The sequence below is a fragment of the Rana temporaria genome, chromosome 3 (assembly GCF_905171775.1).
Source record: "Rana temporaria chromosome 3, aRanTem1.1, whole genome shotgun sequence".
NCBI classification, from domain to species: Eukaryota; Metazoa; Chordata; class Amphibia; order Anura; family Ranidae; genus Rana; species Rana temporaria.
Window position 1 is genome coordinate 464,105,777 of NC_053491.1, and position 57,858 is coordinate 464,163,634.

At 44.0% G+C, this 57,858-nt stretch overlaps 2 protein-coding genes across 2 annotated transcripts; one reads left to right on the plus strand and one right to left on the minus strand.

Moving 5' to 3' along the window:
• Positions 1 to 4,193: 4,193 nt before the first annotated feature.
• On the plus strand, positions 4,194 to 21,585 carry LOC120930607 (extracellular calcium-sensing receptor-like). The gene is made up of 7 exons (XM_040341782.1): positions 4,194 to 4,213; positions 4,532 to 4,753; positions 5,741 to 6,032; positions 7,621 to 8,481; positions 18,180 to 18,407; positions 20,192 to 20,315; positions 20,660 to 21,585. Exons 1-7 carry the CDS (start codon positions 4,194 to 4,196, stop codon positions 21,583 to 21,585), a joined length of 2,673 nt encoding a protein of 890 aa, XP_040197716.1.
• A 7,659-nt stretch (positions 21,586 to 29,244) lies between these two features.
• LOC120930608 (extracellular calcium-sensing receptor-like) lies at positions 29,245 to 42,062 on the minus strand. Its single transcript, XM_040341783.1, has 6 exons — positions 41,917 to 42,062; positions 37,971 to 38,262; positions 35,461 to 36,297; positions 32,239 to 32,466; positions 32,019 to 32,142; positions 29,245 to 30,569 (listed from the first exon to the last, which is right to left on the minus strand). Exons 1-6 carry the CDS (start codon positions 42,060 to 42,062, stop codon positions 29,668 to 29,670), a joined length of 2,529 nt encoding a protein of 842 aa, XP_040197717.1. The 3' UTR covers positions 29,245 to 29,667.
• Between the last annotated feature and the right edge of the window lie 15,796 nt (positions 42,063 to 57,858).

Consider the following 57,858-nt stretch of genomic DNA (forward strand, 5'->3'; position numbering starts at 1 on the left):
CAAATTGGTCTGTATGGCTGTCGTCCAGGGCTCAAGTCCTGCGGGAACGCGTGGGAACGGAGTCCCTGCACTTTTTTCACAGCAGGAACTCAGTTCCCTTTGCAGGACTAGAGCAGCCGAGAGCAGCCAAACCACCCGAGCCAATCCTTCACTAAGCGGCGATGCCCAGCTCGAGTCACTGTCAGGGGCAGGCGAACCTTATTAATCCTTTATGTTACTGGCCGCTTCCTGTATATGGATTCATCGGGTAGTGTGCGGGTATTCGGTCACTTCCTCGTTACCGCAATGTCTCCTGGGAGTTTTTGTCATTGTTCCCAGGAGACATTGCGGAGGTCTGCCACGAGTTATCGTGGGATTTAGAAAGAACTTGCTTGCTCCTGGGAACAATGACAAAAGCTCCCAGGAGACATGTCTTGCCTACAGTCAGGCATGGTGGTGGGAGTGTCATGGTCTGGGGCTGCATGAGTGCGGCCGGCACTGGGGATCTACAGTTCATTGAGGGAACCATGAATGCCAACTTGTACTGTGACATACTGAAGCAGCGCATGATCCCCTCCCTTCAGAGACTGGGTCGCAGGGCCGTATTCCAACATGATAACGACCCCAAACACACATCCAAGATGACAACTGGCTTGCTTAAGAAGCTGAGGGTAAAGGTGATGGACTGGCCAAGCATGTCTCCAGACCTAATCCCTATTTAGCATCTGTGGGACATCCTCAAATGGAAGGTGAAGGAGCGCAAGGTCTCCAACATCCACCAGCTCTGTGATGTCCTCATGGAGGAGTGGAAGAGGACTCCAGTGGCAACCTGTGAAGCTCTGGTGATCTACATGCCCAAGAGGGTGAAGGCAGTGCTGGAAAATAATGGTGGCCACACAAAATATTGACACTTTGGGCCCAATTTGGACATTTTCACTTAGAGGTGTAGTTACTTTTGTTGCCAGCGGGTTATAAATGAATGGCTTTGTGTTGAGATATTTTGAGGGGACAGCAAATTTACACTGTTATACAAGCTGTACATTCACTACTTTACATTGTAGCAAAGTGTCATTTCTTCAGTGTTGTCACATGAAAAGATAGAAGAAAATATTTACACAAAGGTGAGGGGTGTACTCACTTTTGCGAGATACTGTATATCTGTGTCCATTTTGCAGAATTGTACTTTACAAAAGAGATATTTTTTTTATTATTCAGGATTTATATAAGTTTGCATAGCGCTTTACAATATAAAGGGAGACAATACAGCGACAATACGATACAAGAGGGTTAGGAGGGCCCTGATCCTGTGAGCTTACAATCTAAAAGATACACTTGCTCTGGTGAAAACACTGCCAGCAGGACAAGTAGTGATATCTACCACAAAACCCCAAATAGAAGCAAAAATCATTCAGGGGATCAAATTCTCCCCCACTCCATCCAAAACTGAAAAAAAAAAGTAAAGAATAACTCCAGGCGATGTATATTTTTACATAGTTACATAGGGCCAGATTCACAGAACAGATACGACGGCGTATCTCTTGTCATATCTATGCGGCTAATTCATAGAATCAGTTCCGCATAGATAGCCCTAGGATCCGACAGGTGTAATTGACTTACACTGTCGGATCTTAGGATGCAATACTTCGTCCGCCGCTGGGTGGAGTTTGCGTCGTTTTCCTGCGTCGGGTATGCTAATGAGCATTTACGGCGATCCACAACGGTTTTCGCGTTCGTTACGTCGTCGCTAGTAATTTTTTCCCGTCGCAAAGTTACACCTGCTTTAACATGGCTTAACTTTAGTCGAGCCATGTTAAAGTATGGCTGTCGTTCCCGGGTCGAATTTCAATTTTTTTTTGTTTTGGCGTAAGACGTCCGGGAATACGAATGGACGCTACGCACGTCGCCGTTCTAAAAAATGACATCACATCACGCAAAGCACGGCGGGAATTTCTAAACTGAGCATGCGCAGTACGTCCGGCGCGGGAGCGCGCCTAATTTAAATGGTAGATGCCCCATTTGAATTGGGCGGGCTTGCGCCGGACGTGTTTACGATACACCGCCGCAAGTTTACAGGTAAGTGCTTTGTGGATCAGGCACTTACACTGAAAACTTGCGGCAGTGTAACGTAAACGGGTTACGTTGCGCCGCCGCAATTGTACGAGAATCTGGCCCATAGTAACTATGTATTGTATGTACCATACCTGGTCGATGTCTCTGGAAGCTGAAAATCACTGAAGTAGACACCACCACTCCAGTGATCTCCACTTGCTCTTTGGTCTCAGGCTGAAGGGGGCTGACTCTGATGTAATGGGGAGACTCCGATGTAATAGGGGGGACTCCGATGTAATGGGGAGACTCCGATGTAATAGAGGTGACTCCGATGTAATGCAGGGCTTTGATGTGAATTGGGGATACTCTGATGTGAAGGGGCTGACTAATAAAATGAAGCGACTCTGATGTGATTGGGGCACTCTGCTGTGAGGGGATCTCTAATAAGGAAGGGGACTCTGATGTAATGGCTGGACTGTGATGTAGTGAGAGAACTCTGATGTGAAGGCGGGAAGGCACTAATGTGATGATCTTATGCTCTTATGTAACGGAAGGGACTCTAATGTGAAGTGGACTGATCCTGATGCAATTCAGGAAAACTGATGTGATGGGAGGACTTAATGTGAGGGAGGGGCTCTGATTGGATGGTGGGACACTGGTGTGTTGGGAGGGGCTTTGATGTGATGACTCTGAAATAATGGGGGACATTATTTCATCAGTGTGGGGGACACAGATGTAATAGAGGGATTCTGATGTGAAGGGGGACTACTGTGTTTTCCCGAAAATAAGACCTACCTTGAAAATAAGACCTAGCATTATTTTCCAGAAGGGCTGCAATATAAACCCTACCCCAAAAATAAGTCCTAGTTAAAAATGCTTGTAAAATCCTATAATCCACTCTATTACAGGAGTATATAATGTACAATGTGTGTGTTTCTGTAATATAATTGTGGGGAAGAGAGCTCCGGTGGGTCACAGAAGTGCAGAGCACCGTTATAACGAAGGTATTTGGCACAATTATATTACAGAAACACACACATTGTACAATTATATAATACGGTAATAGAGTGGATTATAGGATTTTACAAGCATTTTAACTCAGATCACACTGGGGATTCCTGTCAGGCAGGGAGAGAGAGAGGGGGAGAGAAGACAGCCCATTACATGGTAAGACCTACCCCGAAAATAAGCCCTACTGTGTCTTTTGTTGCCAAAATTAATATAAGACCCGGGCTTATTTTTGGGGAAACACAATATAATGTGAAGTTGGGGGAGGGGGCACTGGTATGATGGGGGCCTCGAATCTGATAAGGGGCTCTAATTTAATGGAGGTACTGTGATGTGATGAGGGAACGCTAATGTTAAAGAGGCTGATTCTGAAAAAAATGGGTGGACTCTGATATGTTAGGGGGGCATTGGTGTGATGAGGCACATTGATCTGATGAGGGGCTCTGTTGTAATTGGTGGACTTTGATGTGATGGGGAACTCTGATGCAACTAGGGGATGCTAAGTGAAGGTTGACTCAGATGTGATAGGGGACTCTGATGCAATTGGGGGACACTGATGTTATGGGAGACTCTAATGTGAAGGTGGACTCAGATGTGATAGGGGACCTGTGTAATGGGGGACTCTGATGTAATGAAAGGAATGACATTATCCTCCAGTGCAGATGTCAGGGGATCAGCAAAACTGAGGATCAGCAGAGCTGGGGGTTACTTCTGAGCGGGGGATCAGCAGAACTGGAGGTACTACTGAACGGGGCAAGTGAGGGTTACTAATGAGCCAAGAATCTCCTGAACAAGGGTACTACTAATGAGCTGAGGATCTGCTGAGTGGGGGTATTAATGATCTGGGGATCTGCTGAATGGGGGTACTAATGAGTTTGGGGTACTACTGAGCCGGAGAATAATGAGCCCTTTAAAACAAACAGAAAATCAACACACGCAGGGCAGTTGCCAAGCTTCATTAACCACTTAAGCTCTGGGAGATTTACCCCCTTCATGACCAGAGCATATTTTGCTATACAGCTCTAGCGCTACTTTAACTGGAAACTGTGTGGTCATGCAACACTGTACCCAAATTACATTTAGATCATTCCAATCATAGTATCTCTGACATGAATAGGATGGGAGAAGACATCGAGGACTCGGAGGGAACGTAGAGGATGGCGCAGACCCGAGAAAGGTAAGTGCCGGGCGGGGGGGCAAACTGACTGCATTTGATGGGGCAAACTGGCGGCGTTTGATGGGGCAAACTGGCGGCATTTGATGGGGCAAACTGGCATCCTTTGATGGGGCAAACTGGCAGCATTTGATGGGGTAAACAGGTGGCATTTGATGGGGCAAACTGGCGGCAATCGATTGGCACAGTAGCTGTGTTTGATGGGCACAGTGGCTGCAATTGATGGGGTTTTTTTTCAGTTTGTTTACTCCCCCCCCCCCTCCCAAATTTTGAGCACCAACCGCTACTGATCAAGACAAATATTCTCCTGTTTTATTGTAGGGCAATGACTCATTTTTACAAGACGTTGTGGCACCTGACCATCCACTATCTCATTCCGGTCTCTCACAGCAGCCATCTTGGATGTAGACTGAGTCTTTCAAACCTGCCGTTGATTTATGAGGCTGGTGACCTGTTGATAGGAGCCATAATTCCCTTCCACACGGACAGAGTCTCCCCAACCATAACTTTTACAGAGATGCCTCCAGAGGATGACTGCACATGGTAAGTGTTGTTTGCTGTATACAAAGCTCAACAGATTTAAAGAGTACTTGTCATAAATTACTTAAAGCCAGCTATAGATGGATCGAATCTTGGCTGGTTCAGCAGGGACCAGCTGAGATCTGATCCATCTTTGAGTAGGCTGGTTATACTGAAGTCAATCCACCGATCAACTTCTGTACAACCAGCCTATTAATTTTTTTTTTGCATGCGATTACTGCCAGCGACCACAGCAACTGGAAGTGATCATTGAATTGTGCCGGCAGGGAAGACTCCTCATTGGCAGAGCACAATAGGGTAGTGGGAGGGTTAAGCCCATCAACACTGACTATGTTGATGGGGGAATCAAGCAATTTTCTTTTCTTGAGATTGTATAAACTATGGTTTACTCACTTTACTGTTCTTTATACAGTTATATAGACACAACAAGGCCAACTGGTTAATAGCCAGGTAACCGATTAAGGACCGGCTCCTGTACATTTATGTCGGCAGATTGGCCCAGCGCACGCACCCCTGCCGCGAGCTCCGTGACAGTCCCCGCGGGACCTGTGGACTCAATGTCCGCCGGTGTCCCGCGAACGGGTCACAGAGATCCAGAATGGGGAGAGGCAAATGTAAACAAGCATCTCTCCGTTCTGCCTAGTGACACTGTCACTGATCGTCTGCTTCTTCTCATCGGTGTGAAAGTGCACGTACATTAGTTTGTTGCGAAGGGGACAGAAAATGAATTTTATTAGATTATTTCCTGTGCTGGATGAATGTTTTGCATAGATTTAAGTGAAAATTCTCACATTTGACCACTAGACGGCGCTAAGTTTCATAGAAAATGCCTATAATATTTAACACCATCTAGTGGCCAAAATATGTATTTTACAACTTAAATCAGTGCCCCACCACAACCTACCGATATGGCAAGTGGCTATATGCTCCATAATATACATTCAAATTAATTGTCTGTATAATAATACAACTCTTCTATTAAACCTCCAGGTTCCTTTATGAAACCTACCAGCAGTTCCAGGCATTGAGGTTTGCAGTGGAGGAAGTCAATGCAAACCCAGATGTCCTCCCGAATATGACCTTGGGGTTCTATGCCTACGACTCTTGTTCTGTATTGCACAAAGAGCTGGAGGGAACACTGGGCATGCTGACCGGACACAATCAGGCAATTCCAAATTATTCACGGCTTGGAAGACCTATAGTCGCTGCCATTCTCGGACACTCCATGTCCACCTACTCTATTCTCATGGCTCATATCCTAGGACTGTACAGATATCCACAGGTAAATGCGTAGCTGGGCTAAGGGTTGGGCGGAAGGGGCAGACAACTTGGGTGCTTCAGCAAGAGGTGGGGGAGCAACAATTACTTAACCTGAAACCTATGATACTGAAGTAGGTGACATCTCATGGGATAGGGGGGACGCTTTGGTCTTTTAAACCTTGTCCCGGCACTGATCTTCTGCGTGTGTCACAAAACACATGGACTGGCAAATATCAGTATTTGTGGACCATACAAAGCTTAGCAGGGCAATAACCTTACAAGAAGACCTAAACAAATTAATGGGATGGGCAACTACATGGCAAATGAGGTTTAATGTTAATAACTTTAAAATAATGCATTTGGGTGCCAAAAAATGTAATGCAATCTACTCACTAGGGGGAGAACCTCTGGGGCAATCTAGGACGGAAAAGAACCTGGAGGTCCTAGTAGATGATAGGCTCATCAATGCCATGCTGCTACAAGCAAAGCCAATAGAATATTGGCATGCATTAAGATAAGGGGTTAACCAGGAGGGGGCACTGTAGGGGTTAAGTGTTCCCTAATGTGTGATTCTTACTGTGGGGGGGGGTGGCTGGACGTGTGATGTCACTGATCATCGTTCCCTATGACAGGGAACAGACGATCAGTGACAGGCTCACTAGGAAGCATGGGGAGAAGTTTGTTTACACTTACCTCTCCCCATTCTTCCTCTCTGTGACCCGATCACGGGACACCGGCTGCGATCGGATCCGCTGTTCCAGCGGGGATGGTCATAGAGAAGACGACCGGGTAGCAAGCGTGCGGCCAGCGGCACGCTTGCGACCCACGGCTGGGATCTTAAAGGGGACTTACATGTACGCCCTCGTGCCCAGCCGTGCCATTCTGCCAACATATTTAGTCGTGCGGCGGTCCTCAAGCGGTTAACGACCACAACATACAGGGGTATACAATGTACTATTAACATAAACACACACACATGGGTTGAACTGGGTGGACTTGTGCCTTTTTTCAACCTCACCAACTATGAAACTATGTAACTGAAGATAACATATAACAATTGTGTAGAAGGGTGCTGAAGGGTAGGCAAGAGGCAGACTCTTGAAGGAGCAATCAGTATCTTGTCTCCTCAGCTCCCTCTAGTGGTGGTGGAAAATAACTATTTGAGAGAGAGAGAAGATGTAAACAGACTGTTTCCAGGCTCCATACCCAGCCACCAGAAGGGCACAGAAGATAAAAGTGATCTTGCGGTGAATCCGCTGCAGAGACTACCATTATCGGAAACCAGACCGCCGGCTGAAGAGGAGGATACCTGGGTTATGGCAGCTAGCTGCTGCCATAACAAAGATATCCCCCTTCAAACAGCTGAGGTATATCGGCGTGCAGTGATCCGGAAGTGGTTAAGCATTAATTTGTTTACATTTTGTTAATAAGGTCCTCACAACAGCAAATTGTGTACATGTGGTTGTCAATGTCTACCTATGAAGCTGTTACTACTGCTTATCCGTATGAGCATTATTTTGGAGCGTCATAATATTTTCATTCTAATGGTTTAATAATTTACTTTAAAATAATGTGCACCTCCTAATGGTTTTATTTTTGTACTCTTTCAGATAAGCCACTATGCAACCAACGCTCTCCTTAGTGACCGCACAAAGTTCCCATCATTTTTTCGGACTGTCCCCAGTGATTCTTTCCAGTCACAGGGTTTGGCTCAGCTGGTGCTACATTTTGGTTGGACCTGGGTTGGTTTGGTGGCGATGGGAAATGACTATGGACAGCAGGGGATTCAGATCATTAAACAAGAGATCCTTCAGGCTGGGGCTTGTGTGGCCTTCACCGAAGTCATACTTCTCAATCAGATGGACAGAAATGCGCCTTATATCTCAAAGGTCATCAAACAGTCTACAGCAAAGGCTATAATCGTTTTCTCTATTGATGTCTTCTTTATTCCCCTCCTGGATGAGATGGTGAAGATGAACGTTACTGGGAAGGTCTTTATAGCAAGTGAAGCCTGGTGCATCTCAACCATACTTTTAGTAGATAAATATTCCTCTATTCTCACTGGGTCTATTGGATTTTCTTTTCACAGCTCAACAATCCCTGGATTTAAGGATTATCTGAAGAAAGTCCATCCTTCTGACCCTCTAGGGCAAACGGTAACTAAAATATTTTGGGAGATGACCTTTGATTGCAAGTTCCTTAATAAAACAAATAGAGATTTCACTAAGAGTACCAAGTTTTGTATGGGAAATGAGACTCTCGAAACTATTGAGAATGCATACACTGATGTATCCAATCTGAGAACTTCATACAATATTTACACATCTGTTCAGGTTGCAGCTAAATCCTTGCATGACCTTCGAACGTGCCAGAATGGGAAGGGGCCTTTCTCTAATGGAGCTTGTGCCAGGCTTCAGAATATTAAACCTTGGCAGGTAAATTGCTATTCCGTGATGACAAACACAATGGTTGTACAGAAATAGTAGAATATTTATGTGGCAATTGTTGAGATGAGTTGAGTTGAGAGGTATCTTTTTTTTTTTCAAAATATTTTATTGAGTTTACAGAATATACAAGGAATAAAGAAAAGCTGAGACATATTATCCAATCTACTGGCAATTAACAACATTACAATGGTGGACATTGTTATCTATAAAGACAAGTAGTTTAGGGCATGTTAAAAGTGTAGGAATGTCAGCTGTTTTACATCTGTTTTATAACCAGAGGTCGGTTTTCCTTAAAAAGGTGTAGATAGAGGTAGGTAGAGATAGAAAAAAAAGGAAAAGAGGGGGAAATAAAGAGAGGGTACAGAAGGAGAGGAGGTCATTGCGTGTAATTGTAACAATGCATCTGAGTCAATATCACATTTTACAGGATATACACGTATCTAGTTAGACAGTGGTAAGGTAATGCGGTAGGGGGGGGAAGAGGGGGGGGGGGGTCATATAATTAAGCTGTTAACCCTTGGGTAGGGGGTTTAGACGTGGTGTCTGGGTCCAGGAAAACAAAAGAACCGGAAGACAAGGCATTTTGCTCTGGAGTAGATAGGTAGGTAGTGCGTAATGAAAGCCGACCATCTTTGTTCAAACTTGACTTTGGAGTATGAGGGGGTAGAGAACATGTCCAAGCTTTCCTTGTGTAACAGCGATTTCAACTCCTTTATCACGATTGAGATGGTGGGTGGAGATGAGGCGATCCAATGTTGGAGGATAGTCCTGCGGGCTGTGAGCAGGGCTAGAAGTATCCAGTGTCTGGTGCTTTGGGGCAGCCGGATGTAGGTGGAGGAGTATGGTTCCATGTGAGGAGGGCATCCAAAAATTAAGAGCGTTGGTTCCAACATAAGGCAGAATTGCGTTACTGTGGTTACAAAGCGAATGACTGAGGACCAGAAGATAGCAATTGGTGGACAGTTCCAAAGTCTATGGAGTAGGGTCGGTTTGTTTGTCAAGCACCATGGACAAGCAGGGCCTATTTCAGGCGACTTTGACGTGGAAAAAGGGTAATATGCCCTGTGCATGATCTTGAATTGGGTCTCTCTCCAAGATTCGCATTGAATGACAGACCTAGTGAGATTGTGGCCACGTATAATATCATCTATTTCCAGTACACCTGGCAGTTCTTTGACCCAGGATGACATGGACGTATTTTGCAGAGGGGTTGAGAGTTTAGTAAGCAGGGGAGTATAGATAGCCGAGATTGAGTAATTCTTACTCTTAAGAAGGACATCAATGAACGAAGTTTGGAGACGGGTAGCCTTTTTTGGGCAGACCTTGGTGACAAAATCTACATATTGCATGTATGGGAAATAATGGTTTTGGGGAAGGTGGAATTCGAGCGATAATTGAGAGAATGACTTGATAGTACCTGTCACATCTTGAAATAGGGAGTGGATTCCCACCAACCCCTTGTCTTTCCATTTAGCGAAGGGTTCGTACTGAAGACTGGGTGTAAACATAGGATTACCACATATTGGGAGGTGATTAGAAAATAAAGGGGATAAGCCCAGTTTCTTTCTGGTTTCCCGCCAGGCCACCAAAGTGTCTTTAAAAAGTAAATTGTGTTTGATCATCGCTGGTAATTTCTGGAGTGAGCAATGGAGCACAGCTGCCAGATCATAAGGCTTAACCAGTGAGGATTCTAGATTGAAATTAGAGTATTTTGACGAACCCAGTATCCAGTCCAACCCAACTCTCAGTAGGCAAGCCAAGTTATACATCCTTATATTGGGTAGGCCCAAGCCCCCCTCACCCTTAGGGAGAAATAGTTTGGTCATGGCTATCCGCGGCCTTGCTTTTTTCCAAATAAATTTATTTATTGCTTTATTAATTAGTTGTACATCTTTATGTTTCAACAATAAGGGTAGCGTTTGTAAGGGGTAAAGTAAGCGAGCAAAGCTGACCATTTTGAATAGTGCACATCTCCCAAAGAGCGAGAGAGGCAAGTCCCCCCAAGTTTCAAGTTCACCTACTATTCTGTCAATTAAAGGAGGGTAGTTCAATGTGTAGAGAGAGGATGGTATTCTACCAATCTTCAAGCCGAGGTATGTAATATGAGTGTCAGCTGTTCTAAGAGAGGAAGGAGGGAGAGTGTGTTGGAGGGGAGCAATGCCTAGCGAGAGGATCTCGCTCTTTGAAAAATTTATTTTGAGTCCCGAGCATTTGCGAAAATCTTCAAAAATATGTTGTATGGCTGGGATGTCTGTGGAGGGGGATGAAGAAAATATTAGTATGTCGTCTGCAAATAGAGCCACTCTCAAGTCCACCTGTCCTATGGGTAGGCCATGTAAAAGAGGGGACGAAGAGAGGAGGCGTGAGAGGGGCTCTATAGCAAGGTTAAAAAGTAGGGGTGATAGAGGGCAGCCCTGTCTCGTCCCCCTATGTAGGCGAAAAGGCGAGGATTGTATACCTGCCGCAGTGACTGTGGCAGAGGGGGCTGAATACATACTCTGTATGAAGGAATAGAACGACCCATTTAGACCAAAGCGTTGCATGACCAGAGAAAGCCACTTGAAACGTACGTTGTCAAAAGCTTTCTCGGCGTCGAGGGTGACTATTACCGTATTGTTAGATGGATGTGTCTTTGCATATTCGAGGGCCATCATGACTTTACGAATGTTGGCTGCCGCGGATCTTCCTTTTGTGAATCCCGATTGGGCGCTGTGTATAAGGAATGGCATTATATCTCCTAATCTGGTGGCTACTATCTTAGACATTAATTTGGAGTCAACATTTAGTAGGGATATGGGGCGAAAGGAACCTGGATCAAATGGGTCTTTTCCTTTTTTTGCAATGAGTTTAATATTGGCCAGGTGGCCTGTGGGGAGATAAGGGCCTCCTACCCATATGTGGTTATAGACCGAGTGAAGAGCAGGTATGAGGTCTGGGCCTAACAATTTGTAAAATTCGGATGTGTACCCGTCCGGGCCGGGTGCCTTTCCATTGGAAAGACCCCCTATAGCTCGTTTTATTTCTTCAGAAGTAATGGGCTCATTTAATTTTTCTAGATGGCTTGGGTCTATCAGTGGGAGTTTGGTATCTTTTAACAAGGTTTCTGCTAGATTCATATCTATTTGTTCTGCACTGTATAGTTTGCTGTAAAATTTTTTTAGTGTTCTATTGATATCCTCGGGTGTTGTGGATAGGGAGCCGTCGGGGTTTCTTAACTTGTCGATGTGTGTTGGTGTGTATGGGCTTTTAGTGAGTCTGGCCAGAAGTTTCCCAACTTTGTTCCCAAATTTATGGAAAAGTAGTTGTGTCGCCGATTGTTTTGTCCGTTCTACCTTTTCTGCCCAGCTATCAAATTGTTCTTTGGCTGCCAACCATGTCTTAAGATTATCATCTGTGCGACAGTCATTCAGGGACTGTTGCACCTGACGTAGGTGGTTGCTAGCTTCTATGTATTGCTTTTGTGCATTTTTTTTGTATCCTGCTGCGTACGATATGATCCTACCCCTTAGATATGATTTTCCCGCCTCCCAAAATAAGTTTGGGTTGTCTAAATGTTGGATATTGTCCTGTGAGTATTCCTCCCACGCCGAGCTAAGCATTGCCTTGAGGTCGTCATTATGAGCCAAATAAGCTGAAAATCTCCACTGTATGACAGGCGAAGCCGGTCTACAAAAGTTGAGCGAGATCGAGATCGGAGAATGGTCCGAGATCGCTAGATCATGTATGGCCGTATCATGTATGCGTGGTAGGAGCGTTTGCGTGCACAAGAAATAGTCTAACCTGGCAAAGGATTTATGTACCGGCGAGAAAAATGTAAAACCCGTATCTATAGGGTGTTGCATTTTCCATGTGTCGGTCAAATTTAATGCCTGGGCCATGCGACAAAAAGGGGTGGGGCGAAGTGAGTGCGATGCTCGAGGTCTGGGTCTAGGTTGAGATCTGTCCTCCTGGTCATTTAGCGTTGAGTTGAAGTCCCCCCCCACTAGGTGGGGAATAGAGTCATGTGGATGTAACTGAGGAGTCAGTTTTGTGAAATAGTCCTGGTCTGGAGAGTTGGGGGCATAAATGTTAGAGATCCGTAGGTCACCCAATGGGAGTTTAAGATGTATGGAGGTGCGTCTCCCGTCAGATTAGTTGGTAACAGAAATGAATTCGTATACCAAGTCCTTGTGTATTAAAATGAGCGTGCCTGCCTTACGTTTGACCGATGCCGATCCTATCACTTCCCCTACCCATAATTTTTTCATTTGGAAAAAATCTTTGCCCTCTAGGTGGGTCTCCTGAAGTAGAGCAACATCTACTTTTAGTCTTTTAAGGTGTCTGAGAATTTTCATGCGTTTTATCGGTGACCTAAGCCCCTTGACATTCCAGGACACTATTTGCAAATGGGTCATGTGAAATGTATAGAGGGGTTAAAGGTGTGTGAATTTGTATAGCTCTTACCCGGTCTCTGTAAGTTGGCTTTAGATATGCATGCTACCACGTACCTTCGGTTCTTGAGCTTGCATTGGTAGGACCATCCTCTCATGGGAAAAAGAAAAGTGTCAAGAGAGACAGAAAGGAAAAGACAGGAGAAATTAACATCAAAATAACCACAAATCATATTATTGACTTCGCTTTTTTTCGTATGTAATCCCCACACCGGATGTACCGTCACACCGCTAGTAGAAAAGACAATTGTCCCAACAAAGCCTCATTGGGAAGGACTGGTATATTTACCGTTATTCGTCCCTAGGTCAAATAATACTTGGCGGCGGTTGCGGGTGACCCTGCGGTGGGAGTACATAGTGACTGCTCGTTAGAAGAATGCTATACAAGGTTATAACAACCCAACAGTTGTCACATTAGCAGCCATATTGGCCGGGCCTCTTTGTAAACAGGGCAAGTAATCGTGGAAAGATAGACTGCGTTAGTGAGCTATTAAAACGATAAAACAATAAAATCAACAGAACCAAAATTAGCAATGATATTAACATTACCCACTGTGGAGGTGTATAATTACCACACCACTTCGTATAGACTGAGACTCCCTTGACATACACCTATGGGTGGTGGTGCACCATGATGCAGCCCTATAGTTCTAATGGCTGGGGCTCCTGGGGAGAGTGCACAGTATCAAGGGGGTTGAAAGGTGTCACTGGGATCAAAGCAGGGGTAAATATTCATCAACCAGATTCCTGATGGTCGGATGGCTGTGTTTGCTTGAGGTGTTTCGGAGGTTCTTTGCGCGGGCTCCTCTGGTCTCTAGGGCCTTGCTTCACTCGATCTGCATATGTAGCTGTGGGCTCACGCTCGGTAGATAAAGATTGAAGAAAAGCTCTGGCTTTCTCTGCGGACTGGAATGTGTGCTGTTTTCCATCTGGTGCTTGTAGGCGCAGAACAGCTGGGTAGGCTAGCGTGAAGCGGACTCCGTTTTTATAAAGTTCAGCACAAATAGACTGAAAGTCCTTTCGTTTGCGTGACACTTCCGCCGAATAATCAGCAAATAATAAAAAATTTTGGCCCTCAAACTCTATCAAGCGGGACTTACGGAAGGCCTGCAGCATGTCCGTGCGGTCAGCGTAGTTTAAATACCTTGCAATAACAGGCCTGGGGCGGGTGTGATCTTCAGACTGGGCGCCGATGCGATGCGCTCTCTCCACAACACACCTGTGGTTGAGGCCTAGAATCTGCGGTATGGCCGCCGAGCAGATGTCCATTAGAGAACTCTGTTTGTGTGATTCAGGAAGGCCAATTATTCGCAAATTATTTCTCCTGGAGCGATTCTCGAGGTCCTCCATGCGATCATGGAGGTGCTGCTGGTCTTGTGTGAATCGTTCCAGGACGGTCTCCATGGAGTGTTGGTCTTCTTCTATGGAGGACACCCTGTGTTCCACCATTTCCAGCCTCGCAGTGTGTTCTCCTATCTCCTTCCGGAGCTGCTGTATGCCCTCTGCGACCGCCCTGTCGACCGCCGCTGTGATGGTAGGTGAGAGTAGCGCCGCCACCGCTTTAGCGTTTCGTTCATGTGTGCTGGCTTGGTCAGGTATAGCAGGGAGCGAAGTGTCCATCCCCTCGGGGTGGAATCCGCTGTCCGGCAGGTTGCTGTGTGAGCTTGGCTGCTGATTGCCTTGCAATGAAGGAGCGCCACGTGCGTTCTCTGCAGCGGCCATGTTGCCCAGGGCCGTGTTCTCCGCGGCTGGTTCCGTTGTGCCCGAGCCCCGTGTTGCTCGGGCTTGTGTGAGGTATCGTTCCATCCACTGAGGCCCGTGGAGTGAGCAGGGATGCAGGTCACCGCAATCCGGAGCTATGTTGGGGTTTTGTATGCTGATTATCCAAGCGGTGGGTGCGGAGCCTCCGGAGCTTGCTTCCCCTACATACGGCGCCGGAACCGGAAGTGAGAGGTATCTTAATATAGCGCGGTCTTACCCAGAAGGGTCCCGACGCGCTTGTTCAAGGTTTCCTGCTAGAAAGGACATCCTCAGGATATTGGGTAGTTACTAGGGATGAGCCGAACACCCCCCCCCCCCCCGGTTCGGTTCGCAGAAGAACATGCGAACAGGCAAAAAATTTGTTTGAATAAGAGAACACTGTTAAAGTCTATGGGACACAAACGTGAAAAACCAAAAGTGATAATTTTAAAGGTTAATATGCAAGTTATTGTCATAAAAAGTGTTTGGGGACCTGGGTCTTGCCCCAGGGGAAATGTATCTGATGTTTTTCGGAAGCAGCAATTTTAATAATGCTTAAAGTGAAACAATAAAAGTGAAATATTCCTTTAAATTTTCTTACCTGGGGGTGTGTCTATTATATGCCTGTAAAGTGGCACATGTTTCCTGTGTTTAGAACATTTCCTGCACAAAATGAAAGTTCTAAAGGAAAAAAGTCAATTAAAACTACTCGCGGCTATAATGAATTGTCGGGTCCTGGCAATACAGATAAAAGTCATTAAAAAAAACGGCATGGGTTCCCCCCCAGTCCATTACCAGGCCCTTTGGGTCTGGTATGAATATTAAGGGGAACCCCGCACCAAAATTTTTAAAAAAATTATGTGGGGGTCCCCCCAAATTCCATACCAGGCCCTTCAGGTCTGGTATGGATATTAAGGGGAACCCTGTGCCAATTTTTTTTTTTAAATGGCCTAGGGATCCCTCTCAAAATCCATACCAGACCCTTTAGGCCTGGTATGGATTTAAAGGGGGAACCCCGTGCAAAAAAAAAATGGCGTGGGGTACTTAATGCTTTCCGTCTATCTATTAAGTTCTTGTGGTCAATGCTTTACTAAACAAGGAAAATCTGAACATACAACTGTAGGATGCACAACACAAAACAATTCATAGCTTAAAAAATATATGCCTACAAATATAAGCAAGTACAATATGTACACATTAAGTAAACTAAACATGTACTCAACTTAGGGGTCAAGATGTAATGTCCATAGTTCCTTGCTTAGTCCAACTCCAACTCAAAAGTTCTCCAAAGCTCTCCAGCTTCAGGCTGTCATGTCTTCCTTTGTCCTCCTAAAAAACCCCTTCCTCTTTAACCTTCCAAAGACACTCTGTTGTTCAAACACAGTCACTATAGAAATTGCCATAGCAACACAGGTACCCAACCTTATTCAAGCATGCAACCTGGCAGGCCGCAGGAAAAGAGGGAGATGAGAGAGTGCCCCCCCTCCTGAACCATACCAGGCCACATGCCCTCAACATGTTGATGGGGACAAGGGCCTCATCCCCACAACCCTTGCCTGGTGGTTGTGGGGTCTGCTAGCGGGGGGCTTATCGCAATCTGGAAGCCCCCTTTAACAAAGGGGACCCCCAGATCCCGGCTCCCCCTATGTGAATTGCCCTTAACTCACCTTTCCCTCCACAGAACACCTAGGGGCAGATCCAGGTACATCTGCGCCAGGCGAAGCGTATGTCAGATACGCTACTCCGCTGTAACTTACTTGGCTTTGGTTTGAATCCTCAACTAATTTGCGCCGTAAGTTACGGCGGCGTAGTGTATCTCTCGCGGCGTAAGGGCGCGGAATTCAAAATCGGCGGGTAGGGGGCGTGTTTCATTTAAATGAAGCGCGTCCCCGCGCCGAACGAACTGCGCATGCGCCGTCCGTAAAAACTCCCAGGGTGCATTGCTCCAAATGACGTCGCAAGGACGTCATTGTTTTAGACGTGAACGTAAATGGCGTCCAGCCCCATTCACGGACGACTTACGCAAACGACGTAAAATTTTCAAAATTAGACACGGGAACGACGGCCATACTTAACATTGAGTACGCCACCATATAGCAGCTTTAACTATACGCCGGAAAAAGCCGAACGGAAACAACGTAAAAAAATGCAACGGCCGCGCGTACGTTCGTGGATCGCCGGAAATAGCTAAATTGCATACTCGACGTGGAATACGACGGAAACGCCACCTAGCGGCCAGCGAAAAATTGCATCTTAGATCCGACGGCGTACTAAGGCGTACGCCTGTCGGATCTAACCCAGATGCCGTCATATCTTGCTTTGTGGATAGCAAAACAAAGATACGACGCGAAAAATTTGAAATTACGCGGCGCATCAGGAGATACGCCGGCGTAATTTCTTTGAGGATCTGCCCCCTTGTATTTTATAAATGGTTCACAGAATAGAAGATCTCCTTTTGCAGTGCTAGAAGCTATACTATCCAGGATCAATGAAACAGTAAATAATAAGGAGGCATGCACCTCATTACAGTGTACTATTTTCTATCCAGCACACATTTTTAAAACAAGTCTGGAGTTTTTCTTTAAGCAGCAGCAGCATTTTTATGCTAAAGTATTCTTTCCATTAGCAGTCCCAGTTAGGTAACTTTCTTTATTCCTGACCATGACTGGCCCTGGTGCAATGTCTCTTAAAACAATTCTGGTGGGTGCACAGCAGAGGTCATTGCCACCCACACACACAGCCACTGGTAGCAATTCCACCTATACCTGACAGCAGGCTCTCACATAGCAGCACACACTCAATGCATGTCCTCCTGGCAGTGCCAGGTGCCCTGTGATATGGTGTCTTCTGCATTTATATATTAGCTTGTCCCATACCCTTGTCACACTCTAGTTCACCGTCCTTTCTCCCCCATCAGGGCCCTGTGCCCCCTCACCTGTACTGGCAAATGAGAAAAGGCGCACAGTGTATCAGATCTCTGCCCCAACTGATTACCCTCCAGGAAGGTTTTTTTTTTTTTTTTTTTTTTCTGATAACTCCCAAATAGCTCATGACTGGTCCATGTGCCCAACCGCTGCACCAATCTACTCCCCTGGTACCTGGGTCAAGCCAATATAGTACCTTTTATGGGTGGGATCAAAAGGTAAGGGGGTGAAGAGGAAAGACCTGAGAGGGGCAGCAGAGATGATGGTACAAAAAAGCTCCTGCACTCCTGCACTCAGTTCCGGGGGACAGCATGGGGATGCCGGGATTTTGATAAAATCCTGGAAAATTCCCAAAAATTCCCACAATTCCTACAAAATCTGGGATGGTTAGGAGGTATACAGTTCACTTTACAGAAGAAAATATTATTAAAAGCTTCCAATGATTAACTTAACTTTAAATTTTTTATGTAAAATTTTTAATGTGTCTACCGGTAATGATAATTTGGATTCACCATCAAGTCTTGTCATAGGCAAACTGATAGGCTGATGGTTGGTATATTTATTGTTAATCACCCTATCACAGTTAATGTGTGATTTAATCTTGTTCTGACTTCTTTTACCCCTACAGCTGACCCACTATGTCCAGAACACCAGAGTAAGATTAAAAGATAAAAGAGAGGTCTTCTTTGATAAAAATGGTGATCTCCCAGCGGTGTACGATATTGTCAACTGGCAGAGAACTGATGATCAACTCATAAAACATGTTAAGGTTGGAAGCTATGATACAGCATCCACTTATGAAGACATCCTGGCAATCAACAGTAGTGCAATAATGTGGGCATCTTCGGAGAACCAGGTACTATAAGAATACTTATTGTGGGACTGTAGGGAAGAGAAGAAACATCTCTGAACTATCTTACTTGGCGAATAGGTTTCCAAGCCGTTTATCTGCTGTGGCATTACAGCAGGAGTTAGATCAGGGTGGGAGCGAACGCAAAAAAAATTAAATATGGATGAGAGCAGAGTCAGGTAGTATATTAGACAGTTCTTGCTATTTTGGAACCTCCAAGAAATATAAGATGTTAGAGGGTGATTCAGCCCACTGGACACCATTTATCATTTTAAATACCTCTTTTGGCAAGAGTATCCTTTGCTATATTACATATCTGCATATTCTGGCCCAGATTCACAAAGCACTTATGCCGACGTATAACAAGTTTCGCCGACGTAAGTGCAAATGTAAGTGTCAGGTCACCCGTAGCCAGGTGACAAGTGCACCCCGTAGGGGTCAGGGATGCACCACAGGGTGGTGAATCCTATGGCCAACTGCTGCTAGCAGAGACGAAGCGTGAACCTAAGATCACCCAGGGCGCGGAGTCTAAGACCCAGTTTTGTATTCACCAGGGCCCTTGATGGTAGGGATGGTCTTGGCCGCAACTGGGTCCAGGTCGCATCCCCGAGATTCCTCAAGTCACACTCCGCAGGGAGAAGGGGGAAGCAGTCAGCAGGACAAACAGTGGTGATGGACAGGCCGAGGTCAGGGCAACAGGCAGACAAGGATAACCGTGGAACATGCAAATAGTCAGGGGCACAGGCAGACAAGGAAGTCGGGGACAAGCCAAAACGGTACACGGAAGATGATCGTAGCACTCTGCAAACAGGAACTATCGATTACACTGCAGACAGGAACTAAGCATAGGAACACTGTTGAACAGCACTGCAGACCTGTAGAGCAAAGGTTAATATAGGCTTCCTGGGATGGACTAGGGTGGAGCCATACAGGAAGAGGAAGTGATAAAAAGGGAAACCAGAACAGGATCTGCCTCTAAACAACACATGGAGATCAGGTAAGCGGACAGACTTGATGCATATTCATGACAGTAAGCCGTCGTATCTGTGCGCCAGACCCACAAACAGATATGCGCCTAAAACCAGGCTACACCCCGCCGACGTAGCTTGCTTAGGCCGGCATAGGGTGGGCGCACATTTAGGCTGGGTGCATGGTGCCGCTCCCATTGATTAGCTATTCAAACATGCAAATGAGGGAAATACGGCTATTCACGAACGTACTTGCGCCCGACGTAGGCTACGCGAGGTGCGCGTAAGTTGTACGTCCGGGGTAACGTTATTCCCCAAAAAGGAGGTGCAACCCAGCAGCAGACATGCAAAGGTCTGCACCAGGGAACACAAGCCGGCGTATTTTACGTTGAATGCGTGTCTGGCTGGGCGTAGGTTACTTTCACGCCGTACGCAGTGATCCGGCGTAGTTTAGGCAGTTGTGAGCAGGCGCAGGGGGATGCGTCCACGTTGTGGCGCATGCGCAGTTTGTGATACGTATCTGTCTGGCACTCAGCCCATCATTTGCATGGGGTCACGCCTCATTTGCATGGGTCACACCCACTTCCACCTACGCCGGCGTACACCTTCGAAACCCACGCCACGCAGCGTTGGGAGCACTGGCTTGCTGAATTCCATGCTTGCCTCTCTGCGCTGCGTTGGCGTAGCGTACAGTGGTTACTCTACGGCATGCTCTCTGTGAATCTGGGCCTCTGTGTTTAATGGTAAGCATCCATATAATTTAGTATCATTTAGAGTTCTATCTAAAACAACTGAACACAATATCTGTTTTTTTTTTGTAAGGTTCCTTTGTCGGTCTGCAGTGAGAGCTGTCCTGCAGGGACAAGGAAGGCTGCAATTAGAGGACAACCCGTCTGTTGCTATCAGTGTGTCCCCTGTCCACCTGGAGAGATCTCCAATGAAACTGGTAATAAGATATTAATTTTTTTTTTTTTTTTAATAAGTGCACCATGTGACCTTTTTCAGCTTGGTTGACTTTACTGGCATAAAAGTCTTTCAAAATCTTACAGGTTGTGCTTTTGATTTTAGAGTTAATTAGGAGCATACATTTGTTAGAAATGTTTTCTTTTTATTTGTTTATAGCTATAGCATATATATGCCCGGAAGGTAAAAAAATATATAAAATGGATATGCACAAATGACAACACCAATTTTCTTATTTCTAAATTATAGTTGGAAACTGGCATATGTTTGGAAACTTGTGTTGAGTCTATTATGCATTTAAACATTTTTCTTTTTATGTTCATTTAGATTCCTTTGACTGCTACAAATGCCCATGGGATATGTGGCCTAATCATGGAAAAGACAGGTGCCATCCAAAAACGTTTGAATTTCTTTCCTTTGAGGAGTCACTTGGTGCCACGCTTACTGGCTCCTCCATCACCTCGTTCACAATACCATTGTCCATTTTAGGCCTCTACCTTAAAAAGAAGAATACTCCTATTGTAAAAGCCAACAACTACACGCTAAGCTGTCTACTTCTGGTGTCACTTTCCTTTTGTTTCCTGTCATCTTTGATGTTTATTGGCAATCCCCAATCTTTAAAGTGTTTTATTCGCCAGGCCGCCTTTGGGATGGTTTTTACTCTTTGCATTTCCTGTGTTTTGGCCAAAACCCTTATGGTGGTTGTCGCTTTTGTTGCCACAAAACCTGGAAGTAGCCTATTAAAATGGGCAAAACCTCAAGTGTCCTACACAATAATCCTTGGATGTTCTCTCTTGCAGTTCATCCTATGCACTTCATGGATGTCTCTTGCACCTCCTTTTCAAGAAAATAACATTGACATCTACCCAGGAGTCATCATTGTGGAGTGCAATGAGGGCTCCCCAATTGCCTTCTGGTGCATGATTGGTTATCTTGGCCTCCTGGCCACCATCAGCTTTCTTGTTGCCTTTTTGGCCAGAAGACTTCCTGATAGTTTCAATGAGACCAAATTCATCACTTTCAGCATGTTGGCCTTCCTCAGTGTTTGGATATCCTTTATCCCAGCCTCTCTTAGTGCAAGGGGAAAATACACCATTGCCATGGAGGTCTTTGCTATAATATTCTCTACTTGGGCTCTCGTCATCTGTATGTTCCTCCCTAAATGTTTCAGTATATTATTTCGGCCTGACATGAACACCAGACAGTATCTCCTGGGAAAACAGAGAATAGAGAATACAACGAACACAAGCTAGGAAAGAATAAATCTATTTTGAGATACTGTATGTTAATTGTAGCTGGTGGCTTGGGGGCTTCTTGAGTTAATCTATATTTACTTACTTTACTAATATCATGGGCCAAAACTTTAAGTAATGTTGAATCCAACTATGACATAACTGGATGAAGAGATGAGGGCATAAATTTCCCATTTTGTACTTTATTTACGGATGTGGGCACTCTTTTTCCATAAGTTTATGGCACCACCACAATATACAATGCATATAAACAATGGGACTCAATCCAAACTCTAAAACATGTTGCATTTACTTTGTGTGAACTTTATTTGAATTTTGCTAGTTTATATATTTTTTAAGCTGATGTTCTATTAATCTGCTTTTGTTGTTTATATTTGCAAATACCACACTTTTACGCATTGAGGTACCTTTACTACGTACAGGTCCTTACTCTAAACCTGTGTTTTTTAACCTTTTGTAGTCCTGGCACAGATAAATGTTACTTACATTAATGCCGCGTACACACGATCGGTTTGTCTGATGAAAACTGTCTGATGGACCATTTTCATCAGACCAAACCGATCGTGTGGGCCCCATCGGTTACTTATCCATTGGTTAAAAAAAATGGAACTTGCTTTAAAATTATCTGATAAAAAACCTATAGAAAAAAACGATGGTCTGTAGGCACGTCCATCGGTTTAAAATCCACGCATGCTCAGAATCAAGTCGACGCATGCTTGGAAGCATTGAACTTCGTTTTTTTCCGCATGTCGTTGTGTTTTACGTCACCGCGTTCTGACACGATCGTTTTTTTAACTCATGGTGTCGGCACGACTGATCAGCAGTCAGCTTCATCAGATAACTGATGGAAAAATCCACCAGACTGTTTTCATCAGACTAACCTATCGTGTGTACAGGGCATAAAAGCTCCCTTCACATCAATGGCTCGATAATCATATCAGAGGTTCCCCCATCACACCACAGCCCCCTTCACATAAGGGGCACCCCATCATATCAGAGGTCCCCCATTAAATCAGAGTCCTCCCTTCACATCATAGGCCCCCATTCACATAAGTGGTCCCCTATATATGAGAGCCCCCCCATCACAGAGTCACCCAATCACACAGTTCCCTAGCACAGGGCCCCCTAATATTGTCCTCACTTCAGAGCCATGCCTTTTGGCTCCAGAAGCAATGGCCAATAAATATTTTTAATGCAGGCCAGAAAATAGACAGACAATCACTATACATTCTTTAAGGACATCCGAAAATGAGCTTGGGTGATGGAGCTCACAGTTTTTATTATTGAAACTCAAGACAAAAATCAATTCAAATACTTTATTGTACAGCAGTAAGGCCACATTGATGTGTTAAAAGAATCCAGCAACTTTATCCTTATACCCCTATGACACTATTAGAGCAATGTAGTGGTGGTCAGAAACTGGAGTGGGCAGGTCATATCACTGAAGATGTCAAAATCCTCAGTCCTCTTGTGAGACTAATATAATTGCTTTTTTTGTATTAGGCCCCGTACACACGGGCGGATAATCCGCTGAAAACGGTCCACCGGACCGTTTCCAGCGGACATGTCCGCCCGGAGATTTCTGTCTGATGGTTGTACACACCATCAGACAGAAATCCGCGCGTAAACAATACACGGTTCGTGGCCGCGCCGTCGCCGCGACGATGACGCGGCGACGTGGGCGGCCCTGGAAGTTCAAAGCTTCCACGTATGCGTCGAATCAGTACGACGCATGCGAGGGATGGCGGACGGTCGGACGTGTCCGGTGAGTCTGTACAGACGACCGAACACGTCTGACGGACAGGTTTCCAGCGGATAAATTTCTTAGCATGCTAAGAAATTTTTATCCGCCTGAAAAACGGTCGGCTGGACAAATGTCCGCCGAAAAATGTCCGCTAGGCCGTACACACTACCGGATTTGTCTGCTGGAACTGATCCGCGGATAAATCCCAGCGGACAGATCCGGTCGTGTGTACGGGGCCCCAGAGGATAAGGGAAAAAGAGAGGGGAGAATGTAGTGAATGGTGGGACTTTATATGAAACATCACATATGGGTAGGTTGAATCAAGAAAAAAGCATTAATTTATTAGATAGTATATGCTTTTTTCTTGATTCAACCTACCCATATGTGATGTTTCATATAAAGTCCCACCATTCACTACATTCTCCCCTCCCTTTTTCTCTCTTCCACTAACTATTAGGGATGGAGACCTACATACCTCTGAGTCATGGTCTCATTAAAAAGTCCCACCTTCATATATATCAATTAGATATATATAATTTTTTCACTGCTTTTTTGTATTAAATTATGCTACTGAGTGCCAATGAATATTTGCAGTGTGAGATGGTCGGGGCACAAATTGAATAATGTGCCTGTATACAAGAGGGCATGATGCCAAGCATACAGAAAACACATTTAGAATTTACATATGATGTAAAGCCAAATGGGGCCCTAGACAAGGTAGCAGCTTTGTACTGTCCCTGTGAATGCTTTGTAAGTGATATAATGAAAGGTTTGTTGGGTAAAGTATGTCTTTTTGCTGGTGACACAAAGGTGTGTAATAGGGTTCATATCCCTGAACAGGATTTGGCATTGCTGGAAGATTGGTCAAAGCCGTGGAAACTGCAATTCAGTGATTCTAAATGTAAAATAATGCACCTAAGGAAAAAGAATACCTGGAGAGAGTACAACACTGGGGGTACAGTGTTGGCCAGCACTACAGAGGAAAAAGATTTGGGGTACTTATTACAGATGATTGCAAAATGAGGAGATCCTGATTCCTCTATATAGATCTTAATATCACTGGAGGAAGGCGGTCCTGACTCCCCTATATAGATCTTTATATGACTAGAGGGGTCAGGGGTCACCAGCAGAAGGAAGGAGCTCCTGACTCCCCTATATAGAGCATGATATATCACTACAGGGGTCAACAGTAGGAGCATAGGCATGCGCACAGGGTGTACCAGGTGTGCCCAGGCACACTCTAATCACCCTGTGCAGAACAGATTTCCCCTACTGACCTGGCTCCACCTCCTTCCCCCCCACAGCACTGCCGGCTTCCCTCCTCTCCCACCGGTTGTTACTGTGGATGTTTTAGGATGAGTTGGGGAAGGGGCCAGTAAATATGCCATTTACCGGCCCCTTCTCTTCCTGAATGAACATCGTGAGTGATCGGTAGAGTGTGTTTGAGCTTTGGGGTGCACACCCTAATGCCAAAGGCTGCGCACACCTATGAGTAAGAGGAAGGACGTCCTGATTTCTCCATATATATCTTCATATCACTAGAGGGGTCACCAGCAGGAGGAAGGAGGTCATAATTCCTCTATTTAGATCTTTATATCACTACAGGGGTCAACAGTAGGAGGAAGGACATCCTGATTCCTCCATATATATCTTCATATCACTAGAGGGGTCACCAGCAGGAGGAAGGAGGTCCTGATTCCTCCATATATATCTTCATATCACTAGAGAGATCACCAGCAGGAGGAAGGAGGTCCTGATTCATCTATATAGATCTTTACAGGTCTACATGAGACCTCATGAAGAATACTAATACTAATACTAATAGTGTCCAATTCTGAAAACCTCACTTACAGTACAAAAATATATTGATAAGATAGAACGAGTGCAGAGACATATCTAGAGCTACTTCAGGAATGTAATATGTACAGTCTGGAGGAAAGAAGGGAAAGGGGAGACATGATTGAAACCTTAAAATGCATCAATGGGGTGCATAAGGTTCAGGGGGGCAGTTATTTCAATATGAAACCAAAATCAAGAACATGGCGACATGACCTCAAACTAACTGGACGGAAGTTCAAAACTAATCTTAGAAAGTATTATTTTACTGAAAAGCTAGTTGATGCTTGGAATAAACTTCCAGCAGAGGTAGTGAGTCAGTCATGCTTGGGACAAACATATATCTATACTCAGACAATTAAGTTAACAAATTAGAATAAATAAATAAAAAACAAAAAACCCCTTACTGGCATAAACACAATTGCCTACAAGTGAATACCCCTGGTGAAGTAACAGCAAGGTGCACCCTTGTTTACCGCAGGAGCCTGAAGATTGTAGCTGGGCCCCCTGGACCTCCACCAGGCCCTAGACTCCTGCTTAGGTTGCCTTGTGGATGATCCACTGCCACAGCCAGTAGCATTCAGACCAATGGATCAGCTTGGAATCCAAGAAAGCAGCATTTTCATAAGGAGAGCTCAGCAGCAGCAGTCTGCATATTCTGATATTAATGGTTTCCTTTAAAACATTAAGACATTTTGAAAATATTATATATTAAATTGGACATAAATATTTTTGCATTCCTTAGTAGGTAGTAGGGGATAGCTAGTAGTAGTTAGCTGCATTAAAGTGGACTTCCCTGTCAGGGCTGTCAGTAGGGGGGCACGGTCAGTCCCCCACCTCACCATAGTTGGCACAGGCCCCATTGGATCAGCAGGGGGCCCGGCTTTAGCTTTTAAGCAGCACATCCCCCAAAAGCTGTCACAGGATTGAATGAGAATGCTGCATATCCGTCTATCACACTGGTTATCGCTAGAGCATGGAGGATAGCAAGTGATTTAGGTGGCCACACAACTTCCTTTGCAACTCCCCCCAGTGACAGCCCACCCTACTGGCAGCTTGTCCTTTGTTTATTATGGTGTGGGTGGAAGGAGGGAGCTACATGTGCTAGATAGTTGGGTATGCCACTAATCAGACTCTCACTGGCCCCATCCCTGCCTCTTGCCCAGCATCTCGCAATGTTTCCATGAGCAGCATAGAGCACCTGGGACTAGCAGAGTAGAGACACCCCAGCCAGAGATGTGAAGCTTGGGCTTTGTGTGTTTATTGGGATCACCTCCAGGCCCTCCCACTACATACCCAAATGCTATGATGTTATACTCATATTTTGGAACAGTGATGACATCCTCTTTATTTGTAGAGCAGTGATGTCATCCCTCATATCAGTGGAGAAGTGATGTCATTCCCCATATCTAAGAAGTAGCAGTGTCATATTTCACATGCACCTTTTGGCCTTCCCTGATCTGATTTTAACATACAGTATATTGGGGGTCACCTCCTGTCATCCCAGCATATGTTCAACTGACATGTGTTGCGCTGGCAAAGAATGGTGCATGCCATATTTGTTGGCAGTGCAACGCACATCCGTTGCAAGCTATTTTAGGGTGCCATTCAGAATAATGCGGTGCCATTCGCAATGAATGGTATGGTATCACACTAACTCATGTAATGTGCATTGCCTCAACTCCATACTGCATTGCACAAGCACATGCACACTGAGGGGTGGGGGGGAAGCTGTCAACTAGGCTGTATGGGACCCCATGATTACTAATGGCGGCCTTGTCCTCGGTGATAATGATTGTACAGCATTTATATCCACATGGACATCTTTTTTTATTATAATACTCTTTATTTTATTTAAAAAAAATATATATATTTTACATCTATATGTATTCCAAAAAATCCAAACAAACTTCATTCACGTTACCAACAATATATATATATATTTTTTATATCTTTTATCTTTTACATTCCATACATACCTCTAACAACCTTCTATACCCTCTCACTACTATCATATCCCAATCTTACTTATTCCTTTGACTGCTGCCAGTCACCTATTTATCCATGTATCTTTCATTCCTATCCACAGTTGCATGTGCATTATTCCATACGTCCCATATCATATGATATTTTTGTATCCCTCCTCTATGCTCATACATTATTTTCTCGTGGTGTATCACTTGATTAACTGTGTTCATTCATTGGTTTACCAAAGGTGGTTCCACCTGCATCCACCTTACCGCTGGACATCTTAATCCTGGCCTTGACCTATATGGGCATATCTACAAAGCAGTGAAAGCTGCTTTTAGCAAACATGTAATGTAGAGAATGTTTGGTGAATGTCAGATTTGCTGCTCTATAAATATATACCCCTTGATATCTTACATGTAGAATGATTAGGGATTACAATTTGCAGGCAGTCAATTACAATATTTAGAGTGACATCATAGGGACATCATTGGAGGCATGATCATTTTGTTGCTGTAGCACCCTCTAGTGTGCTAGAAGTGTAAATAGATTTTGTTTTAGTGTAGGTCATTTTTTTCAGACTTGGCTGGCAGCTAAGCATGTGTGTTTTTTTTTCCTGGGTTGGGGCAGAGATCCAGGGAGAGCTGGATGACTCACAGACAGCATCAATGAGACCTCCCCCCTACTTCTCAAACTTACTAAACACTTCCAGAAGAAAAGGGAGGGGAGGGGAGTTAGAGCTGCATGGAGTATTTATGAGGGCCCTGACCAATCACCAACAGATGTTTTGGCAGGGGAAAGGCCCCCTTAAATACTCAGGGTGAGCCCAGCTCGGGCAGTGGAGTTTGGACGGAAGCTGGAGATGGAGTGTTAGGCTTTTGGAGGCCTTTGAGAGTATCCCCCTAGTCTGGGGAGTGAACTCTGGCCTGGACTCGGGTACGGCAGGGACTCTTCTCATGACAGGACACATGGAGGGATCCTGAACAGAAGGCACAGGAGCAAGGAGAGAACAGCAGGAGGACATTCTCAGGCCAATCTCCAGAGAGGTGAGCTGGTGAGTGACACACAGCTGGGAGGGCTAAAGCCCTGTACACACGACCCACAATCTCGTCAGGAAAAAAACTTTGTTTTTCCTGACGAGATTCTTGGCCGAGTGTACATACACCCCATTCAAAAGAACCGCTGTTCTTTTGAATGGCATGAAAGCAGTGACATCATCGACTATGACGAGCATGCACTAGTCACATTCGATGCCATTGCCGCCATCTTGTTACGCCCTACCTATGCCTTGGAAGCTACCGCGCATGCGTCAAAATCATTTCGAGCATGCACGGGTTTCAACGGCGAAAGGTAAGTATATAGATGCTCAGGCTTCTCGGCAGGAAAACACTGCCGAGAATCACGACGAGAAAATAGAGAGCAGGTTCTCTATTTTTCTCGTCTAGATTCTGGGCAGTTTTCTTGACGAGAAACCTCAAAGCCTCGTATACACGCATGGTTTACTTGACAAGAAAGCTCTACCAGCAGCTTTCTTGCCGAGAAAACCGTGTTTGTCTACAAGGCTTAAGGGGCAGCCTGAGAGATCTGTGAGAGAGCAATCTGGGATGGATGCAGAGTCAGTCAGGAGGACTGTGGTGGAATGGGCAGGAGAAAGGGGCAGCTGCAGCCAGGTGAGTTAGCAGTGCCTGAAGAAGTGGTGCTTGGAGCACTAGTCACAGATGGGATAGTTGTGCCCTAAGACACTGATAAAGTGGGTATCTCATATCCCCCATCCCCATCCAAGTTTAAATCGGCTAATAAAACAAAAAAACAAAGCTGCTCGGACTGTTTCCTGACCGTGTGCGGCAAAAGATGCAGTGTGTCTGGCTGTGCAGGGTGGGGGATCGCATTCACCAGCGGCTCCTGTGGGGATAGCGCTACATTGCTATGAGTTATGATAAGGTATATACTGATGTTCCTATTGACTCTGACAATTTTAGGAAGGGCTTTTCAGAGGCCCAGAAATGTTGACTAAATGATTCTTTTGCAATAAACATGTTAGACAAACATTGCTGGTGATGTTTTGCTTCCTTATATACAGTAGATTATAAACAGCATCATACATTGAGGTTCTTATGAGCACCAACTGGATCCACCGGTTGAGTCATGTTACAAACATGAACTGTACTGACACATAACATGATATTTTGCGGATTGGATTAAGATGACTGACTTAACCATGTGGGCATAAATCCTGAGTAATGTTCCAGACACTCATTAGATCTGGATAAGTGGCAAAACATAAACATTAAAGGACAAGTCCATCTAAAGTGCCTAACTACTAGATGAACCATAACCTTCATAAATAGGAACCTTCACAGATGTATTCCCTAAACGTGTGTTTGATAGTGCTAGTCCCATGCTGGCTAATGCTGAGCTAATATTTTTGTAGAATCTCTGGTTTTGTGTTGCTGGATGGCATGGGAAAGAATCTATGTCCATTCGACTTATGTAGATTCATTTGGTAAGATGTGACTTTTGTAATTGTTATTTTGCTACCTGTCTTTGCCCCTGAGATATTCCTTAGAGTTCATGCTGGATCTAAACAATATGATATAACATTTTGGAAAAAACATACAGATCACCAGGGCCCAGCTCGATGACAAGATAGCAAAGACCTCCATGGCCACTACATATTGACCACGAGCACTAAGAGTAGCTGGGATGTAAGACACCCAGACACTCAAGAAGGCCAGCATGCTGAAAGTGATAAACTTGGCCTCGTTGAAGCTATCAGGGAGTGTGCGAGCGAGAAAAGCTACAATAAAACTGACTGATGACAAGAAGCCAAGATAACCCAACATGGCCCAAAAGGCACTTTGTGAACCTTCACTGCACTCAGCTATAATGATTTCTGGTTGGGTTTGAGTATTGTATACAAAAAATGGAGGATCCTGAGTCAACCACAAAACACACAATAATAATTGCATAACAGAGCACATAAAAATCATCATGTAGGATACCTTTGGGCTTGTCCATATTCTAAGTCTGCTATTAGGCCTGGTGGCCATGAAGGCAAAGACAACCATAATGGTTTTTGCCAAGACTGTAGAAATGCAGACTGCAAAAACCATACCAAATATTGTCTGCCTCATCAGACATGTAGTAGTCTGGGGGTATCCAATGAAATTTAAGGAGCAGAGAAAGCAGAGGGATATGGACATAAGTAGAATGCAACTTAAAGAGTAGTTGTTGGCTTTAACGATGGGTGTATGTCTGTGGCGAATGAACAGGCACAAGATAAAAACTGTCACCGAGGATGAAGAGACTCCAGCAGCAGTCAAAGAGCCACCTAATGGTCCTTCAAAGGAAAGATACTCAATTGTCTTTGGAAGGCATTTGGTCCTTTCAGCATTAGGCCACAGATTCCACGGACATTTGTAACAGTCATCCGAGTCTGAATGAGAAACAAACAAAAAGACCAATAATCGTTCTCATGTTATCAATGGTTCAGAAAAGCTTTTAAAGTCTATCTAAAGCCAAACCTATTTTTTATATTTTGAATAGCGTAGGAAACGGTTGGAAAAAGTACCAAAGCAAAAAAATAAATTTTCTAATTCAGTTTGGCAGGAAGCAGCCAATGCTTTAAAGGATAAGTTCACCTTTGAGAACATGTTACATGTTTCACTCGATTTTAGAGTGGAACATGTAACATGTTCCGTTCCCAGTTCTATCATAAGTGGCTTCATCTGGAGAAAAAATCAAGCGGCTGTGGCGGGGTGAATTTATCAATAAATAAATTCACCCCGCCACAGCCGCTTGTTTTTTTCCTCCAGATTTAGAAACATGTGATAGTGGCGTAATGCGTAGAGGTGAAGCCTGGCAGTGGGAATACTTCTATGGAATATGTGAGACCTTGGATTTTAATTATATGCTATGGTTTATCTTAATAAATGTGAGTGCATTGTATGAAGCTGGGGTTGTGTGGTTTATCCAGTTCAATAACATAACCGGGCGGGATGCAGGGTGATTTCCGTCGGTATAACGCCACCAGCACACTGTTCCTCCATATCCTTATTGTTTTTCTCCCCCTATATTCCCTTTTTTTTTTGGTGCGTCTCAAAAATAGTTTATTGGCCCTCATACATACATAATATTTCTTTCAGATTATATGCATCGCTCCTGATGAGGCGATATAGTCGCCTAAACGCGTCGAGCCAACGGGCCACTTTTATCTATAGGCCATCCTAGATGCTATACTTTATCATATATGAGGAGATCTAGCAAAAAATGTTTTATATTCGATGTTAACTTATGTCTTTATATGGAGCCTGCTGGCCAAGATATTTGTATAACCTGTGTTCATTTTATTAAAATTGTTTTTTCAAACTGATCCATTGCTCCACTTATGTGCCTCATTCAAAGTCCCGAACCTGTTCCCCTTTTGTAAACATAGGTAATCCCTGACCCTTTGTTTACTTTTGGCTGTAAACCAGCATTCCCCAGTTGACAGCTGAATGGACCAAGCAGGAATGAATAATGGTTGTTAAGACACCAATGGCTGCTGGTTTCCTAACAACCATGCTGTGGGGAAGCTGTCACATTTAGCATCAGTAGTAATACCACTGCTAAATGTTTCACTCCCCACCTTCACATGAGGTTCAACTTGACCGAACACCAGTTCCAAGTCCAAACAAACTAAATTCGGTCCAAACCTACATTGGGACCCAATGGCAGCTCATCCCTATCTAAAAAGAGATTTACGTTAGTTTGGTGAGATATCCTCTCACTTTCTATTGTGCCCATGGTAGAGGAAGTTCAATGAAATAAACAAACAGGGTTTTAATCATTCCATATGCTATCCAAAACGAAAAAAAATAGATATAGATTTACTTTGGATACTCACCTGTTCGGTTAGAGAATTCTCCATAAGGACACAGGACACACTCAAAGCAACATACAGGTTTTCCTCGTCTAACAACTCTTCTACAACCTGAAGAACAACTCTTACTGCATATTGACTTTGGAACCTTCAGAAAGAATAGAGATAAACAGTAAGATTTCCTAAGGACGATTATAATAATTGAAAATCCATCAGCTTTTCCATGTTACCCTCTATACAATACCTGTTCTTTTCCTGTAGGCCATGTGATTTTGCTTTTATTAATAGTGAAGATGTCTCCATCAGTGACTGATGTGTCGTAGCTTCCCACCTTGACCTTCTTTATGATCCCATCCGATCCCCTCTGCCAGTTCACAATATCATACACTGCCGGAAGGTCCCCGTTTTTATCAAAGAAGACCTCTCTTCCATTTTTAAGCTTAACATGCACATTCTGGATATAAAGCTTAAGCTGTAGTGATATCAAACATATAGTATTAATCACTGATGATCTTGAGACAATCATTATTTTATGGTTGCTGTCATGCCTTCCCTACCCAACTTTGAAATACCAAGTACAAACGGTAACCAAAACCATGAACTGTTTATGGTAGAAAATGTACAAGCTCAAACAAAGTCTAAAAAAATAAAAAACTTTCACAAATAAAATGGAGTGGTTACAATGGCTGTGGTTTGTTGATGGAACTTGGATAGAGTTTGAGAATGTTTAAAGGATAACTGCACCATTGTTTTAAAAAACAGTATTGTAATGAGCCTAGCACACATTAAATAAGCAATATAACTGTTTCCACATAAAAAAACATTCCCAAGTTATGTCCAACTTAATGCTGTTGCTAAAAATGACCAAGATGGTGGCTGCTGACATCATCGTCATTGCAAAGTCACTATCCAGGCTCCTCTTCTGGAAGTAGTACATAGGAAGTACTATCCTGTGCTCTACAAGCTCCAGCATTCAATGCACCTAAGAAAATGTACTTTAGATATATTGCATGTGATTTACTTTGGGTCAAATACATTATTACTATGTGCAGTCCTTCCATCTGCTGACTTTAATTTCAAACAACACCTGCCCTGTCTCAGTGACTGAGAAAATTGTTCATGTTGGTCCTTGTAAGCTCTTTGGCATTCTGTTCATCACTGGTTGTACCCTGAGCTGTCTTCTTGTTCTTATTGCTTTTCTATATGCAGCTCTTCTGCCTGAACACCAAATGCTAACCTCTATGCCCAGCCTTTCTCAACATTTTTAAAGTGAGACATCATTAAAATAATTTTAAGGTCTCAGGATTCACCCTAGCATTTTAGCACACCTCCCCTCACAGCACTCGTTAGAATGCCACCCCTACAGACAGATACAAAAGATAATAGGCACTATCAGATAGGCGGTCAAACTGCAACCTCTGTAGGAAGCCTAGGGTAGAGAGTGGCTCCTCTAGCTTACTTTGGGACTGTGCTCTTGCCTAAAGCCCCATACACACGACCATGTTTTCCAACTGGAAAACTGTGAGGAGAGCTTTTGGCCGGGAATCCCGGCCGTGTGTATGCCCTCTCGCAGTTTTTTCCGACGGGAAAACTGCCAAACCCACCGGACCAAAAAAAGAGAACTAGATCTCTTTTTTCCAGCGTGGGATTCCTGGCTGACTTTTTCCCGTCACAAAACCCGGCCATGTGTAGCAGAAAACTGCAATTTTTTGACGTTTTCTTGTGTGGAAAATAACTGATGGAGCATAAACGCGGTCGGGATTCCCAAGGAAAAGCTATCATCAGAGTTTTCCTGACGGGTAAACCGATTGTCTGTACGGGGGGAAAGTAGAGAGCAGGTTCTCGGTTTTCCCCTCTGGATTTCTGACACACCTTTTCCTGTCGGGAATCCCGGTCGTGTGTACTAGGCATAATAGTTTGGTTTACTGTCAATTCTCATCAGTGATGCCAACCCAAGAACAACAATGTAGCATCAAAACAAAATCTCTTTGAGAGGGGTCCCTGGTTAACAACAGCCAACCCTTGAACCATGAAACGAGAAAACAACAAGAGCAGGCGTCACTTAATAAACTGGTTGACTTTAATGTAAAATAAACATAAGATCACTCACATGGAGGTGTTGAATAACAGGCATAGGTATGAAGTTTGTGAGTCATCCGGCCCAGCCACAATATGTGTCTCTGTCCCTTATCACCACACAGCGCTGGTGCTGTGTGGCAATTCAACGCTGCTGATCGAACACGGGAGGATGTGTTGATGGCTGTGCATGGATGTGCAAGCAGGGATGCTGGAGCACACGCTGGAACGCATGTCGGGACGCTATGGCATGGGAGGAGGGAATGACGTCATCACGCTGGAAGTCCAGCGTGATGATGTCATTCCCTCCTCCCATGCCATAGCGTCCCGACATGCGTTCCAGCGTGCGCTCCAGCATCCCTGCTTGCACATCCGTGCACGCCATCAACATATCCTCCCGTGTTCGATCAGCAGCGTTGAATTGCCACACAGCACCAGCGCTGTGTGGTGATAAGGGACAGAGACACATATTGTGGCTGGGCCGGACGACTCACAGACTTCATACCTATGCCTGTTATTCAACACCTCCATGTGAGTGATCTTATGTTTATTTTACATTAAAGTCAAACAGTTTATTAAGTGGCGCCTGCTCTTGTTGTTTTCTCGTTTCATGTTTTGGAGCATTGCTTCAGCTCCCACCGCAAGGCTGCCTGGTTCCATGGACTGTCTCACACACTAAAGCTTTATTAAGCTTATAGGACTGGTACTTTGGACTTTGTTATTTCACAGTTTACTGCATGCGCTTTCTTGTAATCTCTTAACCCTTGAACCATGCACCTCAAAGAGATTTCCTCTACCACTGGTGACCAAATGGTAATTTCAAAACTCTGAAAATCATCTTATTTGCAAACAAAACATTAAATACTTATAAGCAGGTGATAAATTCCCTGTGCTGCACAGCAATAAGGCTAAAGCCTCATACACACAATGGGATTTTCTGATGGAACTGTGTGATGACAGGCTGTTGGCGGGAAATCCGACCATTTGTATACGCCATCGGACAATTGTTGGCGGATTTTTCCACGGACAAATGTTGGATGGCAGGCTTTAAAATTTCCGCACACACCGGTCTGTTGTCGCATTTTCAAAACGTGTGTACACAAGTCCGTCGGACAAAAGTCCAAAGTACAAACACGCATGTTCAGAAGCAATGCTCAACAAACACAACATTAGCAGAAGGTGCCCAAAGGGTGGCGCTAAAGAGCTGAAAAACCACATTGTTTTGTGTTTGTTGGCCAACAATTGTGCTCCGTTTGTATGCAAGACAAGTTCATGGCCAACGCCCTTCGGACAAAAGTCCTACACTTTTTCCGCGGAAAATCCGATCCTGTGTATGAGGCTTAACATTGAAAACAAAGCTTGTCTTTTTAATGAAACTAACTATTCTTACCTGCCATGGCTTGAAGTCCCAAATGTCTGCACAATTCCTGTTATAGAAAGGGCCTTTACCTTTCTGACAAGTGCTCATGTCGTGGAGGGCTTTGGCAATAACCTGAACTGAAGTGTAGATGCTAAAAGAACCTCTTAAATTAGACATGTCAGTGTAAACATTGTCTACAGTGCTGAGATTCTCAAATCCTGTACACAACTTTGTGGAATTGTTCCATGATTGAGTAAGACTCATTTGGTCCAAAAATCTGCATCCAAAAGTTTTTTCCCAGAATATTTGGTTCAGGCTTTTTTCTGGACCTTTAAGAGGAAGAGGATGGATATCGGTCACAAATTCTTTAAAGCCGGGAATATCAGAGCTGTAGAAAGCAAAGCCAATAGAACCCTTCAATATCGAAGAATATTTCTCCACCCCTAAAATAGGTGAGGTAGACCAAGCCTCGCTGGCCACAAAAATCTTCCCATTTACATTTTCCTTTAACATTTCTTCCACAAGGAGCACAAAGTAGAGATCACTAGCAAACACGAGCACGACATTGGCAGTCGACTCATTTATAACCCTAGTGATATGAGGTATGTTTCTGTCTTCACTGTTGGCAACAATGAACTCTGTGAAGGCCACACAAGCTCCAGCTTTGAGGAGCTCCTTCTTGACCACTTGAACACCTTGCTGACCATAGTCATTTCCTAAAGCAACCAACCCAACCCACGTCCATGCAAAATGTAGGATGAGCTGTGCTAGACCCATTGACTGGAAAGTGTCACTCGGGACAGTCCTGAAGAATGATGGAAACTGAGTGCGATCACTCAACAGAGAGCTTGTAGAAAAATGACTGATCTGTAACACATTTCAGAGAGAAAAAATATATCATGTTAAAACATTTTACATTTTACACAGTTCTCAGCCACACATAATGAATGAATAAGAGCTCTGTACAGAGCTTTCTGTTCATTCACAAACTGAAGAATAGGTACCGATCACTCACTGTATTCATTCAGAAAAGGAAGGGGTGGCATTTATTGGAACCAAACCCCTTTCCTCTGGTAGCAGCTAAATGCTGGTGAAGAGGAGGAGAAGGGGGTATTCAGCTGCTGAATGAGAAAAGGGAACCCCCCGCTCCTGTCCAGATTTATGGGGTCATCAAAGAAGGGAAGCAATCTACTCATCACCTGCCTGCATTGCAATCAACAGGTAGATCAAGATCGATGGGTTGCTGACCCCGGTGTAAAACTTAATACATCAGGGAGGCCACACAGGCCCACTGGAGCAAGGGCAGGTCATCATTTAGACCTCTCAAGCTCTGCACATGGTGATCACTATTGCAGCTCTGATAATATGCAGGCTTGAGCCTCCATTGACAAAAAGTAACACATGTATTCTTCAGATAAATACTGCCACCTTTAGGTTTCAGTTTTCATCTGCAGTATCATGTATTTACTAGTTCTTCTGTCAGTTATACAGTGGAACCTCAGATTGTGAGTACCACGGTTAATGAGCGTTTCACAATACGAGCACTGTATTTAAAAAAAAAAACTGACTCGGTTTGCGAGTGTTATCTCACAAAACGAACAGGATTCGAGCCAAAACGGTGTGCAATACCGTGTTTGGCCTGATGTGGGGGGCGCCGGAGCTGAGCAGAGCCAAACGGCGCCAATCAGAGCAGATCGGCGCCATTCTGAGCTGTTCGTAAATGCTTGGAAAGTCGCAGAAATACTTATTTTCCGAGGTAATCCGAGTTCAGCCGAGGTGTCCTCTGCCCTTTCCGAGTGTTTATGAGGCTCTTGGGCACCCCACACCCCTGGCCGCATGCGGTATTGCATGCCATTGAAGTCAATGCGGAACAAATCATTTTTAGTTTCCATTGACTTCAATGGGGAAGCTCGCTTTGATATGCAAGTACTTTGGATTATGAGCATTCTCCTGGAACGGATTATGCTCGTAATCCAAGGTTCCACTGTAATTAAAAATAATAATATATTAATTTGAAAATGTTTTTTTCCACATCTTTGAGCATTTGTCAGCATATACAGCAGGGATTAAAAAAAAAAACGGCATACTAATATATGTCTAAAAATGTAGATTTAGAATAAAATATTTTACGTGTACAAATTAATCAGAAAGTTATTTTTAATTAAGTAACACACCTTGTTAGATTGGCTTGGATATCTAGGTATCAACCTCTGGTCCAACTCCAGACAAACGTTTTAGGTATTAAGTAGGAAGGTGTTATAACCTCTGTCAGATCTTTACAGCTACCTGTGGCCCCCCTGAGGAGGTTTCCACTTACTTATGTTTCATACTTGGGTGCCACCAGGATAAAATAAGAGGATTAACCCTGTTATTTTTGCTTTTTAAGATCATTAAAAAATGGGGGCCTACCTTCAAAGCTTGGACATGGTTACGACCAATAGATCTATATTTTATTGCATCCACCCAAACATTAACAGCAGCATCTTCCATAGTTTCTTCCACCCTACTTCACAAACTATGGCTCAGAATATTTTTCCTACCTGTGGGAACCTATAAATTCCCAGTACTTGAGCCATGAGAATAGAAGATGAGGACATTGTGTGTCCAAGGACAGCCGCCAGATCTGGCCTTTCACGGCAACTATAATTAGGTATCGGTACATCCTGACCCGTTAACATCCACAAAGTTCCTTCCAGCTCTTTCCGTAAAGCAGCACAAGAATCAAAAGCAACAAATCCAAGAGTGACATTAGAGAGAAGATCTGGGTTTCCATTGATTTCCTCTAACGCAAACCTCATAGCCTGAAAATGCTGAAACATTTCGAGGAGGTACCTGGATGGTGACGCAACAAAAATAAATATGTGATAGAAAAAGAGAGATGTTGATTCCTATTTTTCTAAAGCTGGACATCCAAAAAAAAATCTACAGGGTGCAGGAGAAGAGGAGAGGATAGGAGGGGAAGACTGAAGAGGAGCCATCAAGAGAGGGATGAAAGGGATTAGAAGAGAGGATGGGATAGCTGAAGAGTGAAAAAGAAAAAGGAGGACAAGAGAGGAAAATTATAATTGCAGAACATAGGAGAAGACAGAATTGGATGGGGAGAGATGAGCAAAGATGAGAGGTTAAGAGAAGAGTGGACAGAAGAGATAAAGACCGGAGGGGAAGGAAGGGGATGAAATAGATGGGATAGTAGAAGGAGAGAAAGAGAAAAGAGGAGAGGAAATTAAGGTAAGGGAAGGATAGGAAAATAAGTTTGGTAAACATTAGATAAGTTCAGATACAGAATCCAAACCCCATGTAAATCAAAGGGAGCCAAACAGTAAATCAGTAATAGCTTTTTTTCTTGGCTATTAGGCAAGGGATTGTCAAACAACTAACATGGAGGGGACTGGGCACTGACCATTGGGTCATGCACTATTGCAGAAAAAAAACGATTCAGATGGCTGCAGAAATTTCTATAGTGCTTGAAGTGAAACATTAAAAAAACCTAACTTAAAGCGTAACTCCACTTGTGTTAAGAAAAAAAAAACATCCCCCTCTGGGTGATCTATGTACATTGGAAGGATTATAACAACCTTTGTTGCTGATTCCTATATTTTGTTATTCTGAAGAAATCTCGGTATGTTCCTATGTGCCTCTGTCATGAGTGGGTCTAATAAGAGTAGTTTTATAATTATCTATCAGGTGTGCACCTGCAAAGTACTAATGAGGAAACTTGTTGGGCCTGCATCTCTTTAGACTGGTTACTACAGGGAGTATCTCACCAAAAATGAAATTTTTGTTGCAGGGGATGCCTGAAATATGACTTGTATCTTAGACAGACTTCTGGAAAAATTGGTGAGCCAATCACACAAGCAGGAAATTATTAGCCAGATTCAGGTACAGTTACTCAAACTGAGATACGCTTAAATGTTGCTAAGATACGACCGGTGTAAGTCTCCTACGCCGTTGTATCTTAGCTGTCTATTTACGCTGGCCACTAGGGGCGTGTACACTGATTTACGCCTAGAATATGTAAATCAGCAAGATACGCCTATTCACGAACGTACGCACGGCCGTCGCAGTAAAGATACGCCATTTACGTAAGGCGTTTTCAGGCGTAAAGATAAACCACTAAAAAGATGGCGCAGCCAATGTTAAGTATGGACGTCGGACAGCCGTCAAATTTTTCACGTTTTACGTCGTTTGCGTAACTCGTCCGTGAATGGGGCTGGGCGTAAGTTACGTTCACGTCGAAAGCATTGACTTTTTGCGACGTGATTTGGAGCATGCGCACTGGGATACGTCCACGGACGGCGCATGCGCCGTTCGAAGCGTCATTTACGGGAGGTCACGAATAATTTCCATAAAACACGCCCACCTCTTCCACATTTGAAATAGGCGGGCTTACGCCGGCCAATTTACGCTACGCCGCCGCAACTTACGGAGCAAGTGCTTTGTTAATACTGCACTTGCCTCTCTAACTTGCGGCGGCGTAATGTAAATAACATACGTTACGCCCGCACAAAGTTAAACCGCCGTACGTGAATCTACCTATATGTTTCTGGGGGGGGGGGGTCAGTACACAATCTGTATACAGAAAAACTCCAGGTAGCCATATTGCACTGCATTTACAGAAAATTTACAGTGGCTGCAGATTGAAAAGGAAAGGTAATTTTTAATAACATTCAATTACAATATGACTTGTGTCGCAATTGTATACGCTATATATTCTACTATACTCTACTATTTTTTCTTTATTTGCTATTTTTTTCCCCCCACGAAAGTGGAGTTACCCTTTAAATAGCCTGCCTGGGGAATGTCCTTAACCACTTAAGACCCGGACCAATATGCAGGTAAAGGCCCCTTTTTGCGATTCGGCACTGCGTCGATTTAACTGACAATTGTGCGGTCATGCGGCATGGCTCCCAAACAAAATTTGCGTCCTTTTTTTCCCACAAATAGAGCTTTCTTTTTGTGGTATTAGATCACCTCTGCGGTTTTTATTTTTTGCGCTATAATCAAAAATAGAGCGACTTTTTGCTATAATAAATATCACCCAAAAATATATAAAAACGTTTTTTTCCTCAGTTTAGGCCGATACATATTCTTTTACTTATTTTTGGTAAAAAAAAACACAATAAGCGTTTATTGATTGGTTTATAGAGTTTACAAAATAGGGGATAGTTTTATGGCATTTCTATTAATATTTTTTTTTTTTACTACTAATGGCGGCGATCAGCGATTTTTTTCATGACTGCGACATTATGGCGGACACATCGGACACTTTTGACACATTTTTGGGACCATTGTCATTTTCACAGCAAAAAGTGCTATAAAAATGCACTGTTTACTGTGAAAATGACACTGGCATTGCAGGGGTTAACCAGGAGGGGGCGCTGTAGGGGTTAAGTGTGTTCTAAGGGAGTGTTCTTACTGTGGGGGGGCGTGGCTGTGCGTGTGACGTCACTGATCGTCGTTCCCTAACACAGGGAACAGACGATCACTGACAGCCACACTAGGAAGAACGGGGAAGGTTTGTTTACACTCACCTCTCCCCGTTCTTCCTCTCTGTGACCCGATCGCGGGACGCCGGCGGTGATCGGGTCCGCGGGACCCGTGGGCAAGGTAACGGAGGACTGGACCGGTTTACGCCAGTGCGCTCGCGACCCACGGCTTGGCATCTTAAAGGGGACGTACCTGTACCTGTACGTCCATGTGCCCAGCTGTGCCATTCTACTGACGTGCGGTGGTCCTTAAGCGGTTAAACCTGCTTGTGAAGTGGTTATCTGCACAGTGTACACAACTTACTACATCAACACTGACAATTGCAAAGAAATATAATGCTGTTGGAATGCCATTAAACAGCATTATAACATGTCAACTTGTTTTTCTTTGTTTAAAAAAAGAGCATGGAGCACCCCCTAAAATACATTCCCAACCCTTAAGGTATTTCAGCATATGGGGGTACCGTGCTGATTAAGACAAGGGCCTCTCCTGCACAACCCTGGCCTGGTGGTTGTGGGGGTCTATGAGTGGGGGCTTATGGGAATTGGAAAAAAGGTTATTTCAGGCTATAGCATATAATGCCACTCAATTCAATAACAATATCTCAACAGTATGTGTATTGTCTCAGATACGTGTACTTTTACGAAATATCAACTGTTATATTAGGTTGATGAAAAAACAAAATAAAAGATAAAAATAAAAAAATAAAAAACGGAGTTCTAGCCTTCCACTTCTTCCCTGCTGCACTAAAGTACTTATTTTTTGTCTGTATTTGTTGATGGAGACTTTCTCAGAGGTGAACACAGAAGCCAGCAGCACATGTGATAAGAACCACAGGAGCAAACAGGAAACTGGCGTCTAATCCATGGCCCATTTCTTCTACTTCTACAGACTGTATTATGCGAATTATAAGTGTTTTGCTCGACGTCACAGAAATACATGACATGTACCATGATGATGTTCTCTACGTTTTGTTTTCACTGTACAATAAGGTCTTACATGGAGCAGATGTCTGGTAGAGGGGCCTCTGTAAACATGAATTTCTTGAACAGTTTATCGATATGGAAAGGTAACAAAGCCCCGATCAGGATATCCCCATGGCCCATGGCTCCAGAGAGGTTGGAGGCATTCAGTCCACATCCCATGTCACTGCAGTAGGAGACCGGAATGAGGTACGAGAGGAAGAGATGCCACAAGCAACAATAAATATGCGACTTCAGCCTGCATGGAGGAGAATAAATCAGTGCATTCTATTAAAGGGAGCATACATCTTTTTTTAACTTATTATCTTTATTTGTTATGGTGAAAACAAAAACACAAGACATTTTTTTTTGTTTTTTTTGTTAGCTATTTAATATTGCACCTACATACTTTGCATTCTCATGTCCAATCAGTGGGTGACGTTTTAGGATCCTTTTTCACATGCATGTTATACTCCTGAAGAAGTGGGCAATAGCCATGAAGTGCATGGAGCATCTCTCTGTTCCCCTCTCAACGCCATCTTTATTTAACCTTCTCCCATCTTTATTTTAAACAATGCAACCATCAGTCCCTCCCCTCACGCCAGGGTACTAGGTATAATCCTAGACTCTGACTTGTCATTTCAACCTCAAGTCCAATCGTTGTCAAAAGTTTGTAGAATTCACCTCCGTAACATCTCTAAAATTCGCCCCTTTTTATCAAATGAAACCACCAAGCTCCTCATTCACTCCCTTGTTATCTCTCGCCTTGACTATTGCAACTCCCTTCTTATTGGCCTGCCTCTCTATAGGCTATGCCCGCTTCAGTCTATCATGAATGCTGCTGCCAGACTTATCCACCTTACCAACTGCTCAGTGTCTGCCAAACCTCTCCTCCAATCCCTGCACTGGCTCCCGATCACCCAGCAAATTAAATTCAAAATACTAACCACAACCTACAAAGCCATTCACAACTTTGCCCCAACCTACATCACCAATGTTGTCTTCAAACATATCCCAAACCGTCCTCTCCGCTCTTCTCGAGCTACTGTCAAGCACTCTCATCTCCTCCTCCCATGCTCCTCTCCAGAATTTCTTCAGAGCCTCTACCATCCTCTGGAACTCACTACCTCAACCTGTCCGGCTATCCCCCACTCTTGCTACCTTCAGGCAATCCCTGAAAACTCATCTCTTCAGGGAAGCCTATCACGTCTCCAACTAATCTTTTACCTCTTCCCCACGGTTACAAACTTTTGTACCACCTGCCCCACCCTATTAGATTGTAAGCTCTTCTGAGCAGGGCCCTCTTAATCCTCTTGTATTTTATTTTATTGTATTGTAACTGTATTGTCTCCCTTTGATATTGTAAAGCGCTGCATAAACTGTTGGCGCTATATTAATCCTGTATAATAATAATAATAATAATAATAATAATAATAATAATAAAGGCTGATCATGTAGGTAGTATAGTAAAAAGCAAAATAGCTGCGCTGAGTAAAACCAATTAAGTGGAAAATTTAAATTCAAAAACATGGCATAGATTGAAAATAAAATGAAAAACAGTGGGCCAGATTCAGAGAATAAGTACGCCGGAGTATCTACTGATACTCCAGCGTACTTTTAAATTTGCCGCGTTGTATCTTTATTTGTAATTCACAAACAAAGATACGACGGCATTTGGCTAAGATCCGACAGGCGTACGCCTTCGTACGCCTTCGGATCTTAGGATGCAATACTTCGGCGGCCGCTGGGTGGAGATCGCGTAGTTTTCCGCGTCGGGTATGCTAATTAGCTGTTTACGGCGATCCACGAAGGTACGTGTGTTCGTCGCATTCTCTTACGTCGTCGCTAGTCGGCTTTTCTCATCGCAAAGTTACGGCTGCTATTTAGGTGGTGTAACAATAGACAGCCCATGTTAAAGTATGGCCGTCGTTCCCGCGTCGAATTTCAAATTTTTTTTTTGCGTAAGTTGTCCGGGAATACGAAAGTACGTTACGCACGTCGCCGTTCAAAACATTACGTCGGGGCGACATCATTTCGCGCAAAGCACGGCGGGAAATTTTAAAACGGAGCATGCGCAGTACGTCCGGCGCGGGAACGCGCCTAATTTAAATGGTCCCCGCCCCATTTGAATTAGGCGGGCTTGCGCCGGACGGCTTTACGCTACGCCGCCGCAAGTTTACACGCAAGTGCTTTGTGAATCAAGCACTTACGATGAAAACTTGCGGTGGAGTAACGTAAAGAACATACGTTACGCCGCTGTAATTTTTCGTGAATCTGGCCCAGTGAGTGTTCTCCAAGTGACAGATCGCTCTGTAAACATATATAAGAAAAACACCCTAAATGTGAATGCTAAAGTGACACCAGTATATTCAGGGGAATAGCTGATGGTATTGAATGTCCTGACAAGCAGGGTAGTATAGTTTGGTTGGTATTTTTACTCAAGATATATTTTTATTTTTGCCCCATTTGGTCAAGCAATATAACAATTATATTTGCTTAAAACCTTTCAAATCATCTTATATTGTTGGAAGTGATGGGAGGGCTTGTATGTGCTGCATCTTGGATCTGGTGTGGTTAGGTTTGTGTTTTGCAGCATGTGTACAGTATGTCCCAAGCCAGGATAGGTGTGGCTTTTTTTTGCTTGTATATTGTTTTTAAGCTTTTATTTATGGTATTCTTCAAATTGTTCTGTTAGCCATTAAATAAATACATGCTTTTTATATGTAGCACCCTTCTAGAATAGGTTGCTAGAGAGGTTCAGGTAACTATTATGTGGCTTCTCTGTAAACATTGGAGCGGTGTGTGATTATTGTTGGCTGTTCTAGGTTTCACTGACTGCAGCCTCAACTATTTCTTCTTGCCCTCTAGTGGATTCTAGAATGTAGTGGGTTGGAGGAGGCAGACCCTTGGCCTGAATATTTATGTGGTCTAAGCCAATTCATCCAATTCCTGGGGGAGAGTGTCCAGTAGGTGGTTGAGGAGGGCATAAATAGTTTGATGCCTGGAGTAGCAGGACTCTTGTCCAGGATCCCAGCCTAAAGGGCTGCAGCCCTTTTGGGAAGTGTACCTGAAGGAGTAAATCAAGGTTCCAATTTAGTGAGAGCTGGGCTGGCTTGTTGGAAGGAGTTCGATCCAAGTCAAGAGGATTCACTGAGGATTTGGCCTGGAGACTCGCAGGAGAAGTGTCTGGCCGATATTGGACAGAGGCATCTAAGTATTTAAGGGCATTGTGAGTATAGGCCTGGATATAGGATCCTAGCGATTGTTCACTGCTTTAACCCCTTGTGTGTCTGCTCTAGTGCTGTTGAATTGGAACCTTTCACTTGCTTTGAGCCCCAGGGTTGCTCCTCTCCTATTGTTTGCTGGGAGGGGAATTAGCTTGAAGAGTGTAGACAAGGCAGAGAGTGTCCTCTGGTTTCTTTGTGCACTAAATCCAGAGTATCCCAAATCTCACCCTATTCCACAACCAAGTTCAACGACCATTAAAGTATAATAAGACATCCCTTGCTTGGTCATTAACCACTTGCCGACCTCCTCATGTAGATATACGTCAGCAGAATGGCACGGACAGGCACATGTACGTACCTGTACGTCCTCTGCTTGACGTGGGTCGGGGGTCCGAGCGGGACCCCCCCCCCCCCCGCTACATGCGGCGGTCGGTAAGCCTCGGGGAGCGATCCGGGACGACGGCGCGGCTATTCGTTTATAGCCACCCCGTCGCGATCGCTCCCCGGAGCTGAAGAACGGGGAGAGCCATGTGTAAACACGGCTTCCCCGTGCTTCACTGTGGCGGCGTATCGATCGAGTGATCCCTTATATAAGGGAGACTCGATCGATCACGTCAGTCCTACAGCCACACCCCCCTACAGTTGTAAACACACGCAACTGTCATTTTCACAATAAAGAATGCAATTTAAATGCATTTTTTGCTGTGAAAATGACAATGGTCCCAAAAATTTGTCAAAATTGTCCGAAGTGTCCGCCATAATGTCGCAGTCACGAAAAAAATCGCTGATCACCGCCATTAGTAGTAAAAAAAAAAAAAATGCAATAAAACTATCCCCTATTTTGTAAACGCTATAAATTTTGCGCAAACCAACCGATAAACGATTATTGCGATTTTTTTTACCAAAAATAGGTAGAAGAATACGTATCGGCCTAAACTGAGGACATTTTTTTTTTTATATATATATGTTTTTGGGGGATATTTATTATAGCAAAAAGTAAAAAATATTGCATTTTTTTCAAAATTGTCGCTCTATTTTTGTTTATAGCGCAAAAAATAAAAACCGCAGAGGTGATCAAATACCACCAAAAGAAAGCTCTATTTGTGGGGGAAAAAGGACGCCAATTTTGTTTGGGAGCCACGTCGCACGACCGCGCAATTGTCTGTTAAAGCGACGCAGTCCCGAACTGTAAAAACCCCTTGGGTCTTTAGGCAGCATATTGGTCCGGGGCTTAAGTGGTTAAGTTGTGAGACTGTCTGAGATGTTGTGTGCCTGGCTGCTTGTACACCCAAATGGGAGGAGAACTTGGGGCAGATTAGAGGGGCCTGTGCTACATGTATATTTTTTTATAAGATGTTGTTGCTTTGCAGTTAAATATTTTGTGAGGGAATCATTTCTGATAAATCCAACTCTGTCTCCGTCAGGTACGTAACGCTGTCCTGGAGACTATGGTCACCTGTAAATCTGCCCAAAGATGGGCACAGACAAAAAAAAGAAAACGGCAGAGATTCTAATGTCGCGTACACACGATGGATGGACTTTTTTCATCGGAAATTCCGATCGTGTGTGGGCCCCATCGGACTTTTTTTCCGTTGGTGTTTAGAAATAGAACATGTTTTATTTTTTTCAGATGGAAAAATAAAACGTTAGGAAATTCCTATCGTCTGTGTTCAACTCTGATGGAGAAAAAACCCACGCATGCTCAGAATCAAATCGACGCATGCTCGGAAACATTGAACTTAATTTTTCTTCGCTCGTCGTAGTGTTTTACGTCACCGCGTTTTGGATGGTTGGAATTTAGTCTGTTAGGCCCAGATTCACAAAGGAGATACGACAGCTCCAGTTACGCCGTTGTATTTCTGAGTTGTGCCGTCGTATCTATGCGCCTGATTCTTAGAATCAGTTACGCATAGATTTCTATTAGATCCGACCGGCGTAAGTCTCTTACGCCGTCGGATCGTAACTGCATATTTACGCTGGCCGCTAGGGGCGTGTACGCTGATTTACGTAAAAATATGTAAATCAGCTAGATACGCAAATTCACGAACGTACGCCCGGCCGACGCAGTACAGATACGCCATTTACGTTACGCTTTTTCCGGCATAAAGTTACCCCTGCTATATGGTGGCGTACATGCGGCGTACCAATGTTAAGTATGGATGTCGTTCCCGCGTCGAAATTTAAATATTTTACGTCGTTTGCGTAAGTCATCCGTGAATGGGCCTGGACCAAAACCAATACGTCCTTGCGGCGTATTTGGAGCAATGCACACTGGTATATGTCCGGGAACGGCGCATGCGGCGTTCGCGAAAAACGTCAATCACGTCGGGTCATGGTTATTTTACATAAAACACGCCCCCCTGTTCCACATTTGAATTAGGCGGGCTTACGCCGGCTGATTTACGCTACGCCGCCACAACTTACGGAGCAAGTGCTTTGAGAATACTGCACTTGCCCGTCTAAGTTGCGGAGGCGTAACGTAAATCGGATACGTTACGCCCACCTATAGTTACGCCGCTGTACCAGAATCTGGCCCACAGTGTGTAGGCAAGACTGATGGAAGTCAGCTTCATGGGAATTCTGACGGAAAATTCTATCGTATTTTATTCCATCGAAAATTCTGATCGTGTGTACGCGGCTCGGAATTCCGACAGAAAATTCCATCGGAAATTCCAATTGTGTCTACGCGGCTTTACTCTTTCCTACGCTATCCAATACTTGAAGAAAACAGTGAAGGGACATTGATGGCATCTCCATGCAGCAAGTCCCATTTTTCAAGTGTTAAGGCAGCCAATGACTGACCAACTCATGCACCTGACATGCACCATTTTCAGCAATGCCAAGTAGTGTAATACCGTGTGTTTTTGTGCGATGCAACACATATGTGCTGTGTGTTGGGGTGGCATTAAAAAGGAATGGCACCACAATGCAATAACTGTGTTTCGACACGTTTCTGCACATTGCGAATCAGCAGCCGATGAATGGGCATTCTGACAGCACCAGTGGCATAGCGGGAGATGTGCCCATTCACACTACATAGCATTATTTATTTCTTTTAATCGGCCTGCAGACTAAACAAGAAAAATGTAACAGTGTATGGCTAGCTGACATACAGTACCAAAAGCTAAAAGTCAAAGTTTTAGCGTAGAAAATATGTATGATTCTGAAAAAATCAATGGACACAGATGAAATATGAGTGATATTACAGATAAATGTAATTTCAAAAAGTTTTTCCAATATTTCTTAATCTGCAGCTTTCATTAGAGTAACACCATGACATCAACAAAACCCACCATAGTATCGAGAACTTTAATTGTACAAATGAGGATGAATTTTAGCACACAACACTACATATGTATAAAAAGGGAAATAGTCAGGATAAAGCCCTGTACACACGGGCCAGAATCTCGTCAGGAAAAAAACGTTGTTTTTCCTGACGAGATTCTTGGCAAGAATCTCTTGCCGGCCAAGTGTACAGATACTCCTTTCAAAAGAACCGCGGTTCTTTTGAAAGGCAAGAACGCGGTGACGTCATCGCGTACGACGAGCATGCGCTCGTCACATTCAATGCCGTCTCCGCCATCTTGCTGCACCCTACCTATGCCTAGGAAGCTACCGAGCATGTGTCAAAGTCACTTCGAGCATGCTCGGGTTTCCACGGCGACAGGTAAGTATACACACTCTCGGGTTTCTCGGCAGGAAAACACTGCAGAGAAGCACGACGAGGGAAATACAGAGCAGGTTCTCTATTTTTCTTGTTGAGATTTTAGGCAGTTTTCTTGATGAGAAACCTGAAAGCCTCGTACACACGCATGGTTTACTTGGCAAGAAAGCTCTGCCTGCAGTTTTCTTGTTGGCTCTTGCCGAGAAAACCGAGCGTGTGTACGAGGCTTTAGACTGCAAAGGGGGTTATTTACTAAGGTAAAATACACTTTGCACTAGACATGTGCATTCCAGTTCGTAACGAATGGATTTTGGTACGAATTTGTTAGTTTTCGTACATTCGTATCAATTCGAACATCCAAAAAGCTGAAAGAACCAAAATACGAAAATTACGGAATTACGACTAAGCCAAATAACGAACAAGCGAAAATACGAACGTATGATTGGACAATCTTACTAAAATACGAAACACCGAAAAAGCAAAAGAACGAAAATGACATCTATAACGAACGATTTGCATTCCGTATTTTAAATCCTTTGTCTGTTCGTATTTTCATTTGTGTGTTTTGTAAATCTGTTTCTTTGTCTGTTTGTAAATTTGTTTTCTTGTATCGTTCTTTCGAATGGGCACTGGGCAGTGTAGTTAGTGAGTGATGATTACTTAATATCTTAGCCAATCAGCTTATCTCTTTTGTGCTGAGTCACATTGTACAGTGTAAAGCCTCGTACACACTATCGGACTTCAAACAAACTTTTCCGTGGATTTTTGTCTAAAGGGAGTTGGCCGGACTTTTGAAACCGAAAAAGTTTGTCCGATAGAGCGTACACACGGTCGGATTTTTTGGAAAACGCTCATTTTGACATTTGTTGGCAAAAAGTCTGAACGTGTGTACGGGGCTTAAGAGAAAGTATATCTTAATATGGATTGCTATGTGTTGCTATGTATTTACGAAAGTACAAAATTACGAAAATTATTATCTAACAAAATTACGAATTTCGAATCAACGAAAATAAATTAGACAGAATTATGAATCATTCAGTATCAACGAAAATTAAACTGTTACGAAAATACGAACAGGTCCAAATAGGAAAACTTGCGTCTTACGAAATACGAACGGGTCCGAATAGGAAACCCTGCGTCTTACGAAATACGAACGGGTCCGAATAGGAAAACTTGAGTCTTACGAAATTACGAATCTTTACGAATCTACGGAACGAGACGAAACGGAACAAAAAAATACGAAAATTTTTGTTCTGCACATGTCTACTTTGCACTACAAGTGTAAAGTGCACTTGAAATTGCACTGAAAGTACTCCTGAAAGTGCAGTCGCTGTTAAGGGGTAGATTTGAAATGAGGGCAAGCTCTGCTGATTTTATTATCCAATAATGTGCAAGCTAAAATGCTGTTTTTTTTTTCTTGCATGTCCCAGTGATTGCACTTCCACTTTCAGTGCAATGTCAAGTGCACTTTGCACTTGTAGTTTGCACTTGTAGTGCAAAGTGGATTTGCCTTTTCGTAAATAACCCCCAAAGTGTTTCAATCAGGCTATTAAAGGTGAATATCAATTTGGATCAAGAGTTGTACACAGAGGCCCAGATTCAGGTAGAGCCGCGCAATATTTGCGTGGGCAAAGGGCAAAGATTTTGCTCTGCGCCCACGCAAATATTTGTATTTGCCCGCGATTCACGGAGCAGTAGCTCCGTAAATTGCGCCGGGCGCTATGCTAATTAGCCCTGCGTAAGGGCGCCTAATGTAAATGATCCCGCCGGGGGCGGGAATCATTTAAATTAGGCGCGCTCCCGCGCCGAGTGAACAGCGCATGCTCCGTCGGGAAACTTTCCCGACGTGCATTGCGGCAAATGACGTCGCAAGGACGTCATTTGCTTCTAAGTGAACGTGAATGGCGTCCAGCGCCATTCACGAATCACTTACGTAAACGACGTGAAATTCTAATTTCACGAGCTGGAAGGGCGGCTATACTTTAGCATTGGCTGCGCCTACTATGAGTAGGAGCAGCCTTATGCTAAAGTCGCCGTACGGAAACTCCGTACCTTGCGTGCCCGCGCAACTTTTGTGAATCGGTGTTAGTATGCAACTATACGCCGATCACAATGGCCGCGCCCCCTAGCGGCCAACGCAAGAATGCAACCTGAGATATGAAGGCATAAGGAGGCTTATGTCTGTCATATCCTAGGCTGCAGTCCGCGTAGCGATGTTCCTGAATCAGGGGCATTCGCTACGCGGGAGCAAAACAGCTATTGCGCCGCGCAACCTATGGTTGCGCGGGCGCAATAGCTTCTTGAATCTGGGCCAGTATTGCTTCAAATGGCTTCAAACATGCCTGGGACAAACATAGATCTGTACTATATACTCACACAAAAAAATTAACAAAAAATAAATACAAAATATCAGAAAAACAAACAAAAAACATGTATAAATTAAAAATGCTAAAAATCTTTTCCCTGTCACTTTTCTGTTTCTACCTGCTTCTTTACTGTGATATCAACAAAACCCATCATAGTACTAAGGACTTTTTTTATTGTCCAAATGAGGAATTGTATCCTACAACTCTACATAATACAGTATATACTGTATTTATGATTTTTTTTATGAGACTTGAAAGTTTTTTTTTCAAGAATATATAGAAATCATGGTGTCCCATCCTACATATACAGTATATCCTGTATATAAAAAGGAAAATAGTCAGGATAAGACCACAAAATGTTTCAGTCAGGGTGTTGATATGATAATCAATTTAGCCCAGGGGTTGTGCACAGTAGTGCGTGATGCTATATGACATTATTTTATTTTTGCGTTGTATCTACGTTTTTTTATGAAACTTGAACTATTGCATTAGGGTGTGCACCCCAGAACACAAACACACATGTGTGTATATCAGCAGAGCAGTGTACAGTGTCAGTAGAGCAGAACTTGGTGTCAGCAGGGTAGTGGGTGGTGTCAGTAATTTTTTTAATTATTTTTTACAATATTGTTTTTTATACATTTTCGACAATTTATTTAGGGCCCCCGTAGGGCTTTGGTGCAGTATCAAGGGCCTGAACCAGTGATCCTCAAACTACGGCCCTCCAGCTGTTGTAGAACTATACATCACATGAGGCATTGTTACACACTGACATTCACAGACATGACTAGGCATGATGGGAATTGTAGTTCCTGAACAACTGGAGGGCCGTAGTTTGAAGACCCGTGGTCTAAACAGATCCCTGATGTCTCACTTGTGAGACAGAGAAAGAAACTGAGATCAGAAATTCCCCAGTCCCTTTTTCTGCAGCCACAGTTTACTATGCTTAAGTTAAGAATGAATATAGGAGTGATCGGTACAGATCACTCACTGTGTTCATGCAGAAAAGGAAGGCCAGTTAATGAAATATTTACCAACCCCTTCCCCACTCCTGAGAGAAGAGGAGGGAAGCTGTTAGCACTGCAGGGGGAAGATGGGAAGCAGGGGGAATCAGCACCGCATTGGGGCTGATTAGGGTGTGCCCAGGCACACCCGGCACACCCTGTGCGCACACCTATGATAGAAATACATTTATTTGGATAATTTTATACACATATAGCATTGGATTTATATAGGAAAATATACCTGAAACAAGTTAAATATGATAAAAAAAAATGTTGTGACATAATGCTTTTATGTAAGCTTTTACACAAATGTAACTTACTCTTTTGCTCCCACCCCCCAAACAGGTGTAGAACACCCCACCCCCTCTTAAAATTGCTATACCTAACTAGATCTTGCTTAACTAAGGCATTGCTTTTTTCCCATTGCTGGCTTATTAATCGGATTCCCATTTCATGCATGTGCTGCAGTTAGGTCCCATAGACTAGCTGTAGACCACATGGGTCAAAACTGTGTGGACATCAGACCAAGAAGCTGATAGATACAGGGCCGATCCGCCCGATAGGCTCACTATGCAAGGCACTTAGGGCCCCGCAAATTACTAGAGGCCCCACCTGGTGAGAAGTCATTTTCGCCCCCTCACTCCGCTTCTCAACTCGCTGGCTGCATGGGAGAAGAGGTAAGAAGTCAGCACCCCCCGCTTCTCAATTTAATGTAAGATGTCATTTCCGACAGCAGAACACCCCCCCCCCCCCGCTTCATATTTTTAATTTGTCATGTCATTTTGCTTAGGGCCCCAGGGAGGTCAGGATCGGCACTGGATAGATAAATATAAACAACACTGTGGTCCTCAGAGCAATATCTATCTAATGGCAACGCACCCGACTAACATTCCAAAAAAGCAAAACAATAAACAGTAACGTAGGCGACATATCCCATTTTTACCAGCTAGGCCTGTAAAATATACCAGCCAAATGGTAACTCTACCAATAGGACACATGCACAGGTTTGTGACAGTGAATCTGAGCCTATTCAGGTTCAATGCAAAGCAATGTCCCTGAACTAGTCCATATCAGTCCAGGAGAAGAGTCAGACATCTACTGCTGTTGAGTCCCTTCAACATTTTCCCACATTCCCTCCATTTTATTGTAGCCAAATGATAGGTTACCTAATTTTTCCTTATCGTGTGCCGTGATCTGTATGTCTCTGCACATTAATCAGCCTTTATATAAAAGAAGGATAATTGCAGCTGTTGGTTGCAATTCCCTAATTAACATGTCATTATATTTTTCCTTCAGGAAAACAGCAATTTATCATAACAGTTTTATGTATCTGAATATTTTCCTAGAGGAGGTGTCCCCGTAAGGATATACTGGTACTCAACTCAATCCAGTCCTTTACATTTCCAAAAAGCGTTAAAGGACAGCTATATTTTATTCTTATATTCTTAAAGGGGTTGTAACACTGCATTCACACTGTAACGCCACGTACGCAGCGTATTTTGCCGCGATTTGTTTAACTTTTTTTTTCTCACAAATTATTTCCATTGCTGTCTATGGCCGAACGCCAATGCTGCCTGAAAAAAAGGGTCCGGGACTTGTGAATGCAGCCTCAAGGTACAATTTTTTTTCCTAAATATCTTCCTTTACCTTAGTGCAGTCCTCCTTCACTTACCTATGAAGTTTCATTTTGTTTTTAAATGTCCTTATTTCTTCTGAGAAATCCTCACTTCCTGTTCTTCTGTCTGTAACTCCACACAGTAATGCGAGGCTTTCTCCCTGGTGTGGAGTGTCATGCTCGCCCCCTCCCTTGGACTACAGGAGAGTCAGGACGCTCTCTTTGTGGCAGATAGAGAACGGAGCTGTGTGTTAGTGGGCATCCTGACTCTCCTGTAGTCCAAGGTAAGGATGAGTCGAACACCCCCCTGTTCGGTTCGCATCAGAACTTGCGAACACACCCAATGTTCGTGTAAACTTTAGAACCCCGTTAAAATCTATGGGACTCAAACATTTGAAATCTAAAGTGTTAATTTTAAAGGCTAATATGCAATTTATTGTCCTAAAAAGTGTTTGGGGACCTGGGTCCTGTCCCAGGAAACATGTATCAATGCAAAAAAAAGTTTTAAAAACGTCAGTTTTTTCAGGAGCAGTGAATTTAATAATGCTAAAAGTGAAACAATAAAAGTGTAATATTACTTTAAATTTCGTACCTAGGGGGGGTGTAAAGATAGCATGTGAAAAAGCGCATGTTTCCCGTACATAGAACTGTCCCTGCACAAAGTGTAATTTCTGAAAGAAAAAAAGGCATTTAAATCCGGCTTTGCGGCTCTAATGAATTGTCGGCTCTGGCAATTACAGAGATGATTTATTCATAAAAAATAAAAATAAAAAAGCTGGGGGTCCCCCCAAATTACATTTACAGGCCCTTCAGGTCCTAGGTACGAAATTTTAAGTAATATTACACTTTTATTGTTTCACTTTAAGCATTATTAAATTCACTGCTCCTGAAAAAACATCCGTTTTTAAAACTTGTTTTTGCATTGATACATGTCCCCTGGGACAGGACCCAGGTCCCCAAACACTTTTTAGGACAATAAATTGCATATTAGCCTTTAAAATTAACACTTTAGATTTCTCCCATAGACTTTAACAGGGTGTTCCGCGGCTTTTCGAATTTGCCGCGAACACCCCTAATTGTTCGTTGTTCACCGAACAAGCGAACAGGCAATGTTCATGTCGAACATGAGTTCGACTCGAACTCGAAGCTCATCCCTAGTCCAAGGGAGGGGGCGAGCACGACACTCAACACCAGGGAGAAAGCTGTGTATTACTGTGTGGAGTTACAGACAGAAGAACAGGAAGTGAGGATTTCTCAGAAGAAATAAGGATGAGGTAAGTGAAGGATGACTGCACTAAGGTAAAGGAAGCTATTTAGGGAAAAAAATTGTACCTTTACACCCCCTTTAAGAAAAACATTTAGTGAGTTCCTTTTTTTTTATTTCACATGTAGTAGTGGACTTACCAGGCTTAGTGGGCTTGTGCCTATAGGTTAAAGCAGCTTTTCATTGTTTAGTTATTATTATTTTTATAATTATACAGGATTAGATAGCGCCAACAGTTTGCACAGCGCTTTACAAAATAAAGGGAGACAATACAGTTACAATACAATTTAGTAAAAGAGAATTAGGAGGTCCCTGCTCACAAGAGCTTACAATCTAATAGGCGGAGCAAGTGGTATAAAGGGTAATAGCTGTGAAAAAGATGAGCAGATGGTGAAAGTAAAAGTCCAGTTATTAGGTGGAGGAGAGATAGGCTTCCCTGAAGGCATGTGTTTACAGGGATCGACTAAAGGGGGGCAGAGTAGAAGATAGCAAGTAGAGATGGCCTGGCGGTTCGCGGCGAACTTTGCTCGTTCGCGGTTCGCCGAACAGCCAGACATCTGGCGATATTCGCTCCCGTCCGCAATTATACATTGAGAAGAACTTTGACCCATGACACATTCATCAGGTGGTACAGGACAGGTGCTGCTTTTCCTCTTGATACACACAGTGACAAACGATACTGAAAAAAAAAGTTTTATAACTGGTGTGATACATTCTGCTTTTTGTCAGTGTAGGGAGAGGTTGCTGTGTGGAGCAGGGACAGACTGTAGTGACACAAATCGTTAGCTAACAGGTCCACAAAAGTCCTTTTAAGGACTGGTATAGGTGTACCATCTGATGCTCCCAGGACGCCGGCCCATGGCTCCGCAGTGTGGGCTTTTTTTAACGTGTCCGCTGCTGACAATAGTGTTGCCATCTGCAGCCTTTGCAGTCAACGCATAAGTTGCGGTAAGCCCAACACTCACCTAGGGACGACCGCCTTAAGAAGGCACCTGGCCTCCCATCACCGAGCCCAGTGGGAGCAAAGCCATCAAAACCCACAAAGCCACACTCCAGGCTCTCACCGTCCAGCCTCTTCTCCTTCTCCTTCTCCTCTATACTCACAATTGTCCTCCACTCCACCTTCCATCATGCCATCCTCACGTTTTTCTGCAAAAAGGCAGGCTTCCGTGGCCCAAATGTTCGATTGTAAAAAAACGATGACGCTGGATAACCCTCTTGACCAACGGTTGACCGCTGGCTTGTCGGAACTGATAGCCCGCCAACTACTGCCATATAAACTGGTGGACTCAGAGGCCTTTCGAAAATGTGTGGCCATTGGAAAACCATAATGGAAGGTCCCAGGAAGGAAATTTTTCTCACAGAAGGGCATCCCAGAGCTATATGGCCATGTTCAGCAGCAAGTGAATGTATCTCTGGCCCACAGTGTGGTGCCAAGATACATCTGACCACAGACACGCAGTCTAGCAAACACGGGCAGGGAAGGTATATAACTTTTACTGCCCACTGGGTGAACCTTCTGACGGCCGACAAGCATGTAACCCGTGGCACCCATGTAGATTTGGTTTTACCACCACGGATTGCATGCAGGCCTGCCTTTTCTTCTCCTCCTCCTCCTCCATCCTCCCTCTCCTCCTCGGCTGACTCCTCCTTTTCCGATGCTACCGTCTCTTCCGCTGCGCCGCCCAAGATCCCCAGAACCTATTCTAAATGCCAGGTAAGACGTTGCCATGCTGTGCTGTGTCTGTTGTGCCTGGAAGACAAGAGCCACACTGGTCCTGCACCTCTTTCAGCTTTACGTTCACAGGAAGATCAGTGGCTAACACCGCTCAATTTGACAGTTGGTAAAGTGGTGTGCGGCAACGGTGCCAATCTGCTGAGCATGCTGAAACAGGGCAAAATTACACATGTGTCATGCATGGCACACGCCCTGAACTTGGTTGTGCAGCATTTCATTGCCAAATACCCTGGGGTCCAGGACGTCTTGCGGCAGGCCAGGAAAATCTCGGCCCATTTCAGAAGATCTTACACGGCCATGGCTCGCCTTGCTGACATTCAGCGGTGACACAACCTGCCCGTCAGACGTTTTATTTGTGACTGCTCGACGTGATGGAACTCAACCTTGTATATTCTTGATAGGCTTCTCCAGCAGAAACGTGCAGTTAACGACTACCTGTATGAACTCGGCGGCAGGACAGGTTCTGGGGAGCTTGTTTTTTTTTACCGCGCCAGTGGCTGCTCATACGCGACTCATGCAGACTTCTGCAGGCCATTTGATGAGATCACCAAACTGATCAGTCACAGACAGGGCGCCATCAGTGACATCGTACCTTACGCCTTCTTTCTGGAGCGTGCATTGCGTTGCTGGATGAATTCCCAGAGGGGCTACTCCAACTGAGACAAGTCAACAACGGGAGTCTGAAGAGGAGTCAGAGAAGGATGGTGCCTGGGCGGATGAGGAGGAGCAAGAAGAGCATGCTTTAAACCTTTCTGGGATCCCCAGTGTTGTCCGTGGATGGGGGGAGGGGAACAAGGATGACATTATCCTGGATGATGAGCAGGAGCCAGGCCAATACACCACTTCCAGTTTAGTGCAAATGGGGGCCTTCATGCTCCAGTGTTTTAAGAGAGACCCCCGTATAAAAAGCATGAAGGGCATGGACCAGTACTGGGTGACAACGTACTTAGATCCCCGGTACAAACAAAACATGGCGGAAATGTTAACACCATCACAGAGGGCTAGGGATGAGCTTTGAGTTCGAGTCGAACCCATGTTCGACTCGAACATCGTATGTTGGACCGTTCGTCGAAATACGAACGTTACGCTGCGGCATTACTGGCT

Excerpts from the sequence above, each read along its gene's own strand:
- LOC120930608 (XM_040341783.1), bottom strand. The coding sequence starts at position 42,062 with ATGGGATGTGGACTGAATGCCTCCAACCTCTCTGGAGCCATGGGCCAT. Across the intron at positions 32,143-32,238 it reads GGCCTACAGGAAAAGAACAG|GTTCCAAAGTCAATATGCAG; the intron begins GTATTGTATAGA and ends TTCTTTCTGAAG. Across the intron at positions 30,570-32,018 it reads AGAATTCTCTAACCGAACAG|ACTCGGATGACTGTTACAAA; the intron begins GTGAGTATCCAA and ends TTTCTCATTCAG.
- LOC120930607 (XM_040341782.1), top strand. The coding sequence starts at position 4,194 with ATGGCGCAGACCCGAGAAAG. Across the intron at positions 4,754-5,740 it reads CCAGAGGATGACTGCACATG|GTTCCTTTATGAAACCTACC; the intron begins GTAAGTGTTGTT and ends TTAAACCTCCAG. Across the intron at positions 8,482-18,179 it reads TGATGACAAACACAATGGTT|CTGACCCACTATGTCCAGAA; the intron begins GTACAGAAATAG and ends TTACCCCTACAG.